This window comes from Excalfactoria chinensis, chromosome 2, assembly GCF_039878825.1.
Source record: "Excalfactoria chinensis isolate bCotChi1 chromosome 2, bCotChi1.hap2, whole genome shotgun sequence".
Lineage (NCBI taxonomy): Eukaryota > Metazoa > Chordata > Aves > Galliformes > Phasianidae > Excalfactoria > Excalfactoria chinensis.
In genome coordinates, this window is record NC_092826.1 from 54,799,565 (window position 1) to 54,871,653 (window position 72,089).

Genomic DNA, 72,089 nt, shown 5'->3' on the forward strand with positions numbered 1-72,089 from the left:
AACCATAAGTCCCTCTTTCTCCCACAACCCCTTGCCAGGTTTGCAGAAAACTACTTTCCAAAATACATAATGAAATCAGTGGAAGATCCTTAAATATCTGTTAAGCTTGTCTTTCTGCACATGCCAAGTATTGTGTGGATACAATCATATTTTAAGGGCATAATGTGTGTGGAGACAGATAGAGATTGGGGGAGAGGCAGATCACTGCAAGTGCAAAATGGAAGGAAGAAAATGATGTGTTGGGGTTGTACATGGGCAGCTGGTCCCTGGTCCATACTGATGTGAATTGCATAGTACATGTGGAAATGGCTGGAGGTGACAAATGATAGTGAGAAGGACCTGCAAAAGTTAGTGGGGGCACAGGGAGGTCTTGCTGAGTTTCACAGTGGTCAAGGGAAAATGTCCAAATTCAATGGCCAGCTGGATGGGGACTTTGGGGCTAAGGGAGCCACCTCAGTAATGCCCTATAAAGCTGAAATGATCTCAGTAACTGTATCACAGACAGGAAAATGGAAGGTAAATACAGCAAAACAGTGATTAGGGATGTTCATCTGAGTGGAAAAAGCGTTGTAAAAGGGCAGCTGAAAAGGTCAAGGAACAGGAAAAAAGGAGGATAAGGTACATAAATGACACATCACACGTGGATCTCCCCTACCAGAGCTGAATGTTACCCTCAAAAACCATGTGGCTTATGTCTCAGGGTGGTGTCTGAAAGCTTGTGGTTCCTTCAGTCCTGCTTTGCTTCCCTTGGATTCTCCCAGTGGACACAAGGATGGGGCAGGTTACCCAGCGGTGACGGTATGTGTGAGGGGTGCCCATGGATTTGTTCACTGCTGACCCTTCTTTAACACTTTGCATTGAACCTTTCCTGCAGAACTAAGGATATTATTATTCAATGAAGTATTTCTCATAAGTGTAGGAATCAAATGTTGTTTCTGCATTTAGAATAAGATAAGAATATTTTATTTCAAGATCTCATTATATAAGTGAAGTAATTTGTAGTTATTAGGTAGAAGTCATAGGTACAAAACTGCAGCTCCTGTCCAGCTGTCTGAAATAGAACTACTGATTTTTGGTGCTGGACAAATAAGACCTGAGTAATAAAGGATCCAAAGAGGAGAAGTTAAAATAATTAACAATATACCTGTATAAACTAGCAACAATGTATGTTTTAATGTTTTGTTGTACGCATTGCAAAAGTATGCAAGTCGTGACATACCTAAGGATGTGCCTGAAGAGATATCGGGAAGGACTGGAATCAACCCCCCTCCCCGGGCTCTTTGTTTAACAAAGGTCTCTGAGACAGAATGGACGAAGCTTTGAAAGAAATCAACATATCAATACGATAAGAGCACCGAGACATCTTGGAAACAACAGCAGGATGGCGACAGACTGCACCTGAATTAACAAACTTCAGAATGTAATTAACAAATGCAAATCTCGGGTAAAATTGTAACCTCGAATACCCAACCAAAGGGGAAACGGGAGGGGAAAAGGTATGGGAGACAAGGTATAAATGCTGTAACATCGTGTCCTTAGTTGCGCTTCTGCTATCAGGGCGCCCGCCATTGCAATCGCGAATAAAAACTGCTTTTATCAGAGATACCGTCCTGACCAAAAATTATTGAGGATATTTCCAACAATTTGGGGGCTCGTCCGGGATCATTATCGCTTTTTGGGGTGTCCCCACTGCACTGGACAGGATAAGTGCACTCCGCTGATTTTAGCGGTCCTGTCTGGGTGGTGAGGTGACTTCTCAGGACAGCCGATAGGAAACCGAGATTGTTACAGAAAGGACGGGCTCTGTAAAAGCCAAGGGGCTAGGCAGGCACAGGTGTTAAACCCTTGCAGACCCGGAAACTTCGTGCACGGATCAAGGTAAGGGAACTGAATCCTTATCTTGGGTTGAGACTCTTGAATGTGTGTGGCTGAGACGCACTTTTAGTGCGAAGTGAGTGCGGAGTCCCAATCCGCGGTTCCGTTGTCCCGCGAGGGGCGCGGCCGGAGACGGACGAGGCGGCTGTGGTGCTGAAAGCAAGAGTCTCGGGAAGGAGCTGTTGGTGTACGGTACCCTGCGCACTTGACGAAGATGCCAGCAGTACACCCCTATTTAATCCGAGAGTCGGAGCGGGTGCTCCGCAAGGATTGGGCCCAAAAATCCGAGAATCGGAGTGTGATAACTTGTGAGCTGGGTAGTTCACAGTAGCACTCCGGAGGGATGGGTAATAGGAGCTCCATAAAACAGGGTAAAAGGGTCCCTAACACTGTGCCCAAAGATAGCCCCTTGGGGAAGATGCTTCAGAATTGGAGCTGTTCTAATTGTGGGTTCGAGTCCCACCGGGATTACTGTGCGTGCACGAGGAGAGCTGTTTTTACTTCCCCTTAAGGGGTTGGTTGGTAACAAAGTATAGTGAATATTGTCAACGTTAAACTTGGTTTTCCTAGCTGTATTAGCAGGAATTGTTGTGTATTTGGCCATTATTAACATCTCTTATTAGCGCTTGTTACTGTACATTTGAACTAAGTGTTGAACCAACAAATTTGATATTTTCCGAGAAATGTTGTACCTTGAACTGTGTAAAGACCGGTCTTGTGCAGTCTGTGTGAGTGTGGGTGTGAGTGAGACGCAGCCCAACTGCGGGGCGAGTGCGGAGTTGCGACCCGCGGTTCTGTCCTGCGAGGGAAACGGCCGCGAAAGGCCTCTATGTTCTATATGTTACGATGTTTTTGTATATGTTGCGATGTTTTTGTCTTATTAATTGTTGTTAGTATTGTGGCAACTGTAACGCACATAATAGTGAAGTGCATACGGAGTAGGGTGGTGGAAAGAAAGCCCGCAAAAGGCAAACCACAATTAGTATCGGGACCCTGTTGCTTTTGTTGTAGAGAATACTGCGGTTTAAGGGTGATAAAGATTCAGATTAGGGATACAATAGGGTTGTGTTACCTCTGCTTTAACGTGTTAACTTTACGAAATTTGTTTTGAACCATTGCTCCCCCTTGTTGTGTGTGTACGAATCAATAGAAAACAGAGTAATGGGGAACTCAAGGGAAAGAGATACCTAAGAGAACTCCCTTAGGATGTATATTGGCATATTGGAGGGATATTGCTGGGAAACCGGGAGGGACTCTAAGCAAGAACAACTTCATCAAATACTGTAATCATTGGTGATTAGTGTATAAGTTGGAGGACAGAGAAAAATGATCCCAAAATCAGGAAAAGAGGATAGGGAAAAGATGTTTAAATGTTGTGTACAGATATGGCCTAGAGAGCCACTACAGGGAAAATGAATATTTTGGCCAAAATATGGATCTGATGAAGATTGGGTTTGTCAGATCTTGAATTTATACGTATATATATATAAGAACAAAGCCCCTTTTCGAAGGAGGAATCAGAATATGCTGTCTGTTGGATACAAGAAATCAGCCTGTTGCCAGTAAAAAAAGAAAAAAAGGTCCAGACCAGGAAGGAGAGGAACTACAAAAGGGAACTAGTCAATGGGACCCTCTAGAGAGTCTCCCCCTCATATAACTCCAATGTTGCACAAAGGGAGGCAAAGGGAGACAGGCACTGCCCCAGTAAGAGAAAACAGTAAAGCACATGGGGTCATTTAACAGGAAGGGGGGCATGCTGGGCTCAAGAAAAAAAATTAAAACAATGTAAAAGGGATATCAAAAATTTTCCTTTCCCAGACAGGTGTACCAGCACCTCAGTGTACCCCTTATGGGAGGTCCCACTGGGACAAGGGCAAATATGCTATGTAAACTCCCCACTCACTAGTGGAGAAATTAGAAATTTTAAGAAGGAAATGAAATCTTTATTTGAGGATCCAATAAGAGTAGCAGAACAATTAGATCAATTTCTGGGGCTTTCAAAACTTTGGTCCCACCAGGAGCCTCTGGTAAATATAAAAGTGGGACCTGAGGGGGAAGAAGTTGTGATTTTAGTTGATACTGGGGCAGCTCATTCATTGCTGGCCCATAAAGTATCAGGTCTCAAATTAACAAATGAGGCCTTAAAGTTATCAGGGGGAGAGAGAACCTGGATGACAGTACCAATTTTTGAGAATATTAGTGGATAAAGATGAAATTTGGAATCAAGAAAAACATGAAATAAGGTCATAAAGATAAGGGTGGAACAGCCCAGGGAACTGAACAATATGGATTGCTAAAAAAAAAAAAGTTGTATGGTATTAAGGGTGTGGAAACTGAAAAACTGTATTGCTTGATCTGTGGGTTTTGAAGGGAATGGGACAAACTGCTTTGATGGTCTAAGAAAGAGTATTTGCTAATGGCATACAGAAGTATAATTGAGGGTGTGTGGAAGTTTATCTGAAGGTACAAATAGTGGAATTGTGTACAAAGGAAAAAGGGTTAAAGAGAAAGTGCGTTTATCTGTGCTGGTATGAGAGCAACCCCCTGCACTGTCCCCCCCCCCGCAAGAACTCTTGAGTGAGAGAGAGCCGGGGATGGAGACTGTTGCTGTAAACAGCAAAGGGGGAGGTGGAGAGGAAGGGGCAATGGAAGTGAGAACAGCCTTCATGTGCAGAGATGTAGGAAACCTGAAATCCCAGTGTTAGCACTGGACACCTCTGGAGAGAAGGAGGTGAAACTGAAATAGAATGTTAGTAGTTTATGTAACGATGAGAGTTTGGAAAGTGAGAAAGTTTGGGAAAGACACAGGCTGAAGGAGGCAAGGACTGGCAAGGTATAACAGGGATGGCAGGACTGAAGACAGGTGAAGGATAAGAAAACAAAACAAACAAACAACAACAACAAAAATTGTTTGACAAACAGATAGAAAGGGAATTGGTGATAATAACAGCTGTTACTGTGTTGTGCTAAAATAGGGTCGTAGGGCCCAGAGATCCCCTCGGGAAGAGGTGGGGGGGGGGGGGGGGTAGGAGCTTGAAGAGCCCAGGGAGGGCTCTGCCCCCACTGGAAGGAAAGCAGTGTGCAAACTGCAACGGGAAATTGCATTTAGGGAAGCTGGATAAAGAGGTTTATTTTCTGGTGGATATGATATTCTTCTTACCACTCATAGATGGCTTTATAACAGTAGTAGAAGTTACTGCCCAACAAGAAAATGTTTTTTTTTTTAATTAAGTAAATATAAGCTAGGAAAGCAAGTAGGAATACAGGAGTTCTTGTACCTGCCAGGTTACTCGGCAAGAAATTTAATAAAACTAGAGCTAAGAGTCCAACAATATTGACTGATTAAGAATTGCAAGTTTTAACACAAACTGGGAAAAACAATGTTGTACCCCCAGGAGTCACAGCAATCTGAAATATGATGCACTTAGGGGTGTGGGCATCAGGGGCAAACATGAAGCCCTAAATAGAAATTAAAAGCAAGAGCTTGCCCAGTCAAGGTAAAGCGATGCCCTTTGAGGATATGTAACTGTAGAAGGATAAAAGAAATAATAGATAACTTTTTGGAGTTTGGATTCCAATTTTGCAAAAATTTTAGATAGCAAGTGCAATAGTTTGGTACAAGACTTGAGAGCAAGTAATGGAATTGTTGAATGTGTACATTCAGTGGTAGCAAATCCATGCATTTTATTAACCCAGTTAAGGAATGAATAGGTGGAGTTTACCTTCTGGATTTGAAGGATGTCTCTTCCGCCTGGTTTGGCCAAAGGAAGCCTAAGGTTATTTGCCTTTGAATAAAAAAATCCCTAATAGAGGGAGAATAGACTCAGTTAATGTGGACAGTGTTACCCAGGATTGTGAGAACAGCTTAATGATTTTTGAGAACTGGTCAACTCGTGAGCCTGAGACCTGGGATCCTCCAGCCCAGGGTGGAACTTTACTGCAGCACCTGGATGCCACAGCAACAAAAGAGAACTGTGTAATGGACTGTGAGTTTGCTGAGTTTCTTGATTTACAGAAAGCACAACTAACTCAACAGCAAGTGACATATTTGGGAGATTACAGCTGGACTTTGAACCTTAAGGACTGCCAGGAAAGAAGCCATCTGCCAAACCCCTGAGCTGCAAATTGCCAAGGAACTCCATACATTCCCAGGAATGACAGAGTGGTGCTGACTGTGGATACTTAGCTATGGACTGATCGTAAAGCTCCAAACAGCTTGATGAAGTGAGTAAGGGATGGCCAGGGTGTCTGAGGGCGGTGGCTGCACTGGTGCTCAATATTCAAGAAGCCTGTAAATCTACATTGGGTCAAAGGATACGGGTTTTAATATTTCATACAGTGTTTACTGTATTGGAGGCAAAAGGGGGACATTGGCTCTCACCCCAAAGATTCCTGAAATACCAGGCCCATCCTGATAGAGCAGGATGATGTAGAAATAATTGTAACTAATATTGTCAACCCAGTATCTTTCCTTAGCGGAACACCTGGAAAACCAGTATCTCCTGACTGCTTTGAAACAACTGAAGCTGCACATTTCAGATGGTCAGTCAGAACTAAAGGACAAACCCCTAGAAGATGCAGAAGTTCCTGGTTTACTGACAGCTACAGTTCTGTGAGACAAGGAGACTGTAAGGCAAGGAATGCAGTAATTGCTACTGACCAGGATCCAAGGACTATTAGCACAAACATCATCCTTGAAACCTCCAATTCACCCATTTCAAGCTGGGGACTGGATCCTGATCCAGACGGGGAAGGAGACAAAGCTGCAGCCTGACTGGGAAGGACCGTTCCAAGCACTTATAATGACTGAAACAGCTGCGAGGACAGCCATGAAAGGATGGACTCACTACACACTGGTAAAGGCATCCACTAGCCCTGAGGCGTGGGAACCGTAGCCACAGAAAAACCTTTAAAAGATAAGAATCAGAAGGAAATAATGAAAAGTTTTTTTTATATATGCATTTTTAAAATTATTATTTTAACTAACCTTTAACTTCTCCTCGAATAAGTGAATAAATTGTATATGTAAGTGGGAAAGTATTATAACCTATATAGAACTAATGCTCACAGAAAGTTTTCCATGTCATGACAAGAAGTTTTTACTGCTGTAACAGAGTGTATCCCATTTATTACCCTGATAATTATCTGGAAAATGTAAAATTTGACAACAATGCAGGGGAGGGACCAACTGGTAGTTTTGATATGAATAAGGGACTCTCTTGTAGCATATGGAATGATGTATGGTGGAAAACTGCCTACTGAGGCTGGACATATACACTTGGTATATGTGATACTTTGTGAGCACATAAGGGAGTTGCCCAGCCAGATTGCAAACCGTTGCAATGTAACCTGGTAGAAATAACAATTAACAAGACTGACAGCATTTGTAATACCACTTTTGGTCTTGGGATAGATATGCATGGAAAGGATCCAACAGTGAGATTCCAGATAGCTGTGTGGGATACACTTTGTGAAAATACCCAAATTGCCCAGGATAGGGAAGAGGTTAAAAAGGGGTTAGAAATCTTCCTAGAAACCCTGCAATTGTGACAGCTAAGGAGATAAAAGATCTTAGATAAACATTTGAAATCAAAACAGGATATGGGGACATTAATGCCTGGGTAGAATGGATTAAGTATACTGTCCAGAGTCTCAACTATAGCAATTGCTATGCTTGTGCATCTGGATAGCCCATAGCTCAGGTGGTACCCATTCTGCTGGGATGGACCAAGGACCTCAAGGGAATGTGATGCATGATTGCACTGTACCAAGAGAAAACTGCCTGGGGAAGCAGAGACTGCTGATCTCTCTCCCTCTTGTTTCCTCCAATGCTTGATACAGATGTCAAGATCCCTCCTGCACTCTCTACAGTGGTAGGTAACCATACATCTTGCCTCTCATGGCAGGGTGTGAAGGCTGCCAGGCCTATGGGAAACTTTTCCTTATGCAGTAAGGTCTTGAATGTTACAGAGGATTTAGCAGGAAATTATTCAAGATTGGGAATCTTCAGAGCAGATCTCTGGTGGTACTGTGGGGGAAAGATTTTATGGTCCACTCTACCTTCAAACTGGGGAAGCACCTGTGCACTTGTTCAATTAGTTATACCATTCACCCTGGCATTTGAAAAAGGAATATCCAAAGATTCTGGAAGAACCAAAAGGAGTTTAGGGTTATAATTTGATGATGCAATATATATATATTCAGTTGGGGTACCAAGAGGTGTCCCTGATGAATTTAAGGCAAGAAATCAAATTGCGGCAGGATTTGAGTCACTGTTTTGGTGGGTGGACAATCAACAAGAATAAGGAAGTGATGAATAGGAAGAGGTCTACAAGATAACGCCTTAAAGAAAAAGCAAAACTTGCAGAAATCAACAGTGTATAAAGAAGAAAAGGGGGGATTGTAGGAATCAAATGTTGTTTCTGCATTTAGAATAAGATAAGAATATTTTATTTCAAGATCTCATTATATAAGTGAAGTAATTTGTAGTTATTAGGTAGAAGTCATAGGTACAAAACTGCAGCTCCTGTCCAGCTGTCTGAAATAGAACTACTGATTTTTGGTGCTGGACAAATAAGACCTGAGTAATAAAGGATCCAAAGAGGAGAAGTTAAAATAATTAACAATATACCTGTATAAACTAGCAACAATGTATGTTTTAATGTTTTGTTGTACGCATTGCAAAAGTATGCAAGTCGTGACATACCTAAGGATGTGCCTGAAGAGATATCGGGAAGGACTGGAATCAACCCCCCTCCCCGGGCTCTTTGTTTAACAAAGGTCTCTGAGACAGAATGGACGAAGCTTTGAAAGAAATCAACATATCAATACGATAAGAGCACCGAGACATCTTGGAAACAACAGCAGGATGGCGACAGACTGCACCTGAATTAACAAACTTCAGAATGTAATTAACAAATGCAAATCTCGGGTAAAATTGTAACCTCGAATACCCAACCAAAGGGGAAACGGGAGGGGAAAAGGTATGGGAGACAAGGTATAAATGCTGTAACATCGTGTCCTTAGTTGCGCTTCTGCTATCAGGGCGCCCGCCATTGCAATCGCGAATAAAAACTGCTTTTATCAGAGATACCGTCCTGACCAAAAATTATTGAGGATATTTCCAACATAAGGAAACATGCTGTTAAGGCAAACCAGGCTATCTATTATTTTAAAGGCTAGCAACTCAGTGACTTACCTCCTTACAGATTCTGGTCTCTAAACCATCTTATAATCACTCTGTTCTTTGCAGGCTCCACATGAAGCAGGGCTAGAGATGCTCTATTTCCCTATATTTCATTTTTTGCTGACTCTTTACATGAGTCAGTCTGGGACCACAACGCAAGACTGATGCCTCAGGGATCAGACATTACAATTGAACCACAAGAAACATCATTTATTTGACCCTAAGGCACGTAAAGAGCGCAAGAGGTCAGTTAATCTACACTTCACTCAAACACCAAGAAAAGTTACACCTAAAAATAGGCATTCATCTGAACCTGAAGAGCTTCGGGCTCCATAACAACCCACACAGCCTCCTCCATTGTTTCCTGTCCTAGTTACATTAGTGTGGCAATGTTTGGCCTGCCACTCCCTAATGTCCTTTGATCTCTTCCTGCAGTAGAGAAAGGGCTGCACCCTGTGCAATGATGGCAGTTGATGACTGCTGCCCAAACACAGCACCTCTCTTTTGTCCCCGTGATAAAACTGATCCCTATCTCCAGTTTCTCAAAAACTGTGACTTCTAACCCTGTTTCCCTTATTACATCTAAGAAAATCCACATAACGGACACCTCGAGCAAGGTGTAGGACGCCCCCTTTTCTAATATGGCATGAGCAAAGGTGTAGCTGGGCAGAAGGCACATCAGCCTCTCACAGCACTCTGTGTCCCTACAGACGCTGCTCACACACTGCTACCCTAAGGGCAGGCATTAGTGGCTGAGTTTAGTGTCTGGCCCTATTTTTACAGGCAGTGTCAAATTCTAATAACTCCAAAACTGATTTCTACTGCTGAGCTTATTTGAAAATAACCAATAACTTCAAAAATTATTCGATTACACACACTTTAGATTTTTAAAGTGACAGTTGTATAGAAAGCAATAACAGCAAAAGATACGTTATTGTATTTTGCACTCAGGTTAAGTAAGTAATTCCTTCATTGTCTGAGCAAAAGTAGATGAATCCACACCGAATATAATATGCAGGTTTTGAGCCCTGGAGCTTCTATTTCTGATACAATTTTAAAACCTTGGTACAGAATGAGAAGTCTGAAAATAGGGTCAGGCCTGGAGAATACGAGGTATTTTCTAAACACTAAGAAAAGGACTAAAGAGTTAGCTGTTCCACCAGAAAATGCACAGTATTACTTATTTTCCTTTCATAAATACTGATTTTCTCCAGAGTAACCAAACCAAGTGTGAATGTGTATTTAATGTACAACTATGTTAAATCTGGAAAGGGTTGTTTGTTTGTTTGTTTGTTTGTTTTTTCCAATAGTAAAGAGTCCTGTTGTTTATGCTCTGATTTCATAGTATTCCAGATCCAATAAATAACTGATTCTCTTTTCCTCCCCTCTCAAAACACCTCTGAAAGGAAAGAAGAAACATCCACTTTCACTGTACCAGAACCATAGATTTGGGGAATAATCTGCAGTTGACGTATTTCATCACTAGAGGGAAATCCATCACAGCGCTCCTCTCAGTAACATAGATAGGCAAACTATTCTCCAGAGCTGCAAAATGAGCAACAGACTTGAGTTTGGATGCAAAAGTTGTAACAACTAAGTAGGATGTAGAGAAGAAGACTCTTCCTTTCCTTTCTAAGGATGCCCAGATAAATCATCTCTGGTCTCCCACTATAGGTGCCTGCAAACAAAAACCAGGAGAGAAAGCTATCTATCTCAGCTAGGGGAGTACAAGAAAGGAGATAAGAAGGCCTATTTGTACCACCAGACCTCAAACCACAGGCATTTGAAAGAAACAATAGCATCTGGAGGCATTTGTAAAAACCACTTTCTGTTGCTCTTCCCCGTTTAGTCTCCATCTTACACCAGTGTTCACTTGTCTGTCAACCATCAGTCAAGACACTGAAGACACCCTGTTCTGTCCAGTTTTAAAGGACGGGTCCAAAAAGCCAATTTGTAAGTTAATGCTCATAAATGACATGAATACATCATATGTATGTGTGCCTCTCCACCGAAGCCATATCACTGGGGATGATCTCCAGACCTGGCTGTACTGCTAAGAGAAAGGAGATTGGCAAACAATGGAGCCAACTCAATTTTCAATCCTGGCTTCTAGGGATTTCATGATATATTTTATCTTTGACCTCATTTGGCAGAAAAGTCAGGGGGAGCTACTGTACCCACTGAATAGAAGAGGGTTGCATGAGCCACTGCTGTTTTATTACTCTGCATGACTGTTTGTCCATTTTGAGTGTAAACATTTCATTTCAGGATAAATGAAAACCATCTCCAGAAACACCATTTCATGCTGCTCTACAGCAACCTTCTCTGGTGAAGTATGGAGGAAATCTTCTGCGTAGGTGGTATCAATTATGGTCCCTTTAATTGAAAGCTCCTTTGCAATGAAACATAATTACCAGAATTCAGTTCTCAGTATTATTATTTTTTGTTTTAGTGCTATGCTCCTTACCATCCAAATATTACACCTAAATACCAGGCTACTTTGAACCCTGAGCTTCAGGATGTGAAGGAAGGAAAAATGAAGGTACTTTACTCAGAAACCTGTGTTTCGTGGCAGACAGAGCCTCACTTTGCCATCCATGCTTTCTGCATTTATTTTCATCTCCAGCAGTATAACTAGTAACTCCCTCACTGCTCCAATGTCCCATGCTGAAAGATGGAGTAAATCTGTGGGTTAGCACAGGGTTATGCTCGCTTATACCAGCAGCAGCCTAAACTGATCTCTATATAATACATTTCCCAATTACATTGCTCCTTTAACCCATTGCAAAGCCATTTTCACCCACTTGCACAACTTCTTCTCATCGTGGGTGAGCATAAGATTGCAACACTTCCAGGCTTCACAGATGAATGCCTGAATCTAAGAATCATCAGACCCTCGGAGATTGCACTGAAGAAATACCAGCCATAATTTCAGTTTTAAACTGCTGTCAAAATCCACTTAACTTCCAAAGCTTCTTAGTCTGTTTCAAAAGCTGGAGTAGCTCTGGGATCGCATACTGAATAGCTGAAAAACCAAGATAGAGTAATACATCATGTCTCCTAGGAGGCTTTCTCTCCAAACAGTATTTTCTTTTCTGATGACCATATATTTCAGAACATAAATTCTGGACACTGAGAAAGGATTTAGATAGAATTTAAATGTCTTTCCTAGACAACAGGAACTAGAAGAGAAAAGGAAAAGATGAAGTAGAACAGGCATAGAGAGAGGAAAAGAAATACTGTGGTAGCAAAGGTATTTGTGGTAGCAAATAGCAAAGGTTTATCAGCAAAGACTGATCAAGATAAATCTATGGAGACACCTACATCCTGCCTCTGCCCTGCTTTAGGCCACCACCTCTGTCCAGCTACTGCAGGTCACTTCTCTGTGCAGATAGGCAAGGCTTCGAGTTTGTTCCCAGACTTTTTTCCTCCAAGAACCCAATATCTAATGGAAAATTAAATTAACTTGCAGGAGCCCCTTACTCAAATGGCTTGGTTGCTATATAGCTAATTTTTTATACTTCTATGCTTTGGAAGACCAAGTTAACAGACTCATTTTTTCACTTGCTGATATAGCAGGAGTACTAAACAAACTTTATACTGATTTTGTTAGTGAAAAAGACATGCTTAGACTGGAGTTGAGGGGTAACCTTCTTTCAGTACTTGCTTGTGTACACTTATATATACACACATACAGAAAATCACAGAAAAAGGTGAGTTGGAAAGATCCTCCTGATCCCATCTAGTCTGATCCCTGTTCAAAGCAGAACCAACCTTGAAATTAGATTCAAATTCAGAATTAGATCAGATGCTCAGGGTCACGTCTAGTCAAGGTCTTAGTATTTCCAAGGACAGAAATGCATGCTCTTTCCATAACAAACAAGCAGCACAGAACTAGAGCACATGCAGATCTTTCAGAGTTTATCAATAAATGATAAACTTTGTTGATAAACTTTCAGAGTTTATCAACAAAATGATATAAGAATATTAACTGAAAGGATTATGTAAAAGTAGAAACTTTATCCCATTCACCGGAAACACATCTAGTCTTGGATTATAATCTACTGTTTGGATTATAATCTACTATTGTCTGATTAATTTCTATTCCCAGTGTTTTACTTTCACCTTCATATCATCAAAGTGGTACATTTTTTTTCCCTGAGGATGAAAAAATTAATTGCATTATATTATGTAATTGAAGGGCTAACATTAAAATGGTATCAAGATGTTTCCTTTTAGGTTCTCTCCCACACAGAGTTTGAAAAACTTCCTTTACTGATTAATAGACATTTGGCAATCAAGCAGTCCAAAGTTTGACTGGAAGTACTGAACTCTTTTGCACTTGATCAAACGACAGCTTTTTCAAAGAGCTGTAAAAGTAATTGGTTTGCTGTTGTTATTATTTTAATAAATTGCCTGAGGGGAAAATACTCATTTTCAGAAGCTCAGATTTGACAGTAAGCAAAACAATAAAATCAAATGGCAAAAATCAATGTCCACTTCAAGATAAGTTTCAAAATGTTGCAGTATTCGAAGTGTTACATATTTACTTTGAAAGGCAGTGCAAAATGTTAATGTTTGGCATCATAAAATATAATTGCTCAAAAATATGACTTGTTTCAGAAAACACTAACACAATGTTTTAAATACTCAACACACCGAACAGCAACATGAAATTTCTCAGCTAGGTGGGACCCAGGTGAAACAGAGGATCAGGATCAAGAAAAAAAAGGCTTGCTGTTGCTTAAGCAAAAGTCATTTCAGATGAGCTTGACCCTACTGAAGGGCTGTTTTTGCTGCTGAAGTTTGCTGAGCCTACTCATCTCCATTCTTCTTCCATTACAATCATGGCCACTGCAAACCACCCCCTTAAGAAAACAGGCTTGCACCTGTGCTCATTCTCCAGCCTCCAAAAGTTAAAACAAATGCAGCCATAATCTTACCCAGTCAACTGCAGGACAGAACATGGCAAGAAGTCCTGTATCTAATTCCTTAGGGCTTTTTCTAAGTGAAGCCTTATTTTTCTCCAATGAACTCAAGCATACATCTTTCACGCACACAAACAAAATTAACCTGTGCTGATTTCTGAATCAGCTCCCTATTCATCCCAGACCTTTTTCTGATCTAATGTTCCATCACTGCAACCCAAAATGCACAAGTGTTAACCTGAGCCCTGGATAAAGGGCCTTCTGAAGGTGAAGACATAAAAAAACATTGCTCATTGGCCATGCTAGTGTACACCTACAACAGGATGTAGCTGTCCTTTATGTAGGTGGTCCTGGCCAAGAAAAGTGCTGTGGATGACAAGACTTGCCTATAACCCACGTAACCCACAGGGGCTGAAAAGGCACTGTCAGTCGATCCACAGACTGATACCTATAAAGTCTCAGAAGCCCAAGCTTGCTTTCTCACATCCCCACCAGCACTCCATGGAGCACAGGCTCATAACAAGAATAAGGAAGAGGATGAATTTAAAGACACACACTTGCCTGTGGGTTTGAGATAAGGCATCAGAACCTGCCATGCCCAAAGCAGGATGGTAACTGAGCCAGGTTTAGCCAGGCTGAATCAAAGGCTTCTCTCCTTGTTTGATACTGCTGTGTATCAGCACTTAAGGCCACACAGGATGCACAGGGTAGGGTCAGGTTTGGGGTAACTTCTCATGATGCTGTGTCCTCACGTTCAAAAAAATACTAAGTCCAAGGTACTCTGGGGGCTACATCCCTGTGTTGCAGGGTACAGGGCATGGACTCTGTGCTGACTTTGCAGAACTTCAGTACTGAGGTTTCTCAGGCTTACTTTTCTTAGACCCGCCTAGAGCTTTCCCTTTGTTTAGTTTTGTTTGTTTCTGTGACAGCATTTGTAAGGACCAGGTAGCTACACCTAACTTGCTTTGCTTGTCTTCACATGGTACAGCCATAGATTGTATATACAGAGTAGTAATACGTATCTTCTGTGTTCCTGACAAAATATTTACGACCTTAGCATGATGATGCAATGCAGAGAAATATAAGCCTGGTATGACAGCAGGGCTTGCAGAGCAGGCCCAAAATTTGAGGTGAGGGGCACAGGCTAGTGCTGAGGGCTGCAGGACCATAGCCAGCACAGCAGTGATCAGATAATAAAACACACGCTTGAGAGCCAAATACCCATTTTAGAAGAAACAAAAATAATAAGGAACAAGTATTTAACACAGCTAAAATGCACCATTCAGATGAATTCAAATTTAACAGAATTGCAGATCTACGAGAAAAGAGCAAATTGCAAGGGTTGTTAGGAAACATGGAAATGACCCTCAGAGGATCCTACAGTAGGAGGAAGAAACAGCCAGCACCATACTCATTCCAGAAAAGGACTTGGGTTGTTAACATCTTGACCCACCCACTCTCCCCAGATGAGCAGTGGAAGGACACCAAAGGAAAGGGGTAGGTCCTGCACACTGCATGCATAACAGTTTTAACCATATTGGTTATTGAGTTGTTTGTTTTGTTTTTTTTCCCATAAATAGCTCCTTCCTTTTCCTTCTTTTCTGTTCAAAAAGAAATCAATTTGCTTATCATTGCTTTAATTTTTTTATTTTTTATTTTAGACTGGCAAGACATTGTTTATGCTAATGCTAAATCCTCAGCTTTCCCTGCCCTCCTTCTATAATAAGATTCTGACTGTGACTGAGCTTGCACAAGCGTGGAAGTATTTGGGCAAAGAACAATGAGGGCAGCTGGACTCTGGCTAAGGCTGAAGTCAGTTTGGTTTAAGGTTGGGGTCAAAGCTCAGGTTCGCAGGACTCTTTCAAAAATGCAAAGCCTGGCCTCCAGGAGGTCCATCAGGTGTGGCTGAGCTAAGCAGGTTATCTACTGTGATCCTTTTGCATCTGTAGCTCTATTTCCTAATTCCAACAAAAGCACTGATCTTCATTCCCTGACTAGTGTAGGGCAGAGCTCGGTGACCCACGCAGGCATCAGCTAGCATTCAGCCTGCTACTGCTTCTCTCAACCCACCAGTTGCATCAATACAATCCCAAATCCTGGCAGTGGGTGATTGCATAAGCTTGCAGACGCATGCGAGAAGGAGCAGGCCAGAGGTGAGCCTGGCTGGTCCCATCAGTGCTCTAACAGCCTCCCCTGCTGCAGTTGCCTGCCTTTAGGGGACTGAAGCTTGGTCAAGTTGTCAGCAAGGAGGGGAAAAGGAAAGACACTGTGCATAAAGAGGCCAGATCAGTTCATTGTTCCCAGTAAAGTCCCCTGTTTCCCTATTGCTCCTGCTCTCTAGTGTCTCTCTGGACCAGGGCTTAGGCCTTCAGGCACGAAGAGCTTTGGATGCTTTTCTATGCAGTCTGGATAGGAGGCAACAGCAATAGCACTCAGGCAACAAAAAATAGTGAATTAAGCAGTCAGCCTCTGAGTGGAACTGTCATGCAACAGGGTCGATTTAACTCTTTTGCCTTGAACTCTTGTCCAAGGACTGTTGCCTCCACACTACCCAGGACAGGCGAAGTTCAAACAAACAGAAGATTATTGGACCATTAGGGCAACTGGGAGGAGGAGGAACAATAAAGCAAATTGCTTGGATAACCATGTAAAGATTGATTGGTTCTACTGCAGGGCAGTGGTAGAGACTGAAAGGTTTAATCATGTTTTCCAGTGATCAAGAAAAACCAAAACAAAACAAAACAAAAAACCCCAAAGCCATACCCATTTATATTCCTATCAACATTATTCTACACATCAGCAGTGAGAAAATATACTATATAGGCAAGTGGAAAAACTTTCTTATCATCTCTCGCTTTTAAAAGGGTTCAGAACCCAAGTGTTTTAAAAGTCATGTTTATTTCAAACCTTACTTTTCTGTTTACCCACTCCATATTGACAAAGAGCTTACTAAAACCAAGAGATATTTTGACATACTATTACCCTGAAAAACAAACCTGAAGGATTTTTTCCTTCTCACCCTCTTACAGCTTTAGATGTTTCTGTAAATGGTAATTTTTACAGGAAACAAAGAACCCCCCCCCACTATTCTCATTCAACTCATCAGCTTTGTTATGACCCTCCACCCACATCCTGGCTTTTTTGTTTTGTTTTGTTGATTTTTTTTTTGCAATTCTTCAATTTAAGAAGATCCCTACAATCCTTGCTTCACAAAGCCACACCTCTAAGGTCACAGACTGCATTTCACAAACATGCACTCATTTGACACAGCTGATCCTGGCACACCTTAAAGAGAAGCTCCTGTGGCAACTCTCATAAGTCATAGAGAAATGTGCATGCTGAGAGGTTAGAGGCACTCTAGGGTGCCTGTGAACATAGTCTTGCAAATATGCAGTTACACAGAAAAGAAAAAAACACAATAAGCAGCCCTGAAACTTCATCTTTACAGCCCAACTCCTCTACAGCTGTAGTTAATTAAACACTCGGCCTCAGAGTGAGTCAGCAGTTGCCTTAAGCCAACATGCTGGTGGCATTGGCAAGTATTCGCTAAAAACAAATACAAAATCCCCTTTTCTGAAGTGGGTGTGCGGTATTTCTTCTTCCGCTGAATCCTGAATAGTGAAAACAAAAAAGGAAAGTTCTGCCAAGTTCTAGAGAATCATGTAAAGACTCCCCTAGGAGCAAACCAAGGTCCTCTGTGACCCAGAGCCCTTCCATCTCAGGAAGGCCAGAGTGTTAGTTTGAACTCATGTTCCAGAAGCACTTAGCTCCAAAATGTTTTAAAGGCACTGAGTTTTCATCTGCCTCTGCCTAACTTTGAATTAAAGGGATAGTGCGTACCAGGGCGTGAGTACAGAACCCATACAAATCCCCTGCAGCCCCTGGCTATGACATGCTGTGCATGCAGGGGGACCAGTAGGCTTTGAAGGATGAGAATGCAGCAGTAGAGCTGACAAAAGCCAGGTAATGCTGCACAGCACGTATTTCAGTAATTTTATCTTGACAAGGAGAAAAAATAGATCATTGCAACCTCTTGGAAAACCTTTTGTTCCTCACTGATCATGTTGTCTGACAGCAGAGCAGCTCTGTTTGGGCTGAGACCTTGGCCAGGTTGAATGCTGTGCTTTTGTACAGCTACAAAATGCAGACACAAGTTTTGCCCCCAGGAAGAAGGCTTTGAGGGCTTGAGAGAAATGGTGGAAGAGAGCTATTAATTTGTAGGTAAAAATCTGAAATGTTCAAGGAGAAAAGCTTTTTTCAGAGCCTCTTTCTCACAGGTGAGCAGATAAGCTTGATAGTTGATTTTTCTATACCAGCTTTCCTGTCTCAATTATTAACACACATCTATCTATATGCAGCTACATAAGCAATTAGGAGGATATGTAGGTCCTTTCAGCAGCACAGAGCAACTGTCATTAAGCAAACATAAAGACCTTGATGCCTTAGCTCAGTAAATCTGTTTACTTTGCGCAAGTATTTCTAATAAAGACTGCATCTCCTTCATGGCTGTGCTGTTGGGGTGCAGCTTCCTCTGCAACAAGATGCAAGAGGCATGCTATCTTGCACATCATTTCATTGAACTTTTATACTGCCAGTAATTTAAAGACCTCTGATGAGTGCCTTACACAAATTCTATTTTACACTCATAATCTCTGATCTACTTTGTGAATCAGAGTAGAAATCAAATCAAGTTATGAACTTGTGAAGTCTCTGAACGTACCTTATGGTATTTTTACTAATAGGGCAGAAATACGAAATGCCTGCAGTCCTGCTTGGAGCTATTTATTCTTTGTAAAAATAAGATTCAAACTACTTTGTGTAATGGAGAAATCCAGAGGAGGATGGCAGCCAGGTGTGATGATGTTAACCTCATGAGTGGGTTTTCTTAAATTCAGATGAGCCAGAAGGAAGATCATCTATTTTTAAAGGATTCCTAATGGGCTTGTGCTGATTTGAAGAACGAACTAAAACATGTACTCCTGGAAACCTGTGACAAGTCTGGAGCTGTGTTGCTGTGCCTCGTGCAGCCCATACCCATGGCACAGCACACACCTACATGGTGACACCTATGAGAAGGGTGTTTCCAAAGCCATTCTTACTCCACACTGTGTCAGAGTTCACTCAAGCTGTAAAGCTTTGTTCATGAACAGTGCTCAAGTAGTTCATCTGTTTCAGTGACAGAAAACACAATGCCAGATTGATGGCAAAGAGAGTAAGGCTGTCTGCAGCTTAGCACTTAGGGTACACAGCTCAGAAAGAAAACCCTATACGATATTCTTTGCTTCAAAATCTACTTCCATTTTCTCCAGTGACTATTCCTTTTCTTTCTCACCTGCTGACACTCATTTCCCTGCCACCAACTTTCTGTATGAAAAAAAAAAACAGAGTCATGAAGAGGTTGATCCTGAGAATACGTGCTCTGAGAAACACGCTGGCCTCATCAGGTCTTGCGACAGGTAAGCCAGGCAAGCCTTGTTCAGTCAGACTTTCACACCTACTAGGTGCTGAGTTTCTCAAGCATATGATCATAAATCTCTCAGGGAAGGTGGTGAAAGTTATCTTGCATGCAATGTGAGCAGCTCACCACCAGGAGTTGCCATGAAGAAGCTAGTTAGTTAGCTTTAAATCTAAACACTCTAGCTTGTATTCTAGTTACTTACTAATCTATATGCTTAGGTCTGATGTCCTCACCAAGGCAAGAAAATACATATGTAACAACCTGTGTCCTTACTCCAGTATCTTTGCTACTTAGTGTCAAAAAATAATTCTACAGAATCACCTAAAATTAAATCCAGAAAGTGCGACTGCTGACTAACCAGCTTTCCGGTACTATTTGTAAAGTGCTTGAACTCCTTTGACCCATGCACAATAACCCCAGGAAAAAGGGCAGCAGTATGGAGAGGCAGCCATGAAGGACAACGGCATCCTGGCTGGTATCAGAAACACTGCTGCCAGCAGGGGAAGCGGTCATCCCTCTGTATTCAGCCCTGGTGAGGCTGTACCTCAAGTACTGTGTTCAATTTGGGCCTCTCACTACCAGACAGCCATCAAGACTTAGGAGTATGTCCAGAGCAGAGCAACAAAGCTGGTGAGGGGTCTGGAGCACAAGTCTTATGAGGAGAAGCTGAGGGAGCTGGGATTATTCAGTTTAGAGAAGAGGCTCAGGGGTGATCTTACTGCTCTCTACAACTCCCTGAAAGATGATTGTGGTGAGGTGGGGGTCAGCCTCTTCTCCTAGCAATTAGACTAGAAGGAATGGCCTCAAGTTGCACCAGGGGAGATTCAGGTTGGACATACAAAAAATTTCTTCTCAGAAAATGTGGTCGGATACTGGAACACACTGCCCAGGGAGCTGGTTAAGCCACCATCCCTACAGGTTTTCCAGAAACATTTAGATGTTGTGACGGAACCGCCAATTAACCCGACTTATCCCGGGACCTCAACCGTCCGGGGGAGACAGACATAAACATGGATGCCATGATGTCTTCTCTTAATTTATTGCTGCATCACACTCCTTATATACCATCCTAAATCCCGCACAGATGCGTACACCCGCTATGCAAAACCTGATGCACACGAGAGAACCTGTACACACACCTACCTAAACCCCCCGACCACTAACTCTTAACCTACAGGTCTAACTCAGCTATTCTAGAACACTCCATCTACTCAGAACTACTGTATGCACTCATAAATCCTTACAAAGACAACTTAGTTCCCCAACAGTGTTGTACTGAGGGATGTGGTTTAGTGGGGAAATGGTGGTAGGTGCATCGTTGGACTGTATGATCTTAGACATCTTTTCCAGCCTTGGTGATTCTATGAAAGGCTGCTACTCATTGCAACTCTACTCTGAAAATGGATCCAATTAAACACAAGCGAATCCATTCAGTTTACAAATGAAAGGACGGCTTTGCTTGTTTCCAATTACCAACCCACAAACCTATGGGCTTCTAAGATGCAGACTGAGCTTTTTTCTCATGTCCACCCTTAATACCTACAGAGATAATAATACTCATCATGCTCTTAAGGTAATCCCTGCAAGCCCAGGTAAGGCATGATGAGTGATGCTCTCAAAGCATCAACTAGCTTCAGAAGTCTGTGACAACTGCATGTGACAGGAGAAACAATCCTTCCCTATTTTCAAGATGACATTGGAAAATACTTCACCTGCTTGGCTTACTGCTTTCCATTCTACCTACCTCCTAGCCCCTGGAGCAGTTTCCAAAAGACATCCTGCTTGAAGTCAGTCCTTTTCCCAGAGCTGATGGCTAAAACCTCATGATTTCAAACAGTACAAGGCTGCATTTATCCAGTACCTAAGTAGGTGGAACTCCAGAGATACTGTGTAGTGCTTTTACCCTTATGCACTTTCTTTATGCACTCTCTTACATGTAAGGTGATCAAGAACAAGCCTAACTAGTTTTCAGAAAGAACAGAAAATTCAGCACTGGTCACATTATGAGATGCAGTATTTCACCATTTCTCGCGAATTCAGGTGTTTGTCTGCTCACCCCCGTATAAGCCAGGTCACTCACAACTTGAAATATTTCAACACATAATGAATTAACTATGAGAAGGAATGCAATGTAACATGAAAGGAAAGTAAAATCATGAAAGCAAAACTCAGATTTATGATCTACTGGTTACTAGCTTCAACTTAGATCTGATCAGTCATTGAAGCTAAGGATACAGGAGTATGAACTTCCTCCTCCTCCTTTCTTCTGTATGGTTTCTAAAATCCTTTTGTATGTTTAGCTCATTCATTCTGACAGTTTCAGATCATAATCCTCGCTGCCAGCCTTGCAGAAAACACCGCAACAAGTTTGTCAGCATAACTCTGAATTCATAAACACCCATTTACCCTCAACATCAAACATTCAGAAAACAAAAAGAGTAGTGACTTTATTCTTTTTGTCTCTGCCAATGTACGGACTTGCAGATTTGTGACTGGATTCCATCTGCCTAGTTTTTAGCCCCTTGCCAGTTCCTCTCCAGCACTCTGCAAAATCCCGATTGCAACATAGCACCGAATGCTAGAGAAAGGCATTAAGGCTGCTGTGCCAAAGCAAGTGGGCCAGAGAAAAAGACAGTATTTTATTTTCCCAACATAGCACAGGGAGAAAGAGAACAAGTGTGCTGGCTTTATTCCACACAAACCAAAAGGAAGCCAATGCCGTCTCCATTCAAAGAAGCTCTCTTCTCACTATGTACTCTTTTGAACAACAGAGCATAGTCAAATTAAGGCCAAAACCACAGCACACGAACAAATGATTTCAGGATACAAGAGCAGTATAAATAGTGCTGCCGTACAAGTAAACATGGGATGACATCTGATTTAAAACACTGATCACCAAAACCAGCTTGTCCAAATAAAAAATAGTATTAAAGAACATTACCAGAAAAATAGAGCAAATTAGAGCAAGTATCTTTGATGGGATTTGAAGATGAGGATTCTCATTCTGAGAACAAATTGGTCTCTGCCCACTCTTTTCTTTTTGCTGTCAGACGATAAGAACACTGACTACCCTTAATTCACCTGAAAAGTTTCGCAACAGCAAATTCATTCATTCCTCACCACACCTACTTTTTTTCCTCCCTCTCATATTGAGAATTAATAGCAGAATCCACATCAGAATTCCTAAGCGATCCCCTATGGAATGCACACCTAACGTTACTGTATTTAAAAAGGATAATTAATACATTCATCATTTTACATTTAAAAATCAATTACAATAATGCCCTTCTCTCAGGAACAACTTACACCAGTGCTGATACAAACACGCTAACTACAAGGAACAAGTTGAGTGCACCAACAGTAGCATTTTAACTTGCATCTGCTACATATCTGCATACACTGCATTTTCAGTTCACACTATGGGAACTCTCTGTGCTAGCTGCACTTCTTTTAGACTGATGAGCTTGAATATACTCCAGGACATAACATAGTAAGAGCCAGCCTCTAGCAAGCATCAGCTATATGGGATGCAAACAGATCAATACCATTGTAAAGCTCCTTAAGTATAGAGGGGAAAAAAGCATCTTTTGCAACAAGTGTTTTGCTGTATGGACCCACTGACTGCATTACCCTACTTGCTAACATGAACATAATTATCCCCTTCTGAAATTCTTGTAAACCTGTTTGAAAGGTTAAGCTTTCTGAAACATTTTTTTTCTTGCTCTGATGTGAATTTAAACATTACTCTAAAAATTAACAGAAACTTCAGTATTTCAAACTTAGTTTATGAGTGTAAATATCAACTTAAGAGTTAATATATCCTTTTTAAAGGTAACCTGTAACAAGCCAAAGTCTGAACTTTCAACTCAGCTTCATCTTACATTCAGAGAAAAAGCTGGAGCAAGAACAGAACAGAATAAGAAACTAGTGCTAGACAAAATCCCAACCACTGACATTTATAGTGCAAGTCAAGTCTCCAAGGCAAATAAAGTGATGGGGTCTACTCTAAACGTAAATTCCCATAGTTGTAAACTAAGTCCGATAGAAGAAAACTCAAGAATACCAAGGTAAGATAATAAGCACTTCCACAGTCAGAAGTGAGAAGCGTTTTCTGCAAGAACAGAGGTTTTAATAGATCCTTAGTTGCTTCAAAGGTAAAAGGAATCCCCCAATATGGAATCCTTGACATATTACTGTCTTACGTGTATGTAGGAACGTGTTTGTCATCTGAAATCACAGAACTCCCATCTCTCATTTTGACACATGACCTACACTGAATGCAACTTCTATGGTGCTCCCAGGGGGCAGTCAAAGCAATGGGGCTACAAGTGCTGGTGTCTGTCAGAGCTTACAAAGGCAGACCGCTGCTAACAGTCACTAGCTGGTGTTGAGCACATGCTGTCTACCTCAGATGGGTTAGAATCATTTACCTACACTAACTGGTCTGGGATAAACTGTCTCACATTATAGATGCAATTTCCCTATTTGATAAAGGATCTCACTTTGAGGATGCATTATCAAACGGGTTCTTCTGAAAAGGGCATCGAAAGCATCCCTTCCAAGAACTTCACAGAGGATTGAAATGAGTGTATTTCAGCCAAGAAAGAGTAAGCAATTAAACTTTTATTCATGATCATTTATATATGACTAAAAAACAAAAAATAAAATTCATCACAATGCAGGCTTTCAGTTGTCTTGTATTTAGCACAGAAAATGTGCATTTCTCCATTGTAAAGCACCAAGGAGCACATAACAGAACAGTCAGGAACAGACTCTAAGCATCACTTTTTCCCCCAGCTCATGACATATCATGATAAACTTGAAGACTGCATACAAGTCTAGAAGTTCCAGAACAAGTTTCAGAGTCACCTGAGTGCTTGGCAAAAACAGTATTACTTAGTAGCAGTTATATTACCTGTAGTGGAACTTACACAGCACTTCCTGCCTTTTTAGCAGAACAGTTCAACAGTTCACAAAATGGAGACGGACATAATTGGGGCATTGGATTTCATACTTTAATTTTCCCATGGCAATCAAACAGAACAGTTTGCCAGCAGGAGTACCTGTAACAACTCTAGGAGCACATGGCAAGATGGAAGGAAAGTTATCTTCTTATAGACTGACTAGTAGGACCCAGCCACTTACCAGCACCTGTACTCATTACCATACTCAGCTTTCTTCATTATGTTTATTTTAATTAGCCTCTTAGGCAAACATTCTACATTTAAGAAGACAACATGATTTTTAAGTTAGGTTGTGTACATGGACAAATACATGTACAAAGTTTTGGTAGTAATTTAAAGCTATAAAATTGATATGCAAAGAGAGTCCTACAGACCCCATTACAGATTAAAAAGATAACCAGAATCAGGATGCTACTTACAAAACTATTTTAATACAGAAACTAATACAGTTATCAGATCATTCATCAGAGAATATATTGTTATACAGAAAGAAATGCTGCCTTTTTATTACTTCAGTGCAGCAAATAAGAAGGCAACATTAAGAAAAGTGCACAGCAGAAAAGAATTGTTCAGTTTTCTGAAAAAGTTGAATTCATCTTCAGACATCAGGCTTTTGTCAGGAAATATATTGGGTTAGGATTGCTTCTATTCTCTCCCAGATCAGTCTCTTCTTGCATTAGTTCTCAGTAAGGTGCTCACTCTGACATGTAGGAACGATACATCAGGGCCACAATAATTGCTGCTATTGCCGGGATCACCCAGTTGGACCATGAACTAGGAAGAAGTTTTTGAAACAAGTAGTTTAGGAAGTGACACCCAACAAGATTTAAAAAGTCACTGGTGCAACATTGTCTGTCCCTCCCACCCCACGAAACACGTAATGTGAAGATGAGAGCAGAACACCTAGGCCAGTAACACTCCAGCCAAGGAAAAAAGCTTGTCCTCTTCAGACTCTGCACTAAAGCTTACAACAGATTTGTTTGCTAGAAAAGAGGAAGACTAGAGATGAGTTTATAGAGTCATGGCATGCTGCCCAGAATATCACTCATTTCAAAACTATTTCACAAAAATTTAGGACTTCACAACGTGTGACAACTTCCAAATACTCAGCTTCTCATTCCACAGGGAAGTTCCTCTGAGGTTTCAACAACAGGCAACAGTAAGCAAAGTATAACTTTACAAATCATAACACAATAAACATATGCCCATCCCCCATGGCACTGACAGATTTTCCTTCTTGTAGGACACAACCCTCTTCTTTCCCTTAGATGCAACAATTGTGGCAGATTTTAAAAATGGAAGACATGTCACTAACAACATCAAGCATCTTCTATTCACCCAACAGCATCCAGAAACGAGGGCTTGTAAAGCAGAAGCAATTTGGTAGCACCTCATGAACATCAATGTGAGAAAAACCAAAAATCTAGCCATTACACTAACATGGATGTAAAATGGCACACAAATGCCAAACTAGACTATATACAGAATGGGACTTGTTATGCAGCAGCATCCTCCCACATCTGTGTATCCTGCAGAGAGATGCCATAATATTTTGAACTTCGGAAACATTATTGTGAGAAATTTCAAATGTGGTACCAGATGCCATACTGTACCTGGAATTAGACTGCACAGTGGTAATAAGAGTTTCCTGGAAAGCAAAGCATAAAGAGGTTTACATCAAGCACAAATTCCTGTCCATACTGGCCCCTCAATTTCTCAAAACTGATTAAGGGAGACTAATTTTGAGAACAACTTGATGAGAACAACAGAACTTTTGAATTAGAAGCTAGATAACAGCAGTTTCTGTAGTCAACACTACAACAAAATTCATTAAAAAACGCATAAGAAATTTTGCTGCCACTTTTCCATGAAACTTCAACCTCAGGTTACATATGAAAAGCTTTAGTGTCCTAAAAGACAAAGATCGCTTGCTTGCTTAAAATTTAACTGAACAGACTCCAAACGAATACATAAGACTCTTACACAGAAGCAAGGTCCTGATTGACATCCACATGAGGCTTGTTAAGCTCAGTCTGTTACTGTGGCTTTTCATATTGCTTAAGAATTACAGGGAAATCGTACCTTTCAATATAGACATGCTTTTTTTTGTTTGTTTGTTTGTTTTTTTGTTTCAATTAGGTTTCCACAGAAAAAGAATCACTGTAAGATCAAGTGTTGGCTGCACAGTTTTTAAGACAACTTACTCATTTCTGGATTAGCAATTGCACGTGGCCCTGAAGATCTAGGCATTAAAACTGAACAGAATCCCATCACTGAGAAAATGAATTCCTTCAGTATGAGAATGTTTACAGTTCAGTCAAAGAGTGAAAAAGATTCCTCACATGTTCACATGGATCTAAACAGGCTACTTTTTCAGAAGCCTATCACAGGTTGATACACAACAAATGGTAAGATTAAAGTAAAAAAGCTCAGTAATTACATCTCTTCTGATTTTTTTAATACCTCCATGAAGAACTAACTCTAAAGTCAAACCATGTGGAGCATGCTCTAACACCTCATATAAACAGACGTGCCAAGGCCAGAAGACGGTCCCAACCAACCAGCCTCTATTTGCTTAGCAGTAACAACTGCACAGTTTCATCTCTGATTTCCAGGCTTCTTTAATAGACATTAATTTTAGGAGTTCACAAGCTGAATGCCAACACAGCTTTAAGGACAACAGAAGAATATGCTGGAACAAATGCACTACTGTACTGACAGGGCACCTTAGTCTGCTGCAGTAGTCAGGAAGCAAATAGCATCCTGAAAAGGATTCACAACTGTAAATTAACTGATCTATATTCCAGCTATCAAATCTGACTGAATTCTGTATCTAACAGTGTTGCCAATAGGTTGTTAAGCCATTTGCTTTTTTTTGTTTGTTTTGTTTAGAAGTATAAGCTTAATCTATCCTGTTTATAAATGTTTCTTTAAAGCTGAATATTAGGAAACCGCTGACAGATTCTGGACTCATCTTTTTGTTGTAGTATAATGCCATAAGACTTAACCTCTTTGTTAGAAACCACAAAACTTAAAGAACAGCTAACAGGAAAAATAATTTATAAGGCCAGATCAACATGTTTAAGAGACTTATGATCTGAAACACTACACTTACATTAAGTTAATTATTTTTGCTGCTGAATATACCATTAACAGAGAGACACACCACCTAACACCCAAAAGAAATAATGTAACATTTCAAGAAACACACTTACTGCTGGCTTCTGAAGCTTCGGTCTATCATCCTGCAGGAAAATAAGCAAAAAAATATATATCTAGATGAGCACCCAGAACACTGAAAAAAAAGACCAATAAATAACAAAAAAAAAAAAAAAACCCAAACCATATAATCACTCAATTCAGTTCACAATTCTCATCTGTTAATGTTTATCTATTTTTCCCCTAGAAAAGAGACTTACAAAAGAAACGTCCATGTATTTTGCTCAGCAACTAAATAAAGAAGTGAAACTTGAGTCTGCAACATATTTCATTATTTCTACCAGTGTTTTTGCATTTCTTTCATCTCTGGGCAGTCCATTTCCTCAAGCTAATGCACAGATTGCAATAGCACGAGTTTACTCCGACCAAGCCTACTCATATTACTAAGCACAGTTATCTAACTAGTTTGGTACAACCTCCAATGCAAAGGACTCAAATTCTATTCATCTTTCACAAACTCACAAAGCTTTACGTAGGACAGTCACATTCACTACAAAAGAAACTGCACTTTCATAACAGTTTTAAGTTTATGAAACAAACAGTTCAATAGTTCCATGTACCAAATGAAAACCGGCATTTGTCAAACAAGAATGAACTGGACTGGCAGCCAAGATACAATTTTACCAGTATCAGCTGCCACCTGAAACAGATGGCAAGTCTGCAGGACTGCAAATACGTACCAGACCTGAATTTCTTCATATTAGGAGAGGTTTACACTAGTAACATTCATTAAGAGAGAACCTCAGATAGGTTCTCTGATCCCAACATCAGTGTGATATCACTGTCTTGAGCAGTACATATCCACCACCACAAATGCAAGACAAAACATATCAGTGAGGACAAGAGAACAGGCAGGGATGGAAAGTACAATTCTCTGCACACTATCTGCCTAGGTCTATTAAGTGGTTTTCAACTACTGCCATAGAAGAGCCTATAAACAACATATAGAAGGCAGCCATGGCAGCAATTCTGTTGCTAGAAACAATCCTTCAAAGCTTGAGGCAGCAAACTTGTCATAGGAACAGTACAGGAAAAAGTGGCATGATCTACATTAACACAGCACAAGACACAAGGGACCAAAGACAGGGAAGACAAAGACTTATTTTTCCATCTTTCCATCTAAGCATCAGAATGCACTTCTTTACTGTGGGGATGACTGAGCACTAGCTCAGGTTGTCCAAAGAGGCTGTGGAGTCTCCTCCTATCACATCTCCAGGAGCCATGGGCTTGGGCACCCTGCTAGAGCAGTTGTGGAACTAGATGGACCCAGAGGTCCCATCCAGCTGAAGCAGTCCTCTAAATAGACACAAAGCTCTAAGCCAAGATGGAAGGCTGGTACATCATTTACAATGATGAATGTGTGAGAGTGGCTGAATAAGCACTTGCATGCTGACATAAGAAAGGTTTCTGACAGTTAGATAACTAGCCTTCAGAAATTATAGAGTCTCATTATAAAGTTCACAGGTTCACCAGAAACATCATGATTCCATACTCAACTTATTAAAAAAATAAGTTGTGAAATATTCCAAAGAAGCCAAGTTTTAGATATGACCGTCCTGATTCTGCACTAGTCAACTCACTTCACAAGGGAGGACTCTCTGCAGCCCAGGTCCATCTGGAGCTACAGAGTAGCACCCAACAAAACTGGCAGTTCTCCACATTTTGAAGCAAAATAACAGCAATATAAATACACGCAGAAACATCAAGTGCTGGTATTCTTGCATACTCACCGGATGAAGCTCCCCAATAATAAATGTTTCTGACAGTGCCCTTGCATCTGTAGAGTGGCCGACATCTTCAAAGTTCTCAGTAGCATCTCCCCCAGCTTGCTCCCTGAGGACTTCTTCTCCACCTGGGTGCTGCAATTTTTAATCAGCATGAATTCATTAATGAAAACCATCCCCCATTCTAAATAAGGAATCTCATTTCTTTATTTCTGAAAATAAACATAAGTCCTTGCTAGACTTCTTAGAGCAAACCTAAGTCTCTCTAAATAACCAGAAAGCTTTAGCTTTCTCAGAGGCCAAAACCAAAGAAGAAAGGTCTTTACTTCATCAGCAACAGACCAGCAAGAAGCATTACCCTAACAGCTAAAGCAGCATTTAGAACATTACCAGAAAGTCAGTGTTTTAGCAGCCAAACTGTTATCTAAAGTTACACTCTGTGTTCACAATTCCATGGGAAACATTTCTATCCAAACATAAGTTGCAGCAAGGAAAATACATGTAAAGAGTCAAAGAGTAGAACAAGTGGGAATTTCTACCATTTAAGCCTGCCTTGCCAAAGCCCTGAGAAACCTGACCTGACCTAGGTAATCCCAGCTTCAGCCAGGGGATGGAGCCTCCTCTCCTAACCTCCAGGAGTTCTTTCCTAAAAAAAGTTATAGCATGATTATCCAGCAAGCCAGCTGCCTTGGTGCAGCTTAAGCAGTGCTGGAAGCACATACAAGACACAACAACAGCAGTTTCGTTTTAGCAGAGGAATCCCAAGACTCCACTGCTAGTAAAGCCACCAAGATGGCAAGAAGTCTCTTGCCTCTCAGTGACACAACTCGTCACTGTTCCCTTAACCAAACTCTCTTCTAAGCACAGACTTTCATTCTTCCCTAGGATGCACTTTTGAGATTGCATGCAGTTCTACATTTTTATCCATGAATCAACTGCATATATACAGCAAGACACATCTTATAGTTCAGTAAGTTCTCAGCAACGAACAAGTTCCTCAGTAATCAGATAAGCAAAATGCCAAAAAGATGCACTGCTCAACTTGGAAGTGGGGAGCTATTTGGGAGAAACAAGTCAAGACTGCTTTAGCCAGGCTTGGAGTAAGGCAAATAAGGTTCTACCACTTCAGAAGGGACAGAGGAAATAAGGCACTGGTGCCTTAGTTCCATTATTAAGGTTCCTGACTACAGAATCTAACAAGATAAATGTAAGCAAAACTTCCACTATTTAAAGTTACCTTGCCTAGTGTAACTGAACAGAAAAGCCATCCTTACACAGGAGATTAAAGTGACACAAACATTTCTACTAGTCTAAGGAATTAAAGTTAGCATTTACTTAAAATCCTCCATACTAACTCGTTATCAATTCTTTCTCTTTTACAAAAGAAGACTTGTTCATATAGATTAAGAAGACAGTATTCCAGCTATGCCAGAACTTCAAAGCTTTAAGTCATCTTCACAAGGGCACATGTTTATTTTTACAGATTGAGAAAGGGTTTTTTTTTTCCTTGAAAAAAGCTAGAATGGCAAAGGATCTCTAGCATGACTCAGCAAAAGCAAGATTAAGCAACTGATCGAGATATTAAGCAAAGTAGCTGTGCCAAAAAAGGTTAAGAGAGTGCATGCAGAGAAAAGATTACGCAAACAGGCGTGCAAACACAGCATGCTCACTGAAATCCTGCCCTTGGATTCAGCCTGATAAGTATTCAGGGAAAGGAGCGAACAAAAGTTTAGAGATCATCCAAGCCAAGTCTAAGATGCTGAACTTGGATCTAACAGGTTCTCCTAGATACTGCTGTAACTAAGGTCACAGTTGAATTCATTCAACTGTGTTTTTATACTATGTTTAAGGATTATGCTCTCAGAAATACACTACTCACAGAGACATGTCATGCTGTAACAACTACAAAAAGCCACGTGGAAAGATTATTGTCAAGTATACATAAACCTCCACCAGAAAAGGAAGCAAAATTTATGGAAAACATGCTTGCTGACAAAGTCATCAGCAACTAGCAAAAAGGGAGCACAGCTATGCAATTTACAAAGCACTAATACCGCGTACATTCAAGTTCATGCACTGAAATGAACCCATGCCTTACTCATTCACACAAGTAGATAGACAGAACCCCATTAACTTCAGCTAGTGGCCAAACAAGTTGATTCCTTGCAGTACAACTGCATCTATGTTAAAGCCATTCCACCAGTTACTTTAATACACCACCTGCAGGCTGCTGACTACAGTACAGTCATCCACTACTACATTCCCAAACCCCTCCCTTTTACTGCTATAATCAAGCACATAGCCACATGAACAGCCCCAAGAGGCACTCCACCCCCTTGGATGGATCTGTTTTCAGTTTGATCAGCACCTGATTCCTCGAATGCTATTGTTTTGTAGTCATTGTCATCACAGAAGAAGTGTGACCATGACCATCGCTCCCCCACACATCAGCTGCTGGAGTCAAATTCACTCTGACCTCTGCCACTAAAAGTACCACTGGTACTTTTCTCCTTCTATCAGCAGGACTACACTAGAGTTAAACACATTTCCACTTTAATCCAACTAGCAGAAGATATTACTAGTAACCTACTAGACAAAAGTATTTTGAAACTTCACTCATTTTGACAACAACTCTGCTTAATAATAAAAATTTACCACCTGCCTGCAAGCAAGCGAACAATTAATGAAAAGACTCAACAAAAAACAGGAAAATGTGAGCCTCACAAATGACAAGAAATGATTTATTTATCAGAAGCTCACAGTTTCCCACAGTTCAATGAGTTTCTCAAAGTTTATCTGTGCGTGCCCTTTGCTCACACTTCCATAAGATAAGCAAAAAACTTGCTACCAGAGCTTCCACTTCTCTACAAAAAGCTTTTTGAAACTGGACCCCCATGGACTATTCCATTAATGACCCCTAAATTAAAATCCTTTTGATATAAGTATTTTTTGCAGACAAATCTGAAGTTCAATGGAAATGAAAAGGTTTTTGCTGCTCAGTTAAACTACTCTAGTTCATTCCAAAGACTATCCCAACTTAACAACACAGATATATCTAAGTTACACGTGTAATGGTAGTTTGTAGAAAGGCAGTATAGACTAATTCCTTACAGCAGCGCATTAAGATTCAGATAAAGCAACAAAGCAGTTAAATTCACTGTTGTTATCTGGGTCAAAAGTCTGTAATTACTTCATCCAGAACACCTATCAGATCTTCTGCCTCTTGCTACAGTCATGCAACTTCCCCAGTGTCATAGTTCAAGATGGTTTAAGTTTAACTACCATAATACATAATCCTTATCATCCCATCCCACCCCCCATACTGAGGGGTGAATCGAGTTTTCAGTCCAATTTAAGTTCTGAGCAGATAACCGAAGGCCTCCACTAGTTTTGCATTCTACAAAATACACCAGAAGCAGAGACAGAAACGCTCAGAGAACCTTTGGCTCTATTGCTTTAAGAAGCAAACAACTGTTAGTCTTTTAAGGACACTTTCATGCAGTCAGAAGTCCTCCAAATAACTTCCATCAACTGTTAAAGTTACAGAACAGAAATTCTGCACTCATGTAAGATTTAAGGAGCCTAGGAGAGCAGTTCTCCTTATGAGCTGTATTTTTGAAAGCCATCATTAGGGCTTTCTACACAGTGCAAAGAAAACACTCACTGGTTGAGCACCCGCTTCTCCAAAACAATTACAGCCTGCAGTGTTTCACAAGAAGAATGCTAGGAATTGCTCTTTTTCAAAGCAATTTCAAATCCCCCTGCAAGTTTCACCATAACACTGGCTTTAATATTTAGACTGCAAGGTCCTGCAATAAGAATTCACGTGGTATACTGACAGACTTAACACTGTGCTACTGCTGGCACCTTCTGATGGAAGCTTTTCATTAACTTAGACCCCTCTTCCAGAATATCACCATATCACACAAACCTGAATTCACTGCCACATGGCAGAGAGACCATTTTTCATTTCTGGCATAGTAAAACAGTATGTCTTTTTATCTGCACTTAATTCAATCAGCATTCCAAAACCCATTTTGAGAGAGCTCTCCATCCCGTTTAAGTAGTGCTACGAAAGCACAAGTTCTCAGTTTATAAAGGTCTACATTGACCATTAATATTTTCCACTCTGAATGGTTGCTTCCAAAGCAATCTTTGAAATGATGTGAAGTTTAAGATGAATATCCAACACATTTCAGAGTGTTTCCAGAACGCATAATTTCTCCGAGGTAGAGGTGTTCTTAATTCACATTGGCTTCTCTGCCAAGCTTAAGTAACCCAACCAAGATCCCATGAAAGAAATTAGGAGCGCTCTTACAGCAACAGGAAGCAGAGATCAGGACTCTGATAATTTCTTTTCTTTTTTAAATATACTAAACTACTCGTTTAGCTTGTTGGATTGCTGTCAAAGCCTGTGGAGCAGGATGGCTTTATTTACTTACATAAAAACACAATCAAACATTACCACCTTGCTTAACTCATTAAGTTACATTTAATATTATAAATATATTTAATTATCTGCAGTACAGATATAGCCATAAGACCCCGCTGTGAGTACACAATCATTCCTAGTAGCTAGTTTTCCCTAGAGGATGTTAGACCCAAGACTATGAAAAAGTTTCCCAAGTGTTCAGCAACATGGGTCCAACGGCCTTTAAATGAAAAATATAGAAGTTCCCAGTCTTAAGCATGGTCTTTCATGCCAAACATGTTCAGACAGCACACTCCAAAAGCTGGGCTCTTTGGATTACTCATCTTAAGAGGATATTCCTTGATAACCAAAGGAAATTCATATTCAAATCATAAGATTTAAGAGAGTTTCCATTTGGAAGGAAAACAAAAAACAAAAATAGCAAACAAGAACCAGTTGCCGGCGTCTTTAAGATATCCAAGTATGTAGCCCCTTTCCTCTCCAGCACTTCATCCATGTTTCAAAGGATCTTATTAAGCCTTGGTCTTAGGAAGCTTACCCAATGCTGTCATACTGTGCATACCCCACCTGCAGACCACCTACTAAATTCAGTCCAGTATGCATTGAAGCTGATGGTTCCCCAAGCCCAAATTCCACTAAGCATCTACAAGCTCTATGTAGAGACAGCAGCTGCACAGAGAAAATATCCCCTTTAAGTACTGTAATGTAGTGAAAGGCAGTGCCACCATTCACATTTTAAGCATGAGAACATCCAAGGTGTCTTTAACAGTGAAGCGCTGGAAAGAGTTCAACTCCAGAAGCAGTAAAAGAATATTTCCATAGGTTAAGACGGCAGCTAGAGGGATTTCCTGTTGAATTAGGACTGGTGAAGCTTGCTGCTGCTCCCAGTTCTTCACTCCCTGGTAAACCGATACTCGTATGTAATCTCCTATCAGGAAAGAGTGAGGTGATGTTCTAGCAGTGCTTTCTCAGAAAGACTAGTAACCTACAGTTTATTATTGACATATGTTAAGCTTTTCAGCTCCTGCGAGAAGAAGCCATAGGCGGAGCTGAGTTTGACCAGCAATGCTATAGAAACAGCTAATGCAATTCCTGGTTTGCTGAGAAGCATTTACCATAACCCAGAATGCACCAGCATGAAGCAAGCATGAGTTTCTCCTTACCCGTCACGTGTAAATACTTTAAAGTGTCTGACAGGCTACAAAAAATCAGTACCTCACTCCCGAAGTTAGTGAGCTACCAGAAGCACGCAAAGAGTAAAACATACTACGAAACATTGTAACCCAAGGTTGACGTTTCCCGGAGTCATCAACACGTGGAACACCCTGATATTTACCAATTCCCCTCGGGAAGGCGGCTCCACTGAGAGAGCTGTGTTGCAAACAAGGCAAGCCTAACGCAAGCAGCAGCTGGTTCCTGCCGCTGCCCAAGGCGATGCTCAGGGACAGCTGCCGCCCCAAGGGCCGCCCGGAGCCCACCACAGCCCGCCCTCTAAGGCCACTTTCCGCTGTGCGGGCACACTCACCTCATCCAGGAACTTGGTAATATCGTAGATACGGTGATGCACGATAATCCAAGTGCTCTGGCTGTTGTTGTGCTTCTGCACCTCCTCCAGCCGATAGTAGCGGCCCCGCCACGCCTCACCGCCGGCTTCGCTGGAGCCCACCATGTCCCCACTACACGCACAGCCCACAGCCGCCGCGACTCAACACAGCCCCGCTCTCTTGCGCGAACGCCACATACAGCCCACCCAACAGCCTATCACCGCCCGCCCCCCTCCACTTCTTGCTCTCTCATTGGTGGAGCGGTACGTCTTTCAAAAAATTCATCACGCTACCTACCTTGGATTGGCGGATCCCACGTAAAGGGCGGGGCTAACGGAGTGGCCACAGGGGTGTGTGTTCCTGCTCCCCGCCTCCCCGGACGCGATTGGCGCTTTCCGCATGACCCGGTCACGTGCTCCGCCTCCCCTCAGTGCCGTACTTGCTGTGCTCCCCTCGGGCCGTGCTCCGCCGTGGCTCCTCGGGCGGGAGGCGGTGTTGGTGCCGCGCTGTGGCCGTGACGGGGAGCGCCTCAGGGAGCCTCACAGACGTCCCGCCCAAACCTCCTGCCGCAGGTGCGCCCACACGGCGTTCCTCGGTGCCTCCCCGCTGTTCTAAGGGGCTCAGGAGAGGTCCCCGCGCCTTCTCTCGGCGGCGATCTTCCACACGTAGTTGCCTTCTTTTCCTCCGGTTTTATTTGAGGTAAAACCGAGTTCCAGAGCAGCTCTCTGAGCTCTGAGGAAAGCCAACTACTTCAGGTCGCTGTGTCCCGATTCAGTCCTTCCAGTGTGATTTTAGGTTGCCTTTTTTCTTGTTTGGTTGCTCGTTTTTGTGGGGGAGGAGGGATTGCTTGTTTGTTTCAAACGTAACTTAGGTAAAGGAAAGCTTACAGAGTGTGATTCAGGTGCTACCCCCAGTTTAGGACAGCGAACCCAGTGGCATGAGTCCCTGCAGTCCCTCACAGCATTGTTTAGCTATCAGAACTAGCAAAAAAAGTGTTGAAATAGTTCCTCAGAAGGCTTATCCAGTCCATAATTTATAATGATTTATACAATATCAGATATTCATTGCAGGGGAATTGGACTAGATGGCCCTTAGAGGTCCTTTCCAACTCTAAGGATTCAAAGATTCTATGATTTACATGATCTGCTTTTCAGATAGTATCTAGTGACTTCATAACATTTGGACAACAAAACTGCTTTCTATTTATTGATAACTACATCGCTTTGGTAAGGCCATTTCCAAAAAAAAGGGGCTTGGATTTGGAGGTGGGTAGGAGAACCATCAAAAAGCTGCTTTTGGTATGCAGTGCTGGCGGCTCCCCTTTGATATAAAGTAGATTTTCAACCTGCCTTTTTCTCTTTGGAGAACTTTGAGAACCCTGCTGTAGTAATGGGCTATATTTGAATAATGAAATTTTACATGTACTTTTTGTCATAAGCATTCTATTTCATTTGCATTGCACCTGAACTGTGCTGCGGTACATAGACTCATACAATAGGCACATAACAGAAAACCAGGTAATAACTGTAGCTTTGTGTATGGGAAATTGGTAATCACAGCCTGAACCTCTGATTAATCAGCTGAGGGAAGTGTGGGGTCAGCTGCGGGAGCACAGGTGAGAATGATGTAGCTGTGCTCCCAGAAGGGGTGGAGCTCGACTCCACCTCCTCTAAGACCTCATTTAAGAGCTGACCCCCACTGAAGCAGTATCTCTTGGAGATTGCTCCTCAGTGTAGACTGCCCCAGCTTCTTCAGCTAAGGTATTGTCATTGGTGAGTTTTCCTTTGCATATAACCTTTGTATATTTGCCATCATCTTTGTTAACATCTTTATATTAGCCACCCTTACACTTTGTTATTTACACTCCTGAAATTTGCTCGTGCTGCTCTTTCTCACTGACAGTGCTTCTTGAAGAGCAAGTTTGGGGCAAGGAAAAGATTCCTGTCTCTGCTCAGCATATAGTCCTGAAATAGTTATTGCTATTTCAGTTGTGCAAACTGTTATGGAATGATAACAGTTTACAGTGATTGCTCTCCCAGTCTGTTTGTGAGAGAAACAGCAAGAAGGAGTGAGTAATAGGGTCATGTCCTCTGTCTGAACTTTTGGCTATGTTGGTTCTTTTCAATGCTTTTTAGAAAAATTCCAAAAATTACAGGCTTGCAGCAGGCCTGTTCAGTGTTACAGCAATCAACAGACACATGCTCTGCATTCTGACTTTTCATAAACCACACGGTTGTATGTAATTCAAGATAATATTGTAGCCTGAGCCCCAAACTGCCTCATACTCTTGCATACAAAATCTAGTCAATAATTTCTATTTTAAGGCAAAGCTTAGGGTGTGAGATACCACTTCATTAGGACCACTATATGTCTAGTCATCTTGCACTCCAAAGAACAGGTATGTTTTCTTGTTCTTCTGATAACTGTGTTAGAGCATAACTAAGGTACCCACTGAGACAAAAATGCCGTTCTGCGTACCTTTCTTGAGTGTGAGAGTAGGAAAACAACGTAACTTAATGCAATCCTGAATCAGTACAGACTGAAGTGTTGCATAAGAAGATATTGCCTTTCATGTAGGCAAGAATACAGCATTGAATTGTCACCTGAGGAGTGGTGGATTTAAGCAGGGAGCACACAGGTCTCCTGTAACACTAGGGAGGGGTCTTTTTATGGCTGGATGAGGGTCTCTCTCTGCTGAACTCCTGGCACTTAAATTTTGTTGCTAGCCAGCAGGGGGCAAACTTCACAGCATTCCTCAGCACTTGAATCCCAGATAGATTCCAACTCAAACAGACTCAAAAGGTATAAAGGATATTTTCACTCTTGTCTTTACTCTTAACGTTTTGGTTCTTAAAAAAAGAAAATGAAGCATAATACATTACTTATAAGAAAACTATGTTGAGTTGTCTGCTTCTGTTCACCAGGTAATTATTGATTACGTATCTAATTTTGTCAGAAGATAACTAACTGATTAGTGGTTTACCTGAGATCGTGTACTTAGAAAATTCTGTAAATACCTGCCTTTAAAGAATGTAATTCATTCTTGTAAGATCCAGGTTCTGTTTCAGTGAAATCAACAGCAGAACATGAATGGCAGAAAGCATCAGTCTCTATTCTTTGCCAGTCTGCCAGAGCTGCAGAAACTCTGTGCTGCTACAATAACACTGAGCCCCCAGTTACCAGAAAGTGAAATGAGGAGCATGCAGATAAAAGTCTGCAGGTAATGAATTCTCAGTTATTTTCAGAAGTTACTGGTGTTTGCTATTCAGTGATTTTATTAGTGCAACTAGAGTTAACTGTAGTAAAATCAGCACAGCTGTCATTAGCAGTAAATACAATGAATTTTGATAGGTGATGTGCTGGCTATTGGAGAAAAAAAATACTATTATGTTTTTAAATGTCATCAGCAAAAACTAACAAAGCAACCTACTTGGAATTGATGAATATTTAAAGTTACTCTGTAAACATGCAAGCTTGGTCTGCTCTAGGTACATCTTTTGAGATATTGTAATGCTTTTTTGTAGGTTGAGACAATGAACAGAATACTCAGAAAGAATCTGTACATTCCTTAGCTCTCACAAGGTGTTATTCCATTCCCTGCAAAGGGAAGAAATGAGAAATTCTGCCAGATGGAATGCTTTGAGGCAGATCTGTTCATTTTCCAAAGGCCCATAATCTTTGTCTTAGACCACTGCGGGTGGGTTAAGAGTAAATAAATTGGATTTGTTTGACACATTACACCGAACCACTGGAAACTGATTAAAAATCACATGTATTTATAATAGTAAGAAGGAAAAAAAAGAGCTTATTTTTGATGTTTTTTTCTATTTCTTTTAAATCTACAGACAGCTGATATTCCTGTACCAAGACGTCCTTTCTGCACCTGTTATTGGAACATTAAATCAAATTTCAGTTATCATGGCGGTCAGTAATCATTGTGTAAATAAGTATATGTAGTTACATATATCCACACGTCTTCACAAAGGGCTTGGTTTGAGCAGCAAGAATAAGTTACATAATTTCTACCATGCATTAGTAATATAGATGGCTGCTTAGGTAATTTCTTCTTTTGACAAAATGATCTTTTCAGGTGGTGAACCTCTTGTGGAACAAAATTGATTTGGTAAGATACCACAGCAAGAGCATCAGGGCCACATTCTGCTATTTTGTTTTGGGCAGTCTTCTGCTTACTGGATAATGTGTCTTTACCAGGAAATGAGATTACAGTATGACAAACACCTGAATGTATTTTAGCCGTTATTCCCTTTTAAAGTATAGGATGTGTTCTTTTCTTTAAGTACTCCTCGGTATGCTTTCCTAAGGCAAAGTTACCATGGAGCAGAATGTATGATTTGATAAAATTCTTTTCAATTTCAGACACTTGAATTTTCTTTTCCTTTTTTTTTTTTTTTTCTTTTAGATACCGTTTTACAAATCAGGATTATGTGAAGCATATGTAAAGAGACAAGAAGCTACCGTAAGTGCTAGAAGATGTCTCAGTTCTTCAGACAGTTACATTTGTCTGTGTCTGTTGTTGACAAAGACGAGTATTTTTCATAGAGCACACAATTTGCTCTATAGAAGAGAAGTTTCAAAGTTTTAAAGAAGAAAAGCCCATTCTGTTGTCAGAATGACTCTCACAAGTCTGAATATAATAAGTATACTCAACCAGTAAAAGGTTTTAAGAAACTCCCCAAGCAATTTCACTAGATTCCTCTGCTGTAGTGGGGTCCTAATCCTGTTCAAAAGCATTAACGTTTGACCTCGAGACAGACAGACCAAAGAGCCTTTCTGCTGGTGCAAAGCTACCTGCGTGTCCTATAGGCTCTGCTAGTGAGGTATTCAGAGAGCTGAATCTCTCCCCAGCCCACAGAGGATTAATTGTCTCAGAAATCAAGCTAAAGCATAGAGAAGAAATAGAACCCAGAAGCATAATAACATGTTTCAGACCATTCTGCAAATGCTTTACTATCTTTTAGTTTGCACTTAGTGGGTTTTTTGAATGTCCTGAAATTGCTAACTCACAAAAACTGATTGCAATCAAAACCAATAGCTCAGGCACAGCCAGTTGTAGTTTGTTGTTTGTTTTTTTCATCTGAAAGCGAAAATGCATATCTGGATTTTTGAGGGACGTTGTTGAAATTAGTTCACCTTGCAAAACTGATTTACCTTGATTTTGTGCAACAGACCTGTCATGGTTAGATCTTCCAGCACCACCAGGCTTGTAGTAACATCTATGTTTAATAAACATGTGCTGTAAGTATATCCTTGCAGGGTCTCAGTAGGAACATTCTCTTAAACATGTACTTTTATCTCTTTTTAAGCTTTTTTTTTTTCCTTTTTTTTTTTTTTTTCCCTTCTGACTAGTGCTAACTACCTACAGCACACTATACAGGACAGAGTCAAATACACAAATAGTATGACAGGTGAACAAAGCTCTATGCACAAGTTGTTCCAGTGATCGCAAAAGAAGGTCTCTGGTCTTGAATTTTACAGGGAACTTAATATATGTAAATTTTGGAAGCTGTGGCTATTGTCTGGAAGAGAACTCTATACTCTTAGTTTTTCTTCCAGTGAAATTATAATCTTTATGGAAACATTAAATGAGTTGTAGTGCACCATACTTTGATGAGCCACAAAATCTAGATATCTACATCAAATACTGTGCTAACTTGTGGCTACATAAATGGAAAGAGGTGTAACTTACCATGGAATTTGGCTAAAGGTAATAGTAGCAGTACCTACCTTTGCTAAAGTTTTGACTTAAGCCTTTTCAAAAGATACATTAAAGACTTTTGTTGTTTTTTTGTTTTGTTTTTTTTTTTCCCCCCCTTTTCTCTCTGTTGTTACTAGCTGGAAGCACCACAAAGAGTTGATCCAACCATTCTCCAAACTTGCCTCTCCTACACACTTACAGCCAGACTTGCCCCTAGGTGGAACAAGGCTGGTCATCTCCTGGTGCAAGGTATTTTACTAATCCATGTCAGGAATCAAAGATTTAGTTTGTTTATTATTGTTATTGCATTTACTTCTTCTAATTTAACTTCTATTCTTATTTCTTTTTTCTGTAATCACATTTTCATAGTTTCTTTGTTCCTTTATTCAAATTTAAAATCTGATACAAAATAACATCCCCTTTCTTCATCTTCTCCTCTTAATAATAGGCTGAATAATTATTCTGACCAAATGAAGCATGAAGATTAGTCATTTCCAAACCAGATATTATCACAGTTGTTCTGTTCACAAAGTAGTGAAATTGCTTCTGACAGGTTCTGGGATAACAGGCAGAGTATTCACAGGTGGCCAATAGTCACGTACAGAAAGAAGAGTCAAATTCACCTGACTGGAGAAGGTGATTGGCTACAGAGCACTTCCTCTCAAGAAGCAGCCTACGTCCAAGAGATGCTCTTTTAGTGGCTGGACCTTACCTGAGCCCTTGCTGGCTCCACCCAAAGTCCACTCCATCTGGACACATGGGAAGCGCAGCAGCAAACAATGTGCCTGTGCTCCCTGGATCAGCCACATCAGGTGCTCAGTTGCCAGGTCAAGCCATGATCTAACAGTTCCTCTACAGCAGTGAATGTCTTCTAAGAACTTTGTTCTTCAGGTTCATGCTTTCATCAACAGAACTTTTGTGCTTATGTTTTTCTAGCACAGAAGCATTTTTCTATCATATATCTCCTTCTACTAATTTTTGTTCTTCTAGATGGGAATTCTGTTGCCTGGTCTCTATGCTGTGTAGCATAATTGTAAATTATAGAAGTATGGGAAGATTGATACGTTTTGGATACTGTGGTACACTCCTACTAAGCAAAGCAGTTGTGTGGATGATTCAAAATATACACTGAGAAAAATGCACATGCTGTTATCCAGCCACAGTATTAGGCAGTATCTTTGTTTTCAGTGTCTTCAGAATATACAGCTCTCCGAAATGAGCTTTTTCAGGATTAAGGGGTAGAAAGGTAGATGGTAGCTCATATAAAACTGGTAAAATTTTGACCAACAACCGCTCACTCCTGGTGCATGCAGCTTACTTAATCATACATTGCTAAATCTGGCCGAATTCATGATAGATATTAAAATATATAGTAGCACTATGCAGCTTTGATTTTGAATTTGAGAAATTTAGTAACTCTTTAGCCAGTTTAAAATAATTATATATATATATATATATATATCAATTCCTTCATAGAAGAAAAAAATCTGTGAATTTTTATCCATTAAGATACTTCCATCTAACTTGCTTTTTGCTTAAGGTGCTTGTGGTTTAGAAAATAATATTTATCTATTTTGTTTATTAAGGAAAAGATTTTTTGTCTCAAATGGGAAAGCAAAATGCGGTTGGTAAGTACGGTTTCTGTTAGGAGTAAGCTTGTGTGAGTAAGGTGTAATGATGTGAACTTAGGATTGAAATGATGCTCCGATCTTATTACAACACAGTGTTGTTTCATTTTTCCTTCTGAAGTAATCTCAGACAAAATAGACCTGATAGCAGATTATTTTTTCTATGTAATTGTTGTCAGTTTGTCTGAACCCTTGATAAATTACCCACAGAAATATATATATATATATATATATATATATATATATTTTTACTACTAATCTGTGGCCATAGACTAAAACCTACCACTAAAACATTAAGTTTACTTCAGTTAAAGGCACTGGTTTGAAATTACAGTGTGGAAGCCCAATAATAACAGATAGGAAAAGGAATGAAAGTGACTGTGTGGGGTTTGCAGTTCGCAAAATTAAAGTGTGCTGCTTAACTATTGCAGAAAATACAAAATTAAATATATTTTTTAAACTCCAGTATAAAAAATGAAAGATTACTTTTTGGGATATTGAAGCCAATTTACAACAGATACATATTTTGACATCAAATTTGCAGCAAGAATGTATATTTGGAATTGTAATACATTCAGTCTCTGCACCACAGGCAGATGAACGTTCCAGAGAAACGTCAATAAGTGCTTGCCCTGACTGTATAGTCTTTGATATTAACCATGTCTGCAAGTGTAATACTGAGCTTGATGACTCAGTGCAGCCAATGGTTATTTTTATGTTAAATATGTTTGCTTTGAAAATAGTTACTTTTTTAATATAAAACGTCTAGGTTTCAAGCTCTCAGTTGCATGAATGGCTGTGAGTTCATGGGGAGATTTATAGTTTGCAACTAGTTGTTAGGTTTATTTTCATTGTTAAAATGCAATTAATTTTCATTTCCATGCTGAGATTTGTTTTTTAAACTCAGTATTTAACTGAGCATGGCTTTAAATCATCATTTGGTTTGGCAATCTAACACTTGAATTATAGTTTGGGACAGGGCTTTGGACTTTGTTTTTATTTTAGTTCTAGATGTGAATGTGTCAGAGACACAGCTTTGCATCAGTGTGGAGGCTTGCTCAGTTCGGTTACCACCCCCCGAGGTATAACACAGTTCTATTTTATATGGCTGTATTTATCTTACTAATCTTTATCTTCATTTCTGCTAGGTGACTTACAATCAGTATGGTGGGGTTAGAACTGCTTATTTCTGATGTATTAAGAAGCAATCACATTGATTAACTCTATACAGTCGTTTTAAGTGTGTGACATCCATATTTTTTTTATATATTGAGGCATTCTAGCAAGCATACCAAGCATCTTCGTAATACAGATTCCAGACTACTTTCTACATTTCCTTCTAACAATCTTTTCTAAAAGCCATACACAATCTCATTGTAAAAAATAACCAATTTTTAGTAACATATTAGAAGTGAAGCTGCAGGTAGCATGATAGCGCAATGTATAATGTTAACGGATGGGAGTTTGTTTGTTTTTCTCTGCAATTTGATGTGTTTTCTATGCAGAATCCAAAACACAGGGGCAGCCTGTGTCATGCAGCTTTACAAATGGCTTAAGAAGTAATGGTTGAGGTTAAAAATTGGCCATATCGGTACATCCGTGCATACAGAGGCATATTTGTCAGACTTTCTGATTACATTCCAAAATAAGTATTTTGGATGCCAAGTATTCTCCTTATGTACAGAAAAAAAAATAAGATTTCTTTTGTGACCTAGTTGGGCAACATAAATATTAAAGCTGTCCTCGTGTCATTTTGAAATTGGATTAATGGAAGGGATCATGGCGTGGCTTCATTGTCAATTTGACTATTTGAATACATTTCTAAAACAGAAATGGACTGATTTTTCTTATCAATTAATAAATGCAAACCATGGCACAAAAAGAGAAAATGTTTTTTAAATCTCTGTGTTAGACTGGCCCCAACAGCCCAATTTTTCCTTTGTGAGGATGTGTTTTTTGGCCCCTCACAGGGTGAAGCTCTGTGCCTCTAATTCTGTTGCTGGGATCTTGGCACTTGATTAAGCAGAGTGACATATGAAGTTCTTAGGCTGTCAAGCATGAGTTTCTGAGTTTAATTTTTAAAACTGCCTGAAAATGAGACAGTTCTTAGTTTGAGAAATTTGTTCTGTACTCTTATTAACACAACATTTAATTTTCACTGATTTAAATTGCCCTTAAGCCTTTTATCTATGCTTTGGGAAGATACTGTACATTTTGCTTATTTCGTAAGCAGTCTATGAGAGCTGGTAAATGAATAATGTATAAACTTCAGTATACTGTGATATAAAATTTGATATCTACGTTTTCTACTACTATAGACTTATTTGCAAATAACTTTCTCTTTTTTTTCCTATTTTAAGCTGGGAGATTTTGATATTTTGAAAAACACCATAAAGCTGTTTGAAAGCAATGAAAACACAGTTATTGACAGTCATTCTATATTAACTAACTGGTGCTATGTTTTGCCAAGGTAGGCGTTTGTTTAAATTCCAGCAGAAACAAACATTTCCTGGAATGTTTGCCATTCAACTTGTAAATTCAGTACTAGTGCTATGAACACATGTCTTACATCCAGGAAATTTTACTTTTAGGTCTCAGTGTTATGGAAATTGTGAAAGAAACAACAGTAAATGATAATTTGTGTGTTTAAATGTTATTTCAGTTTCAGTAGTTTCTCTTTGCTACTGTTGTAACGTTACTTTTCTTTGAGCGTAATTGTAGAAGAATCTGTAAATTTAAAGATAAAAATATTTTCATCTCTGCCACAGGCTGTCTCAGCCCTCACTTGTGATTTTCATCATAAGTGTCAGAAGTAATGATACATTTTCGTTTGTTTTATACTCAGTGATAGCGCGTATTACAGATGAGAGCAATCAGCCTTGTAGGTTCCAAGCTCTTTTCCACATTTCAGCAAACTTTGCTGTTGCTCTCTTATAATCTTATGAACTAAAGATGTTAGTTCTCAAAACTTGAGCATAATACATAAATTCCAAATAATCACAGAATCTCCAAGGTTGGAAAAGATCCACAGGATCACCCAGTCCAACCATCCACCCATCACCAGTAGTTCTCACTAACCCGTGTTCCTCAACACAGTGTCCAAACGTTCCTTGTACACCTCCAGGGTCAGTGATTCCACCACCTCCTGGGCAGCTCATATTCCAGTGCATGACTCTTCTTTCAAAAGTCCAATGTATTTTCTAATGAGCTTTATGACATCCTTTACAAGCATCTTTTTTCACCCGTGCACAGCATGAAAATGGGTCAGATCATAAACATCAGCCATATAATTCCTCCAGAATCTCCTTTCCGCTCATATGAAGAACTTCAGATGCACTGGAAGAATCTGGTAAAAAAAGCACTATTTTTGTATTTTCTTTCTCTTCCTTGTGCTTATATTAAACTTTATATTTTAATGCACATTTATGGATTGTTTTTCATTTTTTCTTTTTTAATTTTTTAGTATGGCTATATTCTTCCAGATGATACTGAGGAGAGAAAAATATACTTGAGTGTTTACTTCAAGCCAATAGGGGAAAGGTTGTTTACGTATCCTTTGAGAATATTTTTTGTTACATGTTCTCTACTACTCTCCTACCTGAGACCTAAATCTTCATTTTTGAATGTACCACATTTTCTTCTACAACTTCATAGAAATCAGTGGAATTGTTGCATTAGTCAAACTGAAACAAAACATTACATCTGTTTCTGCTACAACTGAATAATAGGGAGTCAAATAGATCAGGTTGCTTCTCAGCTTCTGTAAGCATGATACTGCTAGTCTAAATGGTGACTTAAAAGGAACAGTTAAATAAATACTATGTGCTGTTTCTGTAAAACTATGGCGAGCAAGAATTTATTTTAAAGAGATTTTCTTGCTAGGTTATGTGTCATTATTGCAGTAGGGTAGAATGTTTGATGTCCTGTAGCTTTGTAGGCTTTGGTCACTTGAGAAAGTAGATGCTTTTCTTCACTTTTTTGAAAATAAATAAATCTTTAGAGATCCTTTTTTGTTGTTTGTTTGTTTCCTAAAAGAAAGTGATTTATAATTATGAAAACACAAAGAACTTTGTTATGTATCCCTGAACACTATTCAGGTACCCTCTAAGATGCATTCGAAGTCAGCCGGTGCAGTATTTCCCTAGGACAGATTCAGAAAGTGTGTTGAACTCTTTTATTTCTGATGTGAAGGCTAAGTTTTCACATCTGTGTGGATTTCCAGTAAGGATGACAAGTAAAGCACTTTATGCTACACAGGAACTCACCCGGACCCCAGCATGTGTAAGGGTGTGTGTTTGTTTGTTGAATAAAATTACTGATGGCATGTATTCTGTGATTTGAAGTGAGCCTTGTCATATTCAGAACTTGGTGGCAGCCTGAATGCATACTTTTCATAACGATCAACTTCTTTTTAATAAATGTGTAATCTGTCATTATATTTCTATCTTACGTTGTTATATTGTTGCTCAGTTGACAAATATGTTAAGAAGGAAATCAGCATTAGAATTATTGTCATAGTGTTGATTTGTTGCCATCAGTGTTTGCTGTTCTATCATCCTTATTTTACAGTCAAGGTTCTAGAACTTTCCTGCATTCCTTCTAGAATAATAACAATTTTAAAAATGTTCTGCAAATTATTATTTTTTTTAAAAAAAAACTAAGGAAAAAAATAGTTTGTATAAAGTTTAGGCATTTAAAAACACTCCAGCTGTTATATTTACTCTGACTGGTGATGTAGAGGAAGCACAACACCCTTAATTGGAGTTTTAACAAAGGCTGTGAGACTCAAATTTCTTGGGTAGCAGTATGTGAAAGAAGTGAAGTAATTAATTCTGAACAAAGAATACTGAAAGAAGTTGCAGAGATTCTAAAATACTGTAATCCTCTTTCAGAACACATTTCCTGTTTATGTCTTTTCAATGATCAAAGCTAGGATGGTTCCTTGTTGTCATCTGCAGTTTTTATAGGCATCCGGACATCTTTTGTTCACAATACAGATGTCTTTATCGTTCCTAAGAGACTATCAGACGAACTCTCTGCAGACCCCTTTGAAAGGGCATTGCCCAATTGAGAATCACTAAACCAAAATAATAACAGACATTTTACATGGTCTGGTAGTGACAGGAAAAGGAAGAATGATTTTGAACTAAAAGAGGAGAGATTTATATTTGATGTGAGGGGAAAGTTTTTCACTCAGAGGGCAGTGAGGTGCTGGCACAGCTGCCCAGAGAAGCTGTGGTGCCCCATCCCTGAAGGCACTCAAGGCCAAGTTGAATGGGGCCCTGGGCAGCTGAGCTGCTGGGGGGCAGCCCTGCCCATGGCACCAACCCAAACCATTCTGTGATTCTATGATTTTATGACAGTGTCTGTAATTTAAGCCTTTCCTTCTGAGAAATACAATATGCCAACATAGTTTATAACCAAACAAAACTAGGAAAGGAGAAAACAAATCTTCAGCTATGGTTACAACAAACTGTTGTTTAAAAATACAGATTGTTCTAATTCAAAACAGGAATTCACATGGTGATGAATTGTGATGTGTGTCACGTATATATTATATAGAGATGCATTAGGTGATTAAATTTTTAAACCCTAATAATGGCATTTAGAAGCTCTTCTTGTATTTCAGGAAATACAATCTGAATCTATGAAACTGGCTGGTGAGATGGTTTGTGTAGTATCCCTGACCCAGACACCTCCAAAGAAGCCGGCTTTGGCCAACGTTTCCTCACGCAGTACGGAAAACAGCCACTGGATGGAGCATTTGAACAAAAAGCCAAAACCTCACACTTCAAGTGGCAAAGGAAATGTGGAAAAGATCAGTGTTGAAGCAACTGAGAAATTGATTGATAGGCAAATAGCAGGAATATCAGAGCTACCACTTCGGAAGTCCTTAGGAGTGACTGAAAGCTCAGCCTTCGAACTCTCTCCAAAAAAGCTCAGCAAAATTATACCAATTTTCAAAGGAAGCTTGATGCAGATGAATGGAAATGCCACAAATCAAACTGATGGGAAGAAAAGAAAAAATGTTGAAAGACAATCACCAGTAAGAAGTGTTAAATCTTCTATGTTGACTGTTTGCAAGTCCAGCTTAACTCAAGTTTATAAACCTGCTACTTGCAGCAGCTCACTTCAGATAATTACTGAGAAAGCATATGTAAAACAAGATGTATCTGTATTTCAGTGGAAAACAAAGTCTGGTGGACAAAAGATTAAGTCTGATTCTTCCAGTAACTCAGCTGTAGGGTGGAGTTCAAGTGAAGTCAGCCACAATAAGGCAAATTCTCCTTCCTTGCGAAGGAATGTTAGGCCAGTGTTTCAGAAATCTGATATCAGTCCAAAACTAAATGCGTTTGCATCTTCCACTTCCAGTTTTAGAGGAGGAAAAAATTCTGCAAGTCAAAATACCATGAAAGTTCTCAGGAAGCAACACCAGTCGAAGAATGTATATTTGCAGACTGATAAATTAGAGAATGAAATGACAAACTCCAGTTTATCACAGCAACAATCAAAGAAATCAAATGAAGGACCAGGGTTAAATATTCATGAATCCATCTTAAATGATACAGTGTGCACTGATGAAAATGATGAAAGCAAAGCCTACCATTCTAAGAACTGTATTGCCAAGACAACCTGTCTTCATTCCAGCTCTGTCTGTGAACAGGTACGGTAAAGTACACTCGTTATCACTGGTTCTCACAAACTGAGCATATTCTGAAAGAACAATGAGCGATGAAGGGGATGACTTTCATCATGTTCTACCATCATTCTCAACATAATCATCTAATGTTTCTACTACATATATTAACATTTTGAACCAGTGCTGCTCTTTTTGTTCTGGAAGGAAAGATGATTTACTTTATCTTCTGAGTTAGATTTTTTTAATATAGGACTTTTAAGGTGGGGTAATTAGTTTTAATTTCTTTAAAACAGTTTGTTCTATCAGTTTCTTAGAATTTGTTTAAGAATAATACAGTGAACTTTTCAGTGTTCAGTCACTGTAAAACCATTTTAATGAGCGGTCCCTGGAGAAATCTCAAACCTCACTCACTGATTGTGAGGTGCTGACTGCAGCGTGTATAAAGCAGTGCTCTGTTAGACAAACATGGAAGGTTTTGCAAATACAAGTTTAATCTCAGATTTGCTAAAAGTATATGTCACAACATGGAAGATTCCTACTGGGCATATGAGGTCTCCAGAGTGAGAGTAGTTAAGCACTGGAGCAAGTTGCATGAAAAAGTAGAACTGTTATCTCTTCAGATTCTTAAAACACAGGTGGGTGAGGCCCAAAGCAATGTGATCTAACTTTGAAGTCATCACAGTTTTAAGTAAAATTTGCAACTAGATGACTTCAAGGCATTCTTTACAATTTGAATTTTCTATGATTTTTACTGCATTTTGATAATACAGTGCAATTTTTATGGGAATGATGTCCCGCAGGGGCTCACGAATGAATGTGTTGTGCTTCTCAGTGTTTTCACCTATAAAATGTAATGTGGTGTGTTACATCATGGCATTTTTTGCTATTCCATGTGCACAGTTTTTCAGCTTTATTAGTTCCTAAATGCCAAGCCACAGGGAATTAAGGGGCATAAGTTTTTTGCCATCTAACATACACATTTCAGCTTCTAGAGTGACAAGACATGCAGCACTTGCTGAACAGGGTAAGTCAGGATATCAAGATGAAACCTGTTTTGTGAAGCCATATGGTTATAATTCACACTGTTAGTGGTAGACATTACAGATCACAATGCATTGTGTTGGTGAGATCTGATTGACAGAATGCTGTGTGGGGTTTGTTTTTGTTTGTTTGTTTTTCAAATGAACATATAAACTTCTATATTTTAAGATGTTAACAGGGCACAAATATCTGACACGTGATGAAACAGTGATCTCAAAACTGACTCACTCAACGAAAGAGAGCAACAGGGAAGCATCTGTAAAGAAAGGTTCTGCTAGAAAAAGACAGGTAAAAGGCCCTCACACATACACCTTTAGTCCAGTCTATGAGAACTCAGATTAAGAAATGAAAAGGAAAGTGCAAGTTTTATCATTTTATCGTGTTTCATTTAAAACAGGGAAATGAAGAAATTTTACTGAGCCCACTCCAAAATTAATCCTAATGATCAGTTATGCTATAGTTACTTTATATGTGTATAGTTACTTTAAATGTGCCTTTAGCACTCCTGCAAAAGTTATTACTAGAATGAAAGCTTTAATGATGTTACTTAATGTAAATACATTTCTGAAGTAGAGTTTTACAGACAAAAGTTCTACCCTGTCTATCTTAATTATGGGTTATTCATTCTTATTGGCTGTGTAAATGTTACATGCATCTCACATGCTTGAATTCAGCATTGCTTGGGTAGAAAAGAACTCCTAAAGGCTATTTATGAATCAATGTGGAATTTTAAAAGGTATTTTTTTTTCTCAATTATTTAATGTATTTCAGATGTTTTATTACTAGAAAGGGCAGGAACAGTTAAATAGGTTCCTAATACCAACTGAGATTTTTTTTTTTACATTTTTCTCTAAATTCTGTTCTAATGATAGTGGTGTGTAATTTAAATTCCTCTTAATTTTTTTTCTTATTCTTAATTATTACTTGTATCTCTAGGCTACACTTCTTCTCACTGTCAGTCCTTCAAAACATACTCTATAATCACTCTATAAAATAAGTCAGAAGGAGCATATGTTGCACACACTTTTCTCTGTTTCCAGCCAGGTTCCCTTGTCTTTTATGTTTAATCTCAAGCAGTCGATGACCATTTGAGGTCTCATTACCCATGCACAGTATGAAGGGTTGTTGCACTTTGTGTATCAACTTGAGCCCTGCAAGCTGCTTTAGGGAAGTGGCGGCAAGTCCTCGCTGGCTGCCTGCCATACCCACACTGCAGCACCACTACTGGCACCAGCGAGTTGGATGTGAGGATAGGTGTGGGGGTGCCTTGGCTGAAGGCCGAGGAACACTCAGAAGAAACTGTTCAGTTGAGCTATGAGCTTGTATTAGTGCTTTGTTTTCCCAACTTTCTGCTTGTTTATTTTGTTAACAGAAAGAAGAAGGGCACTCAAAGAAAGTAAAAAGAAATAAGCCTCTTATTTAGGAAAGGATGGAGTACTGAAGAAAATTCTGGGTATGTTCATTACAAAGTTAAAATATTTTTCTCATTAGTAAAATACTATTACATGTCTGTAATAACCTTTGTATTTTATGGATTATGATAGCAACTGTCTCCAAAGGAATCACTTTACTAAACAACTGGCTTCTAGAACAAAATAAAGAGGTAGTAGAAGCCAAAGTTAATTGGAACAAGAAGCCAAAGTCCTTGTTTTCTTTGGACACTTTTTCTTTTTTTCCCCCTTTTTGTTACAGCCAAAAGCATATTCTAGTGTTGTGAACTTGACTTTAATTTGTATCTTGATTGGTTTTTGGCTTTTTTTTGACTAAAATAAACCTTTTTTTTTTCTTTTTTTTTTTTTTTTTTTTTCTGAATTTCATTTGAACCTCAGCTAAAGTTAAAACCATAAACCATCATAGTGAGGCTATCTATGTTATTTAATACCACTGCATGAAATAGGATAGCTAAATGCTTTTGTGTTGCCAAGATCTAATCCAAGGACAAAATGGCCTGTCATACAGAATGAAAAAAATTAGTTTTTGGCCAGATATTTGAACCCATGGCATGGATTGTTGCTGATAACTGTGGCAGGATAGAGTAAACTTTTCCTATGAATATTAAGGGTACGTATAATAAATGAAAACCACTAGTTTCATTGCTCTGGTAGCATATTGCACATTATTATGAGTAAAATATGCAGGAAGGAGCAATCCTTTCCAGTTCACTGTTTTAGAGATAAGTACAAGTATGTTTATTTGGAGAAAAATATTGGTGTGTGAACACAATGGTCATGCAGACACAACAGTTCAGAAATATAAACATCATACAAATCAAATAGAAAATATAAAAATTAAATAATAATAATAATAATAAAAAGCAAAATATAAACTGTATGTTTTTTAATCCAGCTTTTGGCTTCAACATAAATGCTAACAAGTAGCCAAATATGCATCTTGTCTCAGAGGTATACTTTATGCCCTGCTATACCCTCAGGTGAACATAACTATCAACTATCAATTGTCTGCCTCCATGAAGGAAGTCTGTTGTATGCGCAGAAGATTTTCATACAGGGCCTTTGTATTCTGTTATTCAGCAGATCTGTTTCTAGATCTAGCATTTCATCTGCCCTGTTTTAGTTTCAAAGCCAGACAGTTGAGACATGGCCCTTCTTGAGATGTGATCTGTTTCAGCAGATTGAGTATAGATATCTGTATGTGCAGGTCTCTGACTTGTTGGGAATTGTCAGAGATAGTGTTCCTGAGAAGGGCCAGAACTTTTTAACATACATAAAATTACAATGTTTTTTCATACTTATGGTTTAGACACCAAATGGCTGAGTTGATTATTGTAGGTAAAGCATAAACACTGGAGAACAAATTGTCATCCAGGAAGTATTTATCATAGAATCGTATAATTGTTTGAGTTGGAATGGACCTTTAAAGGTCTCCTAGTCCAACTCCCCTTCAGTGAACAGGGACACCTACAGCTACATCATGTTGCTCAGAGACCAGTCCAGCGTGACCTTGAGTACCTCCAGGCTCAGGGCATCTGCCACCTCTCTGGGCAACCTGTGCCAGTGCTTCACTACCCTCATGGTAGAACAACTTTTTCCTTATACCCAGTATAAATCGTTCCCTTTTTAGTTTGAAACCCTTCCTCTTTGTCTTATCAAATATTTAATATATGATTTCTAAGAATACCATTGGTATGGATTCATCATTGGCATTGGCAATTTAAAAACAAAAAATAGAGCTAAAATAACTTCTGCTGTTGGATCGGTGCCTACAATTTCATTTCTGAAATTTTTTGCTTTGATTTTTCTTTATGATGTATTACTGCACTTGCATTCAGGGTATATATATATATGTCTTTTCTTCAACACTTGAGAGCTACTTTTAAGTTTTCAAATTTACTGTGCTGCAAGAGCTGTAGGTGAGAAAGTCCTAGAGTGGAATTCAGTGATGTGGTTGACAAGAATGACTTGGATCTTGTAATTCATGACAGTAAAAATATATATATATTCTGTTACAGTTATCTTCTGTAAAGGGTTGGTTTGTTACTAATGTGCCACATTCACAGCCTGATAACTACTTGAAGAATTCAGAGCAATTCTCATTTTCTTCCCCATTTTACTAGAGCAAAAAAAGGGGATATGTTGATAAAGCATATAAGGTGTCATGAAAGAAGCACATAATATTTTAAGGTCCTTAACATTTAATTTTAACACTAAACCATTCTCATTTGTTCTGTTTGTATCCATATACAGACAATTCCCCCCTCTCTGGGGAAGAACATACTCAAAATAGCAGAGCTGAAGTTCCCAAGCCACTCATCTACAGAACTCTTCCTGTAGCTCTATTCTTGTGTTTATGTAGGATACTGACCTTTGGTTTTAGTTGCCAAATTCCATTAACAAATGAGAAGTTAAAAATCATCCAAGAGAGTGATAATAATATGAATATTTCACATGAAATTAATTTCTACCATTGATGTAAGGATACTGTATGAACACAACTGGAATTAAGTAAAAATTCTCAGCAGTTTTGTATATTAGGGCTGGAACACTATTAGATTGTTTCTTCTAAAATGTGGATTGCCCCAAGCCAACGTTTAGGAATTTCTCTTGTAATTCAAACAATATAGTAAGAAATTTAAACAAAGCCATCTTTCAAGTGCTTTCTTGATGTGAAATTTAAAGTTGAAGTAATAGTTTTTCGTCATGTAACGTTTTTTTTTAATCTCTCAAAGATAAAGCAACTTATTTTATAATGGAGGAAAGCTTATTTCCAAATCAGATTGGAAATAACCTTTGGTCTGTATGCATTAGTAAATTGTTAGAGCCTTGCTCCAAAAAGTAGACGTTATCACATTATTGCTGTTATCCTGTCTATTTTTCATTGCTGCAGGCTTGTTCCAAATTGGGGTTAATCCAATTTACTGCAAGGACGATAGTTTCTTCGGATTCTCTCCTACTTTTCTATAGAGCTAAGACTTACCTCAGCTAGTTAAGACACTGTGAACATACTTCTACAATGGAAATTGCTGCCTCCAGAACCACAAAAAGAATATTTTCAGAGATTTAAATTTAAAAAACTGTATGTAAGAGGAAAGGTAAAGCTGAGTATGCCATTATCAAGGACAGATTTTTCACTTGTTCTGTGTAAAAAGAGAGAGGGAAAAAAAAAGAAAAACATGAATTTCGAGATACAAACTCTATAAGGAAAAAACTTTTGTTTGTACATTAGCTGTGCAGTTTTGAGTTGCCTTTTGATTTCTTTTGTGATCTCAGCTTTTTCTATGTTTTCCTCATTCAGGCTTCCAAGAGGCCATTAACGTACTTAAGGACATCTGAGCTTTACTCTGTTTATGTCATGTCACTGCTACCTGTTTCTGGATGAAAAATGGAAGGTTAAAAACATATGGTCAAGTGAATCCATATGTCACTTTCTACTCAAGACGATTTAGGTTAATAATCCTCAAATGGTTTTGGAAATTCAGCTAATTGTTTGGAATTCTTTAATCACATTATGTCTATCCTAGCACTTGCTTACACGCTTGATTGCTGTTCCAAGTTATTCTGAAGTTTCAAGTCTCTATTTTTATGTCATAATTATATTTAATGACACAATTGCTTGCTATATTATCTGCATCTCTTTGTTTCACCAGTAAAACATTCCTAAGTAACTTCTGCTTGTCAAATAGTTAGAAAATAAACACTCCAGTTTTTATTAGTTGGGGAAAAATGTCAAAGCTGGATTTGATTACAGATTCTTTAGCTCCTGTTATATCTTTTAGTGAATTTCCATTCTCACATATAAAGCTACTGGATATAAAGGGTTTTTAAAGTCCAATTCACAACACCATTTTGAGTGATTCATGCAGAATGTATGTTGCTGCCATTTTAAGTAATTTTATCAAAATAAATGTAGTTACAAATTTACATATAAATTATTTTGGTCCTGTTATTGCTGTTTGTAAGCAAGTATTATTGTGTTATGTGGAAATTAAGAGGCAAACACCAGTTTCTAAACTCAAACAATATAAAACTGTAGTATAACATTTACTTTGGTAATACATTGCCAAAACTTCTTTTTCTTTTCCCAAAGGAATTGGTACGGTGAGACTTCACGTGTTTTATGAGAACTTTGTATATTGCCATCATTGTGTTTTTATTTGCCTCATGTTTCACGTTAGGATTTTTCTCTTCTACAGTGACAAGCTTTGTTTATCATTATTTATTTCAAATGGAAAATGTTAGCATAGCTCTAATTTAATGGTGCCAGCATTTAAAGACAGAGAGCACTTCAGTGACTTGTAAATTTATTGCATACAATATATATATATATAAACAACTAAATAACACACACAACACAAAGAAGAGCAATGTACTCATCAAGAAATCAAACCATATTTACATTGAATGCAAACTGGTATACAAAGCCACTTTTTGAAATGCCGTGGATTAGTTATTCTTTCACAGGTTTGTCTAGATGTAATCTACCTTTTTCTTTCTCGCAATATGGAAAAGCTCATGGAAACGCTGTCTTTATGCTATGCTATATAAACTTGTGCTTCATCTGGTCTGTCTCCTACAGTTGCTATTTAAGTGCTGCCTGTTTCCAGCATTTGCCTGGTATCTCCTTTTCTGCATCAGTCTCATGTTTCAAAATGTTTGCATCACTTTGTGTTATCTATTATAATACTCCAGATAGTGGAAATATTGTAGATCCAATTTGTTCTACTTCAAATAAACTACTGAATAATTCATATATGCTAAATGACCAAATTCTTTCTAGTCTGCTGTGAGTGGAAGCCTGTTACTCTGACCCTTCGAGACCTCATAAGTATGCAGCAATGTGTTTGGTACAGTGTGAAAATGCACCAGGTGCAGGAGTGGTGGTGAAAATGCTGCTGATGGGGAGGCAAGGTTAGTGCTGGGACTGCCTTTGCAGGGCTTTATTGATGCTGAAGGTATCTTCACTACCGCCTTTTGCTGTGTGTGGGGCAGTGTTAAGGGCTTCTCTCAGTTCTTCCTGTAGTGAATTCTCACTTAGCTGGGCAGTGACTTCACTGCCTGGGGTCACCCAGGGCCTCTGCCTGTGATGTCTTCAGGATGGATTTCTCAAGGGGAAAGGAACAGACAGACTCACCCACCTGCCCCAAAATATCCTGATGTACATTGCTAACAGGTGGAATTGTAAAAAGTTAATGAAATCTTCAGGAGTCAGAAAATGGTCAGAGGTCAAAAGGCAGAAGATATTGCCCACCCTTTGATGGCTACTGGGTTTTATCACTCTGTATGGCTCTTTGATCAGTTTTTCTATGTCTAAGTCAATTTAGACTTAATTTGACAAAGTTTTCTCTGTCTGCAGTATTGGAGGATTCAGAGAACTACAGCTGAACTATTTGTAATGAGTTTACATTATTTAGAAAATATGCTCTTTTCTGAGAGCAATCTGGTGTATAATGCCTATTTTCATAAGTTGACAGTGTCCTTTTCTTCCACAGATGTAACAGATGCAAGTCAAAGGGACTTCTTACATTCTTTAAACTGGCCTGTGCTCAAGCTCCATGTCAAATCTAAACTTAGAACGTTACAAATTATTCAGGCAGGGAAGCTTGCTATTTAGTTCCCTTGGTGCAGCATTTGTACCAGCTTGTGTTAATAGTTGGTTTTAAACCAGTCAATTTGAAGCCCCCTCTCGCTGTATCACAGAGTAGTGGAGTGAATGAAGTAATTCAAGGACTTTGGGCCGTGTGCTGATCAGCATGCTGGTCCTCACTTCATGGAGAGCCATGAAGAATTTCATGGCATCTCTCCTATTTGTTCAGGAAAATGATGTGTCGCAGCTGTGAAAAAGCTTCTCTGTTCTATCTTGTTGCAAAGCTGTAGTGTTGCTAGTCTGCACAATGCAGAGCAGCGGCTCAACCTCTCACCTAAAAATTTGCAGCCAGGATGAGCAAATGTGTTTTCACTGGGATATGCACAAAACTGGATGCAAACTCTGAGCTGCTTAATCTCCCCAGGGTAGTGTTAGATTCTGGGACAAAACAGCCTTACTTTGCTGGAAAATATGTGCAAATTGTTCCCAATTCTATTAGGAACACACGTAGCTTCTTGCAATGATCTTACTGTTTTTCAAAAGAGTGACAAATTTATTTTTAGGCTCTATGTAAAAAAGATTTAAGCTCACTTCAGTGAGAGAAATTGAAAACTATTGGAAGCTTATGCATCTGACTGTTCTGCAGAATGCATCTCCCTGTCGTATAATACCTTTGACAGACAGACTGTGTGAGAGCAGTCCAGCTCAGCTGGCTTCAACTGTGTATCAATGTATGAATTTACTTAAATACTATTAAACTATTTGAAGTGGCCATGTGGGTAGAAGTGCTGCAGTTGAACTTTACTGTAACTAACCAGAATGCACTTGTTGGCCCAATGAAATGTGTTTTCCTTAATCACACAAGATGTTGCAGGAGATTTAAGCAAGTGCAAAGATGATTGACCTTACAGAGCTGCTGCCCACCTGACTCAGCTCAGCCTGCTGAAGCAGAATTGGCTCAAGCTGCTCATGTGCCCCAGCACCTTCCAGAATGAAAGTTATCCCATGTGGAGATGCTACAAAAGGTACCTGTACCCACACAGTCAAAATAGATACAGATACCCATTTAACTTTTGATGTTATATTTGGGATTCTATTATACAACAGTGATATTTCAGGTTGGATTCTAGGAAACATTTCTTCTTTGAAAGAGTGGTCAAGCGCTGGAACAGGCTGCCAAGGGAAGTGGTTGAGTCACTGTCCCTGGAGGTGTTCAAAAAACCTGTAGATATAATACTAAGGGATATGGGTTAGTGGGCAAATATTGGCAGAAGGTGGATGGTTGAACTGGACAATCTTGGAGGCCTTTTTCAATCTTGGTGATTCTACGATTCTATGTTTTTATTGTAGGCAGAGCTACACAGCTGCAGGATAGTTCGGAGGAGGAACCTGAAGCAAAATTCAGCCTCTGCTGAAGAACAGGAAAAGGGTGAGATGTCATAATTCAAACCAATACTGTGTACTTTGTATCTTCAAAAGGAAAAAAAAATACTATAGAATGAATTTCATTTCCTTTTCTGCCATTCAGTCAGTGGAAAATAATGAAGAAAAAAGAAAAACGGACCTTCTATAAATTAAATATCCTCCTGGAGCTCATTGTGCATCTTGTAGTATGTATGACCAGCACTGTAAAGAGCTGAAATGTGTGTAAACTCAAACATTTGTTAACCGTATGTGGTGCTTTTTTCATTGAAAGGAAGACTGAAGTAAGACTCATTTCCAAAAGTTTTATTTCCTGGGAGATCAGACTTCAAAGGTTGACAAAATTTTGTATTCCCCATCCCTGGAGGTGCTCAAGGCCAGGTTGGATGGGGTCCTGGGCAGCTGAGCTGGTGGGGGGCAGCTCTACCCATGGCACAGGGTTGGTGCTGGGTGGGCTTTGAGGTCCTTTCCAACCCAAAACATTCAGTGACTGTGTGAAAAGCATTTCATATTGTATCAAACCTCACAGTGTAGGAATGCCTTCACCAAAATGCCACCCAGAGAAGCCAAGCACTTGGTCTGGTGGGCCAAACCTGGGTTATTATTTTTCAGTCTTCTAGCACTAATTGGATATTCTGCCTTTGCAGATTTTGCAGTTTGGAGAGAGTAACAATGAAATCAGGATTCTGCCCGTCAGTGAAACTGAACGCATCCAGTAATGGGAAATGTGTGGCTCCCTTTTCCTGGGCACTTGGCCAGCCCAGCATAGTGTAAGTATACATCTTCATTAATTCTCATTTAGAGAGGAATCGATTGATGCTAGCAGTGTAAACTCAAATAGTGTAAACCACCCTTCAGATGTAAAGGAGAAAAATGAGTTTCAGCCTTACTGTTAATACTAGGTATGCTTGCATTCATTGGCTATTGACATACCAGTGTCTGATTAGTTCTGAGGCCACAGAAGGGTGTGGGATGCTGACCCTCACAGAATGAACCTTCACGTCCTGCAGAGCCAAACCTGCAACCCATGGCTCTGAGCATGGGTCTCACTGATTCTCCCAGACCACTGCTGGGCTGGAGGAGCAGGCATCATGCTGTACTAAACTGCAGAGAGCCCTTTAGAAAGCTGATGTATGTCTGATGTGTGACTGCAGAGATCAATAATTTTAAATAAATCCAAATTAAAAGCCATTTACTTTCTGCGTTGTTAGTCAGGGACAGTAATACAATGGGAAGTTCGATACTGAATGCTGTATGACTCTGCATCTTCACAGAGAGAAGTTGTCGTCTGATTGCATCTTTTTAAGCAAGTATTGCATTCAGTATTCAAACCAAAAAGTTTAGAAGGTGCTATAGAAGAAGGTTTTTTCTGCTTTGCAACCGAAATTATTTGTGTGTTTGTCCCAAGCTTCAGTCAAAAAGATGCATTTCTGTCCAGTCATATGCAATTGTTTACTCAAGGTGGAGATCTGATGCAGCCTTGTTGGCAACTGAGCAGGAGAACACAGGCTGTGAGATCTGATAAAACATCACCATAGATAAGATAGACAAACAAAGGTGCAGCAGGAAAACTTTTTGCTGAGCTCGCCCCCCAGTGCATCAGGGACATACCCACCCACATGCCCAGCTGCAGTCTCATCTGAGCCCACTTAGCTGTGCATCAGTAATGGCATAATGTTGAAAGTATGCATCATTAATTTTTAAGACAGCTCCTGTTGGAAGGTGACTATTAGACTTTGTGAAGAGTGTAATAGACCTGCCAGGGCTACATTTTATCAGCACAACATTCTTATTTTCATGTCTCTGAAGAGCTGGTATCTGTTTAAGTTACAGCAATGCTCATTTATTGTGCAGTTTCACGCAGTACCCAAGGGAAATCTGACGCAAAGTGTGGCTCCTTCGCATCAGCTGTAAATGCTTCTTTGCACCATCAGAGAGAGGGTTTCAGAATAATCACAGAATCACAGAATCACAGAATTATAGGGGTTGGAAGGGACCTCTAGAGATCATCGAGTCCAACCCCCCTGCCAAAGCAGGCTCCCTACACCACGTCGCACAGGTAGGCGTCCAGGCGAGTCTTGAATATCTCCAGAGAAGGAGACTCCACCACCTCCCTGGGCAGCCTGTTCCAGTGCTCCGTCACCCTCACTGTAAAGAAGTTCTTGCGCACATTCGTGCGGAACTTCCTATGCTGAAGTTTCAGCCCATTGCCCCTAGTCCTGTCCCCACGCACTACTGAAAAGAGACCAGCCTCGCCACTATAGCTCCCACACCTCAGGTATTTATAAACCTGGATCAAGTCCCCTCTCAGCCTTCTTTTCTCAAGGCTAAACAGACCCAGTTCCCTAAGTCTCTCCTCGTAGGGGAGATGGTCCAGGCCCTTCACCATCTTTGTGGCCCTCCGCTGGACTCTTTCCAAGAGATGCCTGTCTTTTTTGTACTGGGGAGCCCAGAACTGGACACAGTATTCCAGATGAGGCCTCACCAGGGCAGAGTAGAGGGGGAGGATCACCTCCCTTGACCTGCTGGCTACGCTCTTTTTAATGCACCCCAGAATGCCATTGGCCTTTTTGGCTACAAGGGCACACTGCTGGCTCATGGCCAACCTGTCGTCCACCAGGACGCCCAGGTCCCTCTCAGCAGAGCTCCTAATATAATGCAGCACTCTTTTAATATGCTCATTGCCAAAGGTGTAGCACTGAGGGGTTTTTTTAATTTTATTTTGTGAACATAGGCTAAGATATTTATGCAGTAATTCACTGTTACTTGTAGACATTATCACCTTTGACTGCATCAGTCAGGTAAGCTCAGGAGATCTATACAAACATGAAGGCAGTGTGGTGCTATGATGTGTTGCTTGCACTTGTCCAGGGGAACATGTGGTCAGAGACTCCGGCTTCTGATAAGATCAGAGAGCAGGTGAGCATCACAATTTATAACTGCACCTCGGCTGCCTGCTTCCCACTGAGTTCTTTGCACATGAAATTATGTCTCCCTTTAGGGTTATGAGGGCACTTGTATTAGCACCAGTTAATCAGTCATGTTGAGCTGTGTGCTATATCTATCCCTCCTCTCCTGAATGTTGGTGCACGCTCAGTCCAAAGGCTCAGAGCTTGCAGTCCATTGAAGGTCTTCCCACCTCTGCCTCAGAAACTACAGCACGCTCAAGACTTCAGCATGAATAATGCACACTGGGAAAGACTCTGCAGAAAGTAATTAATGAGCCTGGCTTTCATTCCCAGTGAGTCATGTTTAGGCCAGCAGTGATTTTCATACAGCTTAGGTTGTTCATTCTGTTACTTCAGAAGGGAGATGTGACTAAGTGTGGAGCCAGGTGTCATTTGAAAAGAGAATCTGGCAAGAACTGAAGTAACCTTTCTTTTCACTGTTTTGGCCTTTTGAAATCAAGGTAATTGATTCTTAGTCAGAAACGTTTAGTTTCCCTTGCCTTCTCCTTATAAATTTTACATACTCCTACCTTGGCTTCCACACCTGCATCACCCCAGGTGATGGCCTAGGGAGGACCAAGGAGTTTGCCAGTTCTCTATGCTTGTAGGATTTGATTTGAAGGATTTGTAAAAGAGGGACCCTGGGACTTGTTTTCTAGAGCAGTGGCTTTTCCAGGATGCAAGTTTGAGGACAATTGCTGATGATTTTAGATAGGTGATGCTGCTCCTTTGGCTGCATAACCACTTTTCTTCTATCATCTCCTCAATTCTTTTATGCTCAAAGCTCCGTGGTTGCTGCTGAAAAGAGAATTCCTTCAACTATGTACACAGATAAAGGGAAAAATATATGAGGGGTGCCTGAGGTCCCTGTGTTTTCTCAGTGTAGAGCAAAGTAGCTGAGGGGAGGCTTCATGGTGGCTGCAGCTCCTTACAGGGAGTGAAGGGGCAGCGCTGAGTTGTGCTCTCTCTGACAGCAACAGGGCCCGAGGGAACAGCGAGGAGGTGGAGATGCATTAGGGGAGTGTCAGGTGGGAGTTAGGGAAAGATTCTTCACCAGATGGCAATGGGCATGAAACAGGCTGCCCAGGGCAGTAAGCATGGCCCCAAACACAGCAGTTGAAGGACACCACTCTCAGACATAGGGGTTGAATTGTGATTGTTGTTGTGTGTAGCCAGGAGCTGAACTTGATGATCCTTGTGGATCCAACTCAGGATGTACTATGATATCTGGGAAGCGGTCCCATAGCATCCCAGTAGGTGGAAATAAAGGGATCAAAGGTACCAGTGGATCTAAACAATGCAAGGGATTAGGATTGAATGGGCTCAAGATTGAAGGGTGGAGCTATTTCTATCCTAGGTGCCATCAATGGATTTTGGCCTTTGCTGTAGAGTATCATATCTATATGCCTGCATAGATGCTCAAGGAAACCTGATGGTGCCATTCAGTGTCAGCTGCTGGAGCCTACACAGCTCAGGAATTTGTTTCACCCTTTCCCTTTTTTATCTTGATTGGCAGTGATAAATAGTAACATAAACCAAGCAGAGCAAGCAAGCAAGCAGCATATGGGAGCAAATAGTGATGTGTGTAATGCAAACAACTGTCTGAGAGTTGAGTGGCTTTAAGGGTAGGTCCCATGCTCAGGGTCAGGCAGGTTGCTCCAGAGAGCCGTGATATGGATGCAGGAGTGCTTCAGCCTCAGCTGCCCCCAAGAATAATCTAAAGAGTGGGTACAGAGGTGGCTGATCCCTGTAATTCTTGACTCTGCTGATTAAAAGTCATGGGAATTTCCATATGTAAGATTTGGCCCCAAACAATTCTTAGTACCTGGGGAGTACATTTTGTTGTTTGGAGTTTGTGACAAAATGGGGAAATAAGTTCTCATGCCCCTTTGTCTCCTGTTTATCAGCATGGCTGCACTGAATCCAAAATAAATGACCTTAGAAAAGAGAACTTTGTTACAAAAATACTCATACGGACATATGGAAAACGTGAATATTTCTGAAATATGATCAAAACAAAACCCAGATGACTTGAAGAGATTGAAGTAACATTATCTTCCCTTTATTCAACCCAAGCAGAATCTAAATCCGCTGCAGGCAGTCTCTAGAAATAGCACTTAATGTGATGCTGGAACATCCTGCAAAAAAGGTACAACATATTAATGCATCTAGGTTGTCTTCAGTTTCATTCAGTTGTGTGAAAGGGTGCAGTCGGATAACCACAGTAATGGTATTTCTGGAACCCACTCATTTGGGATGATTACTTATGCACAGCGTTGCCTGTGCCTGCTGAAGAGCAACAACATCAAGTTAGACCGATGTCTCAGTTATTAAAACATATCTTATCTGGATTGTTTTATAGGGGTCTGCTTTGAAATTCATATGAGACAGTTATTTATTTATTTATTTATTGGAGTATTTGTTCTCTTCCTGCCCTTGCCATAGGGCTGTTGGCCTAATTTTGCATCTCTGTGGACTTCAGGGTCTGGTGGATTCACAAATCATTCTTAAGCTTACCTCAGATTTTCATTTTGTCCTTATGTACCTTGAAATCCAGCCTGCAGATGGACCTCCCCCAGTGCAGAGACACCGAAATGCTGAGTGACATTGACAGGTATTGGCTCTGAAAGGAATGGATTTAAGAAATAATTCAGTCAATGTACTAAAGCGCACATTAGCATTGGGATCAAAGCTACCACTGATTTCAATGGAGGCAAGCCCAGATTTCTTTTCCTTCTTTTTTCTGTTCATTTTTTTCCCCTGCATTTTTGAGTAATTCATGTTTTTTCCAGGCTCTGAGGCCTCTATTTTTCTGTCCATCTTGATTTTAGGGTAGAGTTGACAAGAAGAAACAACTACAGAGAAGAAAATAGAGGTGCTGAATGCCATAGTTAGGACTTTGAGGTTTTTTTCTCTTTGAGTTTTGCTAGAGACAGGTAAAGCTCCAAGTCCTGTTTCATTCCCTTCAGTCATTCCCTTCACGTGGTTGGCTGATAATGGCTTTTGAATTTCCCATGCTGTTCTGGCCTCCTCCTTAGTCAGCAGATTTCTCTAACTTCATAAGCAGACACTTGAGGTAGAAAAGAGTGCAGATGTTCAATATACAAAGCAGAGGAAAAACACGTATCTTTTTGTGTTTTGCCAGTTCTTGATAATGCCTGCCTAGAGAAATATTAAAACCATATGCTCACATAGCTCTTGATGCCTTCTGAAATGAAATGCTACCACTTAATTTCACTGTTTTGATGGTGTGGTGGTGTCGGTGGGTTCTCGTTTTATTTTGAGTTCATTTAAATAAATGTACAAAGAGTTCATAATAAAAAAAAATGCTGACATACATTCTTGCAAAGAGAATGTAGTTTGCCAGTAACTGACCCTGACTTGTTCTTAGCTGTCTTACTTAATGAGAAATGCATAGTGGGAATGGATGGCTGGAAGCCAGAATCAGGAAGATTTAATTGAGGAGAAAGTGAGAATGATTAGCCATCGAAATAAGCAATGAAGAGAAGTGGAGGACTTTCTATGCCTGGATGTCTTCAAATCAACAGTCAAATCTCATGTGGACAAAATAAGTAATCAAACAAACGTTTATGAATCCTCTACAAAGGGCAACTCTATGAAAGTCAGTGCTCTGTGATCTGCAGAAGATTGCAGCATTCAATGGTTCCTTCCAGGCTCAAGTCTGAGTTTAGGGCAAATTAGAATGCCAATAATGTGAATGTGACTTTCTGAACTTCAAATTCCCTTGCAGATTTTTTCTCCAATTCTGCCAAACTCCAAATGTCCAAGTACTGAGTGAGTGTGGAAACAATCCTGACAGAGCTGCCAAGGAAATCATGGGCCATTGTGTCCCAGGAGATGTTTTCTCATCACAGAAAGCTTTTCCTGCTCTGATGCCCCATGGAGAGAAGGTCTGCCTGCCTCTGGCCTTCTTAGGCCTAGAACATCATATGCTTTGACAGCCAGCAGAAAGTTCACCTTCACTCAGTTTTTAAAATGCCCAGCATCACATCTCCTGTCTGTACACAATAAATGAAAGGTAATTAGAAGAAGGACTTGGTAGCTTTTCTTTTCGCAGTAAATAATTGTGAGATACCCAAGAAGCTGCAGCTCTTTCAATCCATTTTTATAGAGTCTCTCTTGCAAAACAAGCATTCATGTGCTTTGATTTCAGAGTAGCATTCTAACCAGGGGTATTTTCTTCAAAAGTAGAAAGAAAAATTGGCTCCTTTGCTTAGTGGGTTCCTGTGATCTGAAACTGCACTGAGATATTTCCTGTTATCAGTATGCAGCCTCCTGCTTTGAATTGCCAACTTCTGAAATTCTTTTTCAAGCATGCTTGAAATAGAATATTTCATGTGGAAATAAATGAGTTTGTGAAAGTCTTTTAATTATTTTACTTCAGTGAAAAGATTAAAATCTTAGTCTCACTCGCTCCATATCCCATGTTTTAACTTAAAAGAACGTGAAGAAGATTAATCATTTTCATGGCAAATACAGAACAAGCATATTTTTTCCTTTTCCTCACAAAATCCAAAGCCATCTGATTCCTGCACCCACCTGCTGTGCGTGTGAGCTGAACGTACAAATTAAGGATCTGATTAGCAATTGCTTCTGGATGTGGCCTTGCACAGTTGTATCTGTTTCAGAGTCAAAGCAGAATGAGGCTTCCTTGGGATCAAGAACTGCAGGGAATAAGAAAGGTTCTGAATCAGCAAATACAGCCTCTATCTGATTGTAAATTTAAGAAAAAAAAAATACTGCCTCATTTAGAGGGAAAAAAAATTATATTAATATTCTAGTGACCTGATGAGTTTTTATGGAAGGGAGGATGTAGAGGTGGCATGAGGCTGCTGGTAATCAGGTTGTTCATGGGCTGGACCTTAGGGTTTGGGTCTTTTGGAATGCTCACAGCCTTGCAGGGAGCGTGCACAGCCTCCTACCCGCTCCCAGGGCATCCAAGTGCTCCCAGTAAATTACATGGAGCTGCTGTAGTATTTCATAAAGCAGATTTTTTTTTTCTTTCTTTTTTTCCAGAGGATTTTGCTCTATGCTGCCGTTCTGTGAGACTTAAACAGGCCAGAGATATGGGGAGAGAGGAACTGGATGAGGTTCAACAAGCGCAAGTGCAGAGTCCTACATCTGAGGAGGAATAACTGCATACATCAGCAGAGGTTAGAGGATAACTTGCTCGAGAGGAGCTCTGCAGAGCTCCCTATGAGGAAAGGCTGAGAGACCTGGGACCATTCAGCTTGGAGAAGACTGAGAGGAGATCTTGTAAATGTTTACAAACATCTAAACAGTGAAAGTCAAATGGATGGGTCCAGGCGCTTTTCAGTTGTGTGGAGCAGCAGGAAAAAGGGCAACATAGCAAGTTCCATATAAACGTGAGGAAGAACTTCTTTACTTTGAGGTTTACAGAGCACTGGAACAGGCTGCCCAGAGGGGCAGCATCCTTCTCTGGAGATATTCAAGACCTTCCTGGAAGCTTCCCTGTGCAACCTCTTGTAGGGAACCTGCTTTAGAAGGGGTTGGTCTTGATGATCTCCTGTTCTCTTCCAACCCTTATGATACTGTGATTCTTTACAAAGTTGCTAGAGAATTCCCCAGCAGAAAACTGGAAACTCACCACTGAAAATAATACTTAAAGCAGTGCACTTCTTCAGAGCAATTTACTACCAGAGCCTTCCCTAATGGCTAGTGGGTCATTGCCTGTTTACCTTGGATCTGGTCCATGCCTATGAGTGATTTACCACCCCAGTTCACTTGGTGGCTTCATTATGAGCAGATTTCCTGCTAAGTTTCGTATTTTTCTTGTGCCTCTCAGGTATTCTGTGTTTCCTGATGGAGTTGCTTTGGGAGTCTCAACAGGAAGAAAGGTTCCTGCTCCCTGAACGCTGCCATTGATAATTATTCTTCTGATTCCCCACTTGTACCCATTGTAGCTATGTGTTACCTACCACATTTCATCACGTTCTTTCTCCTGAAACACTGCCAAATGCCACCTCACCTCCATAGCCTGAAAGGGAATTCAGTAAACTTGCACCAAACCTGATCTTGGCTTCCTGAGCCAACCTTTTGTAACCTGCTTAGAGGCCCCAAGCCATGGCAGGAGAACCTCACCCTGAAGGAAGGAGGTGTTGGACACTGCTCCAACCCAGGAATCCCCTGGATTCCCCCACTCCCATTTCACAGTGTGAAATGCAGCCATGTTACCTTCATAATTTCTGGCTTTCTAACCAGCTACTGCTTCGTTTTCTGAAGGCTGAGGCTGCCCTGAGTGATGTGGAAGTGGAAGGGAAGCTGGGAGCATGTACGACAAGCTAGCAGACCCACAGCTGCATGCAGCACTCCAACTCACCTGCTATGGATCAGGCTATGAAGAACCACTCTATTTGTAGCACTGCAAGGAATCCGCTTCTATGTCTTCAACATTGTTTTATTAATGAAAACCAAAGAGTTCAAAACTGTGCTAATTGGGAAATCTTAAACAGGCTTTGACTTAATCTTCAGATCTGTGGTAGGTCATGTACAGGAGAATATTGTTTCATGCAATTGTAAATTAATGAGGAGTATGTTGCTAGTGACAATGGACTCTTTGTGGATTGCAGTTTAATGAAGAAATTTTTTAAAAGAAGACTTTGTGCTCTCAGGGTAATTTATGTTGGAACAAGAGTGTCTATAAACTGCAGGTGTCTCATTAAATTCTGATGGTGATTAGAAGAAGCAGCCATGTGCAGAGCTGTTCATCAGGGGCTCCATGATTTGTGTTGTCATGCCTGCTTTTTTTTTTCCTGATAGCTACATGCTACTTAGCATTGTTGCTCAGCTGCTATGAGCAGAACTCTGCAAAAATAGCCGGTTTCTATTCAGAAGTGAATGGCATTGGGCCAACTATTGATTTATGGACTGACATACACCCCTGTATAATGACTGCAAGAACGCTTGGTACGTACCTGCTACCTTTCTTCTGGAGTACATTAAAAATAATTTTCCACTTGATAAACGGAACCATGCAGCATGATATTTTTACTGGTCGTTTTCATGAGAGAGCTGCAAAGTGTGGCTTTATACAATGACACTGGAGAGGGGGAGGCTGAGAAGGTTTGTCTGTGTTCCCAGTTCTGATTAAACAGCTTGGCCCGAAGGCAAGATGGACATGTGCCCATTTCTTCCTACCTCTGATCTGAGACTGAATACAGTAACTTGGTATAATACTTAAATATACATATATATATCAGCCTTTCAAAATAATTATTTGGGAGATAAAGTTATAACATTCAAACTCCTAACACTAGTGATAAATTATTCAGAATCCTCCTTTGTCTTATTCATCTCAACTGCTATAAGACATTTATTTTATAATTTCCACAGAGTTTACTTCATAATTCTCTGCTAATTACATGGCAGCTTTTAAAATCTTTGCATCTCCATTGAAAAAAAGGGACCACCTTATTTTTCCCCTTTATCTTCCAGTTTAAGATAGGCAGTGAGTGGTGGGACTCTCTCAGTGGTGAGGTTCTCTTTGGGAGGATGTATTTAAGTGACACCAAAGGGCATCAAACTCCTAGACTTGATTCTGGTTGTTTTTTTTTTTTTACGCTGAGGTCTTGCAGTGAACATAGATTATATTGACACCCACTTCTGTCCCTGTAGGTCTTTTATAGAACACTGAAAAGGAGTCTAAATGTGAGTATGAATTCAGGCACTGAGCTTTACTCCAGTCTTGCACAGCACCTATCGCAAGAAAGCCTTTATCCACTTATTCCAAAAGAAATAACGTGTTTTAAAGAGTGTTTGTCGTCTTAGAAATTCAGATGGAAAACTTATTAGATAAAGACCAAATATGTGCTTTTGGCTCCCTACGTAAACCACATCCACAGATGCAAGAAACAGTTATTTTGAGTAATAGTAGTTAAGAAAGGCCATTGTGTTTTTTCTGATTTTAAACTGCATGATCAACGTTGTAGAAAAGGGTTTATGCAGGCACTGGGGTGTGGAGATGACCTGTTCCAACCTCCCACTCAAATAGGCCCATATAGAGCAGAATTCCTGGTGCCTTGTCCTGTTGCACTTGAGTATCTCCCAAGACAGAGAACCCACAGATTCACTGGGACCCTGTTCTAGGACTTGAACTTCTTTGAAATATAAAACTTTTTCTTCATGTTAGGCTGGAATTTCCCATGTTCTGCATTGTATTGTTGCCTTTTTTCCTCCCACCACATGCTTCTCAGAAGAGTTTGGCTACGTTTCCTTTACATGCTCCACTTAACTACAGACAGAAGTCTCTTCTGAATGCTAAAGAAGCCCAATTCTCTCATAAAAATATTCTCCATTCTTATGCAAGAGCGAAGCTGGATTTGTTTTGTACGAACTTCTTCTTATGATGAAAAGATGTCATTATCTTCTTTTAATAGCCCTTCATAGTTCCAGAAGTGCCCACAGATGCATACAAACTCCATTTAAAAACCCATGTCTATGGATTCAGCATTGCTCCAACTCTGCTCTGCACTCCAGCATAAGTTCTGTTTGAGAAAAACGTCCTCGGAGAAGCCAGCTTAAGTATTTATGGCCGTGGAACTGCACAATCCAGCTACCAGACCTGTATCCAGATGCCCAGACAGGTGTGTGTGCCTGTGCTGAAATCCTTCTTCCATCCAGAGTCAGTATCTTCATCTGGCCAACAGCTGAGGTCAGGCCAGGATCATCCAGTCCGACTCCCAGTGGATACACCTTAGGACTGAGAAGTGTGTTAAAGACTCACGCATTAGCAGCCTACTAAGACCCAAAAGAGGGTCATATTTCCTAGTGAACTTGCTCTTAAGGATTGGGAGAGTTACTACTCTTAATTCCTTGCCTGTCAGCACTATCCAGACATTCTTTTCACTTTGAGTAAAAGACTTTAAGTGCTTTGACTTTGTGTTCCCCATTTTACCTCATCTAAATTCAAGGTTTTTTTCAAGATCTGACACTGGGAAATGATACCAAGAAAGCCTCCAGGGGAGGAGCCTAAGCTGACTCCACATCCCAAAAAGCAGTGCACAGCTTCCCCCTAGCTTTGTAGATCATCATGTCAAGGACCACCCTCTTACCAAGTGGGTTACAAAATGACAGGGTACTCAACTTCAACAGCTCTATCTGGCACTGAGAGATAGAAGAGGAGGTGGGCTGAGCTGCTGCTCTGACTATCAGGAGTGCCCTATCTACCTGCTCATCGCTCCAAGCAGTGAAGAGAAGAAGCTGTGCCCTGTTGTTCCCTGCCACTACCTAGAGCTGGGAGGAAGTAGCTGCAGTATGGGTGGATCTGCAACCCTGTTGCCAACACACCCACTGCCAATGCTAAGCCAGTGTGTGTGACAGTGACTGAGTGTGATGGATGTTGCTGATGTCCTCAGAGAGCACCTTTGGACTGCTTCTGAGTCAGTGCAGCTGAGCTTGGGCTACAGTGAAAAGTCTGTGTTCTCACATACATTAAATGAATATATAGTTCGTATTACTCCTCCCTCTGCCTACTTAAAATGCCAGGAGCTTCTGCTGACCCGCTGAAATGAATCAAGAGCGAACACTAAAATGTCAATGAGTCAGGCTGTTGTAAAGTATGATCCAGACGGAGTCCTAAAGCATGGCTAATAACACATGTGAATTCATCTAAGTACACATGCAAGGGAAAGCAAACGCAAAAAGAATGAGACGGGTCCCTGCTATTTAGCAGATTCCTAGTGCAAGCATTTTGGTGGTACTCATCACCTTGCTGGCTGACTCTTGGCTTCACTTCTTTGGTTTAGAGAGCTATCTACTGAAATGGCAGTCCATGCAGTACACTTGCATTAACTAATGCTTCTTCAGCAGTTTTATTTGGCTGATATATTACTGTTCATCTGACGTTTTCTAAGAGCTGGAGATGCGAGTTTGATTCACCAAATTTGTCTCTTCAATCGCATAAGAAATCTTATTGAAATCAATGGGTAAGGGTGTGGAATTTGATTAAGTATTCCAGTAATTTATTATTCCTGCAGTGTGTGATGTTCATTCATATTACTAATTCATCTTGCATTTGCCCGATCTGTACAGAATATAGTAGGAAAAATAAAAATACTGTGATCCTTATGGGTCTTATCCAACTTAGGATATTCTATGATTCTATTATTCGGTGACCATGTTACATAAAGTTACAGTTCATCAAGGAGATGCACAAACGTCCATGTGCACACCTGCTGCCTTTATTCCACAAACATTTTAATGGGATGACTAAAGGAAAGGCTCTGGATGTAAATTTGAAAGGCTTATTTTTTCTCCCTCCATGCTCCAGACAGGATAAACAGT

At 40.1% G+C, this 72,089-nt stretch overlaps 2 protein-coding genes across 2 annotated transcripts; one reads left to right on the forward strand and one right to left on the reverse strand.

Annotated features, from left to right (window-relative positions):
* Positions 1-24,052: 24,052 nt before the first annotated feature.
* On the reverse strand, positions 24,053-35,529 carry CYB5A (cytochrome b5 type A). Its single transcript, XM_072328578.1, has 5 exons — positions 35,312-35,529; positions 29,361-29,489; positions 27,627-27,656; positions 26,025-26,059; positions 24,053-25,185 (listed from the first exon to the last, which is right to left on the reverse strand). Exons 1-5 carry the CDS (start codon positions 35,453-35,455, stop codon positions 25,107-25,109), a joined length of 417 nt encoding a protein of 138 aa, XP_072184679.1. The 5' UTR covers positions 35,456-35,529; the 3' UTR covers positions 24,053-25,106.
* A 249-nt stretch (positions 35,530-35,778) lies between these two features.
* On the forward strand, positions 35,779-51,778 carry C2H18orf63 (chromosome 2 C18orf63 homolog). The gene is made up of 14 exons (XM_072329893.1): positions 35,779-36,029; positions 38,399-38,550; positions 39,176-39,254; positions 39,751-39,807; positions 41,184-41,295; positions 42,633-42,674; positions 43,680-43,756; positions 45,035-45,144; positions 45,927-46,023; positions 46,138-46,223; positions 46,772-46,955; positions 48,304-49,338; positions 50,524-50,643; positions 51,728-51,778. Exons 2-14 carry the CDS (start codon positions 38,417-38,419, stop codon positions 51,776-51,778), a joined length of 2,184 nt encoding a protein of 727 aa, XP_072185994.1. The 5' UTR covers positions 35,779-36,029; positions 38,399-38,416.
* The last annotated feature ends 20,311 nt before the right edge of the window (positions 51,779-72,089 follow it).

What these genes read in the sequence shown, in the direction of transcription:
- CYB5A (XM_072328578.1), bottom strand. Translation starts at nt 35,455, where the DNA reads ATGGTGGGCTCCAGCGAAGCCGGCGGTGAGGCGTGGCGGGGCCGCTAC. An exon ending in TTATTGGGGAGCTTCATCCG is followed by an intron (nt 27,657 to 29,360) that starts GTGAGTATGCAA and finishes ATTTTCCTGCAG; the next exon opens with GATGATAGACCGAAGCTTCA. An exon ending in CGAAGCTTCAGAAGCCAGCA is followed by an intron (nt 26,060 to 27,626) that starts GTAAGTGTGTTT and finishes TTTGCTTTCCAG; the next exon opens with GAAACTCTTATTACCACTGT.
- C2H18orf63 (XM_072329893.1), top strand. Translation starts at nt 38,417, where the DNA reads ATGAATGGCAGAAAGCATCAGTCTCTATTCTTTGCCAGTCTGCCAGAG. An exon ending in GGGAAAGCAAAATGCGGTTG is followed by an intron (nt 42,675 to 43,679) that starts GTAAGTACGGTT and finishes TTTTTATTTTAG; the next exon opens with TTCTAGATGTGAATGTGTCA. An exon ending in TCACCCGGACCCCAGCATGT is followed by an intron (nt 46,956 to 48,303) that starts GTAAGGGTGTGT and finishes CTTGTATTTCAG; the next exon opens with GAAATACAATCTGAATCTAT.